The sequence below is a fragment of the Pocillopora damicornis genome, chromosome 11 (genome assembly GCF_964200805.1).
Source record: "Pocillopora damicornis chromosome 11, jaPocDami1.2, whole genome shotgun sequence".
NCBI classification, from domain to species: domain Eukaryota; kingdom Metazoa; phylum Cnidaria; class Anthozoa; order Scleractinia; family Pocilloporidae; genus Pocillopora; species Pocillopora damicornis.
The window spans coordinates 23,084,759-23,144,479 of record NC_142680.1 but is presented as its reverse complement, the minus strand read 5'-3'; the positions used below and the strand labels follow the sequence as shown (position 1 = coordinate 23,144,479).

Genomic DNA, 59,721 nt, shown 5'->3' with positions numbered 1-59,721 from the left:
CATGGGATAATTATGCTGACATCCGGCGTGCAAGAATTAAGGAGCTATAAAGAGCTATAAGGGATATTTCATAATATTGAAATCACAAAGACCAGGTTTTTTCTTTCCCGCCCTTTGTGTAGAATCGAATTTCTAATTTCCTTTCCAAAATGGCCCTTTTCCCTTCTGAAACTGTCATTATGGCTGGAAGATAAATGTACCATGGAGGGTACATGGCTGCCTCCTATGGCGAGTCTAGAGAACTAATAAAAGGGAAATTTAAAGTAAACAATATTCTTATATCGAACTGATTTAAAAGAGGGATTTTAAAATTGTTTAGAATAAATTTGTATGATTTCATGCAAATGAATAAATGCACAGACAATACTCTTGATAAACCGCAGTGACGATGTTGGGAAAACACTCAGCATCAGTTTTGTTAAATAGAGACAGAAACTACCTCTTACAAAGAACCGTGAACACTAGTTTGCTGGCCAGATAAACCCAAAAAAGATGGTTTTCATCGGCGGGGGTTAAGCCTCTGCCTCGACGATAAATTATAGAAACAAAACACAGAGACTCATTCAATGAAAAGTAATTTTAGAAAAAACATAGTTATTTTGTCTGTGGCAAACTGTGACTTATGCGAAAACAAGGAGGTAATGATACACTGCGCGACAGAAAGGCGACTTAAGCAAACATTTCAAATGATAATCTTGTTGCAAAAAATTTCGTTGATTTTCCTTCACTCGAAACTTAAGCATTCTTGTCGATGTGTTTTCGTGTTTGCTTAATAAGTTCTATAACATGATAAAATTTGGTAAAATGGCACTTGATATGTTCATAACAAAAATGTATTTCTTCATTTTAGATCAGATATTTCTTTCAATCAATCCATTTTTCCAAACAAGTTTGTCCAGCAAAAGATGTTCTTACCGCAGCCCATCGTTAGCTTCAAAGATAACAAAAACATTTGCAATGATAGCAATAACGATAACAGTAATGATATTGGTTGTGTTCATAAGTCTCATACCAATCTCAACTCTAATACCTATTCTATGATAAAGGCAATGATAATGATAACATAAATTATGGATTTTAAGCAATTTTTCTGAGACTTAGGACTCAAGATGAGGATTCGATGCTCACCAAGATGAAGATTCGATGCTCACAGCTAATGGGACGACATCGTTATGAGCTCTACATAATGTTCTTAAAAACAATGTGATGGTTTGATAAAGTTTTTTATGGGCTAAACGAATTTTATGCCAACTAGAAAAATATTTTGTGAGCTTCTGTCACTTGAATATTTTTAGGCTAAACCGCTCCCAGCGACTTTTTTTTTTTTTATATCTAGACCCACCGTACCTGGTTCGGTTTAAACTAGTCACTTTCCGGAGGTATCTCCACAGCTTAAAGTTTATCTATTGTTAACGAAGGGTTCGCTTGTCTTACCATGACATGCGTCAAATCTTCATCTTTTATTTACGTGTCGTCATTAATGAAGTTCTATTTATTTATAATTGCTTGGCGATGTATTTATATATCGATATAGATCACTTTTTTAACGTTCAGAGTTAAGCTCACGTAATCCATCAGAAATATGGTTTGTTTAATCAATGATCGTCCCGGGAAATACATGACAAGTGCTTCAAAATTAAGCTTAGCAGTATTGTCTTCAATTCACGAGAGGGTGGTTTGTTGTAGTCTACTTAACACACCCGAGCGCACCAATTCAAAGATATCGAAGATGCTGGTTCGCGATATGAAATGTAAGATATTTACAAATTTGTGCAGTAGAGTAAACGAAATATTTTTTTTTATGATTAGTTTCGTTTGCAAAATCTCTAGCATTCAGAGGTGTCTTTTAATTCGGACAGCGATATAGCAAAAGTATTTCGTGTTTGATCTAAGTGAAGACTCGTTAATGTAAACAAACTCTATGCACGGGATACTTTTGTCCCTTTTTCTTCACTGAAACATTATTTCCTCAGGAATTGCAAAACACCCTGATATCCTTGTATGTTCGAGATTGGTCCTTCATCCAATTCAAGACACTTTTTTCTAGACAATGATTTAGAAAACCGTCGGCAGAAAGGATGTTTGCTCATTCATGTAATATAAAGTGTAAGACAGACAATTGAAATAAATCGTTTGTTTTAGAGGTCCTTTCAACAATCGAGTACAGGGCCGATAACTTTAGATATATGACAACGACGAAGTGTCATATTTTGAGGTTCTTGACGTTATCGTAAGGATAAAGTCTAACCATGATTATTTTCTGGTGAAATTTCCCTTCTAACGTTTTGTTTGTTTAATTTTAGACCTAACGGTTGTCATTGACCTTTCTCTCTTGAGTTTGATCCATTAGAACTTTTTTCATCTCTCACTTTTTCAAAGTTCGTTAGCCTCGCAGCGAAAAAAAACTATTTATTCAAGTTTTAGAGGAATCTACCACATACATTTTATAAGCTTCAAAATGCTTCAACATCACCCATGCATATACAATTTACTAACCTGAGCGCCAAATCTTGTCAATTGTGTTTTAATCGTTTGAAAGGAAGCTTCTCTAAGACTTAATCAGAGAGTGCTGTGTGTTTTTAGTTTAGCCACTACAATCGTTCAACTTTGACGTGATGGCTGTCAATTGTGAAATCCGCGTCAAAACTTCGGTCACTTTTCAGCTGCAGATCCCAGGCATTATTTGACCACAACAATCAACTTCATCAAGTCAAAACTACCTTAATTAACTCCAAGACACTCGGCGGCAGCTTCTTTAGGAATCACTTATCTCATGATTCCAATGGCTTTAATTGTCAAATACAAAGAGGCGTAACAAAAAGTTCCCAAATTTCCAACATATTAAAATTTAAGACCTCAAAAAATTTACATCAAAAAAGAAAAAACACACGTTGATCTTCACGCAGAAACAATATATACAGGGAAATCAAGAGTTTGGGTCAATTTGCTGTAAGAATTCTAATAAAAAAGAGTGTTAAGCTTGTGTACACAAACAATAAAACTTATGAAATTCTTTATCCTTTTAACAAGTGGTTGAAAATTTCATGTCAAAGTTGAGCAAACTTTTACGAACACAATTCAAAAGGTCAAACTTTGGCTGTATATTTAACAAATAGATTCCAAGTTGCCATGCTTCTGTTCAGTAATAGATCACAGATGACGTCAAATGTGATAAGAACAAAAAAGTGGCACACGAGGCGCAGCCGAGTGTGTCACTGATGTTCTTACCACATTTTGACGTCCTCTGTGATCTATTACTGAACAGACGCATGGCAACTTGGAATCTATTTGTTTTATATAATAAAGAATTAAAAAAAGTTTTAATGATGACGTCATCTATACGTCTGTCCTCCAATAGATCATAAGTGAGAACCAATCAAAACGCGTGCATAACTGAGCTTATTATATAATGTGCACTGGAAAATTCTCTACCTTACAATGGGTCTAAGCGTATTTTCATATTATCATGTTGGTATTAACTTTTTGCCATGCTAAGAGCTCAGTGTCAATCAAAAGAGGCCAAAGGGACCTATACGAATGTTAAGTAAACAATGAATTAAGTAATGATTGAACAACTGTTTATATTGGTTTTTCCTTTTTAATTTAAAAGACTGACATATTGAAGGTCTCTTTCCATCTTAAGTGATAAAGTGTTTAGGTCGGGCCTACTTTTTTCTTTCTGAAAGAGACTCGGTATCTTGTCTGCCTTGCTGGTCCTTTCTAAGAAATACGGCTTCAAACAACAAAACCAATTTAAAAAAACCAATAAAAAAATAAAAAATAAACAAAAACCAAAAGGTAAAAAAAGTAGGAAACTGGCGTCGTTAAGGTGCTGGCGACCACACAGTTTGTCCACCTAAAACTCTTCATTGTAACGAATTTATGTTTGCCTACTGAAGCGGTTTTCGTGCTAAAAACGTTTGAGGAGTCTAACTTTTTTTCGTCAACAATTTTCTCTATATTTTCCGCGATTAATGAGGTAAAGTAGTAGTTACCATCAAGATATTCAAATATTGTTATTATTTACAAAAAAAATTACACCAAATAGATATTCTTGCTGTATATTACGTAAATGACATACGAGAACGAATTAATATCTATTAAATACTGTTAAATATTGCTTAGATTTTTTTATAGCTGACTGGAATGTACCTGATCTAATGTCAGTACCTAGATTAAATCATAAGTTTAGTGTTAAGTTTACCGTTAACTTAAAAAAGGTTCGCAAAATCTCACATATGTAAATCAAATAAGATAAATATAAAAAGTGATGAATAATTCAACTTCGTTCTAAGTATATATAAGTTCTATTGGGTGATTAGACTGAACTAAATCTGATCGAATTACGAACAACTATTATTCGAAATTTTCTTTTGTTTGCTTTTTTTTTATAAATATAAATAGGTATTTCGTGAGACCAACTTTTATACGTAACATTTTTGCTTCTCTACGAATAAGACGTCCTCAAAATAGCCTTTTAGACTCTCAAATTTTTCTATATTTCAGCTATGAATATTTTCGATATTGCATCTATCTAGTTCTAAATATTTCTTATCAATGATAACTCACTCATTCAGTAAAATTCTTAAGCAAAATGGTTGGGACACTAGAATAGTTTTTCAACAAATCAGTAGTTTTCTCATTTACATAGTAATCAAATATGGTTCTCAAAATTGCTTAAGTTAAATACCGCTTTACAAATTCTTACTGTATTTCATCTGCAAGAGGAAAGAAAGTCTTTGCCTGGGGGTACAAAGTTGGAAAGACTTCTAGTTCAGCAAACACTGTTACGACGATAAATCGTAAAACTCAAAATCCATTTACAGGCTCAAAACCACGATTACCATATCTTGTTTACCGGTATATTCCCACGAAGCCATATAAGGTAGTGCCGCCTTCCCTTCCCCTTAGGGTATTGAGATGCACATTTGGCCATAGGCCTCAAGAAGTTCTGTCCAAGCTGCCTGTCAGTAGCTTTTTTTTCTATCTGCTTCCTTTTTCTACGACACTTCCTCATTCAATTAAATTGAAGTTTCATTTTCAGTAATATTGCCATGTCTCCCTGGCATATCTATATATAACATGGTAGGCTGTTTATTGGGTTCTTTCCTTTTACCATCCAAAACAGTTCTGCTGTCACTTAACTCACTTACAAGAGTTTCTCGCTCATCAGCTTCATTTAGATTATCTGGTTCGCTGTCTTCGTCTGAAAATCTCCTTCTTTTCCAACAAGGTACAACATCAAGTTGAATGGGTGAGATTCCTTCGAAAGGAAGTTCTCTGCTCCAGGATGATAAGCTTTCTGTACTCACTTGTACACCTTCGTCAACACCTGGAATGAATATCGTATACGTTGAGGTATTTCGCGATCCTCGAGGTATCTCATCTTTTTCTGCGCAACAGCAAACTTCTCCAGATGAGCGTTTTCTGTTGTCTTCTCCACAGATGCTTTGGGTGTCTTTCGGTAGAGAGCATCGTTTACAAACGTGAGAGTTTTGAGACTGTGTTTTGCGTGGAGGCGCCTCAGGAAAAGACATGTTTGAGTTCGACGGAACGCTGAAGGATCGTACACGTTGATTTTTTCCGTTTTCTGCTATCCAAAGTGGCAGGCGATCTTTGGGTATGACATGAGAAACACCTGGCACACCTAAACTGTTCCTGACATTGTTGTTCATAATGGAATCTTGCTTTGAAACCTGATGGTTATCATCTTGACCGTCATTTTCCTCTGTTTCATCCTTTTCGGGGAGATCTCCAAGTTTTGGAACCACTCTCTCATTCCGGCTGATTCGACGTTCTCTGGTCGGCCTTGTTGACGTTGGAGAGGTTTTTCCCTCGTTATCCGATTTGCTGGACGGAATACTCCAGGTTGTCGAGTTTCGCTTTACCTCACCGGGACTTTGCTTTGCAAAGCTATTTTGCCGAGATGAATGACTGGCCAACATGTCAGACATTAGGCAATCATCCTCTTCAGGTTCACGGCTGACGTTACTACGAATACGTAATCCTCTGCGCCTGACACCAGACAAATTTCCGCGATTCGAAAAGTCCGAAGTTATGGAATTTAACAAAACTTTATTTTTTCGTCTCGGAAGTTTAAGCCTTGCTTGAGCGTGCGCATAATAAAGATTAAAATTGCTTCCAATTATGGATATTGGAAGAGCGACCACAAGAAGGCCACAAACTGCGCATGCTCCTCCGATAATTTTTCCCAGCCACGTATTTGGTGTTATGTCGCCATAGCCGACAGTGGTCATTGTTATAAGTGACCACCAAAAGGATTCTGGGATTGAACGAAATTTCGTGGGGATGTCATTCATGGTACGCTCTACGTAATAGATGATTGATGAGAATAAAATCACTGGTATGAACAAAATAAGTAAGAGAAGTCCCAGCTCGTACGAGCTTGCTTTTAACGTGTGCAACAGTATTTGAAGACCGTAGAGCAATCGAAAAAAGCGGAAAAGTCGGAGAAGTCGAATCATAAGGAGTGCATCGGCAATCTGCGATACACCATCAGGAGCGAGAATACGAATATAGAACGGCATCACCGACAAGATATCGATCCAGTTTGTCATCATTCGGAAAAAGACGCGTCGTCTTGGGCAGAAGATAATCCGTAACACTAGTTCTAAAGTGAACCAAATACCGCAGAAGAATTCAATTATAGTGAAGATGGTTACTGTGGTGGAATCCCTTGCAGGAGCTGCGGGACCTTGGACTGATCTTGAATGCTTAGAGAACTGGGGTAGAGTTAGAGCACAAGATGTGCCCACGGACAATAGGATCAGCGTTATGGAGATGATTGAAAGTATCTGAAAAAAGGATTAAAATATACATCATATGTTGATTGCGAGCACGCGTTTAGAGCTGGTATGGTGCCTTGCATGCACAATTTAATTCTTCAGTATCTCAGTTCTTCTTGACATTCGGTCAAGCAAATTGAAAATTGGGAGAGATTTAATGCGCAGATAAGCTCAGGGAGTAAAATAGATTGCACTCAGCTGACGATTTGGAAACTAGAAATTTCAAATCAAGCCCAGGATTATCACCCTTATCGGCAAAGAGAGAGCTTATTTCATCCGCTCTGACCAAAAAAAACAATTTTTAATAACCATGATCTGCTTAAAACCAAAGGCAAACCCCCCTCGATGATCTAATGTCTGCTAGTTTCTAATTATTGTAATACAAAAGATAAAAAGTAAATTCACTTCAGGATCACGAAAATTACAAGTCAGTTTAATTAAGATTTAGTTATTGCTATTTTTGTGCAGCAATTACTTTCTAGGAACATTCTGAATTTCTGACAAAGATCCATATACATTAAAAATGTTTGAAACACGGTAGGTTAGCAATGTTCTGCTTTGTAAAATATATCAGCAATGGTATCAGAATTAAATCCAAAATTCGTTTACGAGTTAGTAAGTGCAATGGCGAGGTGATAGTGTAAAGGAAGCAAACGAATGTTTGCCGTCGTAACGACGGTTGTTATCGTTTATATTCAACAGTGAAGACGAATTTGTAATAAAGAATGGATTCATTCGATCTCATTCACATGCATGTTTTGTTCTTTCGTAGCCACCATGGATTCACCTTTCAATTACCTCACCGAATTAATTATTATGGTTTCGTGTTAAGAAAAATGAAAGAAACTTTGCCCTTGGGCCTAAAACTAAACTTAATTGTTTTCAGAATTTTTTTTTTTAATCTCACTGGTTGCTTCGTAAATAACACCGCTAAGCTTGATGCTTTTTTGTTTTTTCCACACCGACAGTCGAAACCGTCAAAATGCTGAATAAATATAAATAATTTATCTTAACTTTCATTTAAGAAGCCGTGCAAACAGACTTTAAAGATTAAAAATGCTCTCTACACGTCAAAAATTTTATTTTGCGGCTTCTAATGCGAAATGAAGCCCACATCCTGTCATAGATGTGTCTGTTTTAATACTTGACATCTGTTTATTGCCATATTAATTTTCCCATGGAGCAACTTTCTTTGCTTGCAAAAAGAATCAAGCAATACTTATGACAACCGTGATATTAAGAAGTCTCCTGCCCGATATAAAACCTTTTTATGATACGCAGTTTGCTCACGAGAGAAATTTCAACGCTTCGATTGAAAAATGTGCTAGACTTTCATTAACCCTTTGCGTACCAAGTGGCCATATATGGCCACTTAAATACAGACCCCATTCGGGCGGCCTGAAAAGAGCACTTTGAGGGGCTGGAAACTAATACTACATTTCAATGTACATTACATAAAGTCGTTAATTAGTTTTTTCGAGGATTTCTTCCATCGAGCTTGTTTTTGGGCGAATTTTGAGGCTTTTTGTGATTTGGACGTTTTGAACGGGGAGATTTAAAAATGGTGGCTCTTGAAGGTGATGCTGAACTACATTTCGACGATCAAAACAATGTTGAAATTCAATTTATCGACGAAGAAGACTTGCCTTTAGCGAATTTCATCGAGCATCGAGCCTCTGATGAGGAATTTTACTCTGGTGCATCGGAATCAAGCTCTGACGATTCTAGCGAAGAGTTGGAAGAGGAAGATCACACTGACAACGAAGTGGAATTGGATGAGGAAGATTGGTCTAGAGAAATTGGACGCAGAGTAGATATTGAGTTTAGTGAAGAACCTGAAATAAATGTCACTACAAGAAATCTGAAATCGTGTTTGGATTTTTTGAATATTTCTTATTTCATTTATATTTTACTCAATTTTTACTTTATGAAAGGCAATTATTAATCTGTCTTAAATTCTCTAAAAGGAGGGTTATTGCCCTAATTAATATTTCTTACCTTTTGAAATTGTGTTAAAAGGTGATTAGAATTTCAAGTAAGAAACCAAAAGTTGGAATTGTTTGTTTAGAGCTGGTGATTTCAAAGTTCCTTTAGAAACTTGCATAATTATGCAAATTATGCTTATTGTGACGTCACAATTTTGACATGTGTCAATTTCTATAATTGTTGTGAAAGTGAATTTTTAATGCACTTCCCAAATATATATAGTTTTATAGGGTTTTGTTGTAAAGAGCAGGCTTGACAAGCATTCTTGTATAATGTACTCATTTTTGTGACAAATAAATACCACCCCCCTTGGTATACAAAGGGTTAAGCAGTTTGAGTGTTAATTTGCATCTCAAAATGTGGTTATAATCTAGAGTTATCAGAGTATATCCTTTGTCATTTTCAACAACCGAATGTTTGGTGCCAATTTTTTGTGCCAATTTTTGTCTCAATTTTAGTGCCAATTTTGACCCATTTTTTGGAATGGAGAATCGCAAAGCTGAAGCTAAACAAATTGCTTAAAGTTGATTCCGAGGACAGTGGAAAAGGCTCCGAATCTAATTTTATGAACAGCTGTCGTGACAAGATATATATAACCTAATACTCATGATCAGCGTCTTAGCGATCCATGCAACATCACGAAAGATGCGGACACATCGCAGAATTCCACTTGCGTTAAAGACGTAAAATGTCCTTAAAGTCGTTTTCTAAAATACTTCCCTAGGAATTTATCTGTAACGGATGGGAAGTCGAAACAATTATTAGTGTTATAATAGAGTGCCCCTAAATAAACAGTGTCTAACCAACGTTGTTGTAGACAATGTGTGGTAAAAGCTATATTTATCGTAAAATGCAAGGAGGTGCAACTAACCTTAGCAGCTTTAGAAGAATGGGGCTCTTCCAAAATTGGCCAAATCTTAGGTTGATATTTCGTCCACCAAGTGAAAGGGCGGCCACAGTCCCTTGCAGGAGTTGAATCCTCCATTCTGTCGCTTTCCAAATCTGTATCCTGATCTTGCTCATCATCAGGGACATTAAAACTTTTTAAGTTATGCTCTGCTTCTCTGTGCTGAGTGTACGAAGTCCAGCAACAGTGTTCCATTTCTTTTTCGTCGATGCCCCAATATGCGAGTTCTTCCTCGAACAGGGGACCACAAACATCGTGCGGACAATGCAGTTTACCCGTACGATAGTAGTTCAAAACTTGCTCAAATATGCCTGGATGTCGATCAAAGAACAGCTCGATTCTTTCCGAGTCATAATCGATAGCTTTCGTAACATTTTCCACGACCCAGTACAGTCGGGTATCTGGATAATTTTTGACCGTACTCAGATAAGTCTCATGTTTTCGTCCACCAACGTTTAAAATGATCCTTCGCTGAGATGTGTCGACCACGCGAGGTATTATTTCAAATCTCTGTCTAGTTTTCATGTAGTCCCAAAAGACTTCTCACCTGAAACACGAGGTGGATTTAGTACACAACTCAACGCGTCTGTGGTTTATTTAACATCAACTTGCAGTTATTGTTGCCGGGAAGAAACTACAAGATAGAGTCATTTCCACTTGAAAAGGAAACTTAAAATGTAAAATTGCAATAATTGTGTTTGATATTTATGCAGAGAAAACTTTACCAGATGGTTTTATTTACTAGAGAGAAATTCTTACTTTTTATTGGTTAACAGGCATTCTTCTATTGACATTATGACTGTGCAAACGATTTTATATGCATGAATTTAACCTTGCTTTTAAAATTATAAATTTTCTTTCAAAGTGGGTGAAACCATATCAACCCAATGGGTTGTTACATTTTGTGTGCTAACAGAAATAAAGGTTTTTTTCTTGTAAATTTTATATTCACCGAGTATGATAAAATACGTGAAAGCTATTGTGTTATTTAAACTGTAGGTTGTTAACAAGCTGGTGAGCAGCGCAGAGTACTACAAAGTTGATCTGTGTATAAATAAAAACCTTTTTAGTCTAACGCCTCAGTTTTCCGGCGTAATTATTGACAAAAGAATAGAATGACAATAATGTATTTTGGATCCAATTTGCTCAAGGACATAAGGTTACATTTATCGTTTAGGGAGACTCCTTTTATTTTGAGAAAATATGATATCTCGTGATGAAGCCACTACTGAAAATTTGTGAAAACAACCGAAAAAATCCTACATTAAAGCATTTTTTTATGTATTCACAATAAGAATTATAACTTTTTTTTCAACACAAAACAAAATATGACTAGGATATGACCAAGTCAGGATGAAAATTTGGAAATATCAGTGTCATCTACAATAAAAAATAAAAATTTCCAATCATGAAAGTTCTGTTCCTAAAATGAAAAATTACTTTACAACCTGCTGACTTGCCTATCCTTCGATTCCTTGTGATGGCTTTACATATTCGGGCGCTGAAGTAACTCGTTAGGTTTGCCCATTCAAGCTCAAACAGTCTACAATACAAAGTGACCAGCGAGACTTTGCATGCGATATTATAAATCATTTCCCGCCGACATCTTCGCGGAAAATTGACCAATAACTGCAATATTCAATAATTTAACAACGGTTGTCAATTTTTAGGAAATAGCGAGTCGTATAAGCAACCTTGAACCTTTTAAAACACGAATATCGAAGTAAAATTGGCTTAATAGTTGTGTATATCTCGTAAATATTCTGGAGTGAAATAGAGTGATCTTTTTCGATTGAATTAGTATTGTAATAGAGTAATGCGGTACATATCCTGTTGGCTGTTTTCTTTGAATTTCCTTTTTCAGTAATTTAATAGGGGATTTAATTTTGTCGACAAAGCTTCTATTAAGCCAAAGGCTATTTTAGGTGTGGTTACTAAGCAACGTTGTGTCTTCCGCTGCAATGCAATTTGAAAGCACTGGAGGAGTTCTCACTGCGAATGAAATCTAATCCATTTTGAGCAGGGGCAGAAGTTTTTTAATTTTTTCATTGGAAAGTTAATCCAGCGGTAAAGCTTTTATTATCGGAAACATTATCGTGGCATAAGAATGCTTACAGTACAGGTAATGAAAAAGCTGTTACGACTTGCTTAATAAAGGAGTTTTGTCTGTAAATTTAAATAATAATTTAAGTTATGACATATCTACAGAAAACATCTGTGAATATATATTTGCAGTAATTATAATGGTGCATGAAGTTTTGCTTCCTAAAAAACTGTCAATCCTTGAATCCGCAAAGATACAAAAACTTACGCCCCGAATTCCTTAGGGGCGTGAGGCTTTTAGTCTCGTTTTGCTTGACGCTAATTGTCTGGTAAATAATTTATCATAATTCTTTTTGTCTTGGCAGATACGGTTACGATGTAGATAATATTTTCACATGCGGTGGCGGTGGTGTTGTCTAGGATTGTTGTTATTAATTGGCAACTTTTCGCAGGTGGGAATCTCCCGGCTAAATCGTCAAGACCTATACAATATAAATATTGCCAAAAATCGATAACATTAGGCCCACAAAAACAAGCCTTCTCATAAAATTTCAAAGTCTCAAACTGGTTCTACAAAGATGTCAATGAGATTTTTTCTTTGGATTTTTGACCATATGGGGTTGAATTACTTTTATTCATTATCTGATATCTGTAATGCAAATTTTATTCGCAAAACCACTAGCATACAAAACGTGGTATAATTTTCTTTCCCGGGAAGGTAATACCCACAACGTTTCATCAGAGAAGTAAGAATAGTATTTGAAGAAAGACAGCGATATGGTTCTTCTTACAAATAAATTAAGATGCTTCACTTGGCCATGGATTTCTTTTTGTTCCTTGACTTTGATGCTGGTTATGTCATAACATTTTTTTGTCGTCAAATGGATCACCACATTTAATCTACAATCGCATTTTCCTCAGCCATATTTCACTCATTAAGAGTTCATCTCTGCGTCGTCAATTTTTGCAAATTTAATCTTTGATTGGCACATGTCTGACATGACAGACAAGAAGTCAACACCGAGCTGAAGACCTGCCATCTCAAAGTCATTCGCAATAAATCAGGAGCTGAACTTTTGTTGATGTAGATTGCCAAATCTCTCATTATCTGTCATCTTGACCATGAAGCTACCTCGTGAAAGATAGTCTGAACGGAAGGACGGAAGCTTTAGTGCAGTTTTGATTATCTCTTCCATAAGTCACCATTGACCTTATAAATTCCAAAATTACTTGATAAATTTTAAGAAGGCCCCAATTTTTATGCAAACCAGAAATTCATATGAAAGGTTCCTAAGCTCAACAATAATATTGACCGGAGGAAAGAAACGAGTCAGTTCTAATCGAAAACTCTGTTTATTTTTACAAGCGACTTAAAGAAATTTAACAGTGTTCTTCTTTATTTATTTTTCTCTTTTAAACATCATTTCTCACGCATGGTATGAAAAAAAAATAAAACCAACTGGTCAGATCTCAAAGAAACCACTGTAAAAAGTTGTCATTGCCCCTGCTAGCAAAGCTTTGAAGTAATCAAAACAAAAAGTAACAATTTAGAATTAATTAACGTCCTGCAAGAATATTTTAGACACTAATTAGTTGTATTCCAGTTCAAAATGTAAAATATAATAAGACTTGCCAGCAGATACACCGAGTATTTTCGTTTCACTGGTTATCAGATTTATTAAAAAAAGAAGTTTAGAAGAAAAATAAAGCCATTATTTTTTCTCATCCTACTTAAAAGTCTATTTTCCACGAAAGACTATAGCATGATAAATTCTTTGGGTATCCCACGTCCGTGCATACGATATGAGATTATTTCGAGCAAATTAGTTAGGTATACATCGCCCATCCCATATATACTTCAGAAACGTACCAAACTCGACTGAAGCACATACTTAGAAAGCTGACGTTTTGGATAGACGCTTCTCCTTCCTAACGTTTTGCAAATAATAATTCATACAACTGACTTACATTTACTGCCGAGATTTGTGCTTGAGCAAGAGGAGTTGTCGTTACCCTTATCAGGGACTTAAGTGTGAAGTTTTTTTTGTTATTTATTTCAATATTTCAATATTCTGACACGGTTTAACACTTTTAGCACAGATGCTACCTCTGATATTGAGTTCGCTGTATGCCGCAACACTTGAAAGGCGAGTTCTACTAATTGGCTATCTATTTAACCAACAGTGCTTTATTTGCGGTCGAACAGCGACGTGAAAACATGGAAACAATTGTTGTAAATAATTTTGGTATCCTCGAAATAATTTTGATAATTTACAAATTGAATTGATGTATGGATAACAAAAGAAATACGTTGAAAAAGTTATAACGGAAAAAAATCCCAAAGCTCTCTACAGTTTTATCTCATTAGTTTTGTATCTTTCAGGTCGGAACATTTCAGTCTAGAAAAAAAAAGATCTTCCTTTCTCGGACGGCCGATGTTCATGCCTGCCGTGTGTATGTTTACCTCAGAACTTATCGTCCAAAACAGTGTCTTCAAAAAAGAACAGGAAGGAACGTTATCAGTTGTTGTCGTAAACGAACTTTTATATAAGCAGGAAGTAAGAATGCATGAGAGATTTTGTCGTTCAGCGAGGAAATATCTGCTGGTCAGAAACTTTTCTTCAGAATCGTAAACACAATGGTGCGTGACTTAGTATTATACAGTTTCGCCGGAGGAGAGATACATTATATTTGTATTTAAATTGGTAAAATTTATTTTACCAATTTAGCATTCTCAATAAAAATTGGATATTTTTCAAAGTTGTAATCTACTTGTCTAAATATCAAAGATTCTGATTACCAGCGAAGTATTCCCATCGGATTCTCCTTCGCGAAGTTTTGACTAATTTTCACGATATACCTGTGAAGACAAATTCAGTGAATTTCATATTGCGAACAAATTTTTGTCTAGGGATTTGATTTCCTGGCTTCAGATATTATAAAAAAGCATGCATGGTGGTCATAAATGGAATTACATCTTCAGAAACATCTGCAAGATGTTTCACACACAGCGGAGCTACAACTTAAAGGGAAACTGATTTGTAAACAAAATTTTGTTATACACACGAGTATTCAGTTTTGACAACAAATCTTTATCTTACCTTGTACAAAAATGATTGTATTTCCTTGCGCTTATTCACCTCTAATACCAAAAGGCACCTGAATACATCTCTGTCTTTAAACACAAATATACACAAGCTTTGGATAAATTATGTAAATAATTTACACTGAGTTGAGTGGGTTTGCCAAGGTATGATGGGTGGTGTTTTTATTAACTTATTGTTAACGTATGAACCTCATTTAATTCGGAAACGCCGAAACGACTAGCAACTTCTGTTGGGCAGGATAATCCTTGTGTTCTATGGCATTGACTTTTAAATTGACATTTTTGATGCGTGTTTAGTTTCTCTCTGAAAAACCGAGAAAGATATTAGTTTCTATGGCAAAGCCAATGAGAATGAAACCAATCAATGAATTTACAGTACCATTAGTTCATTTGCAAGTCAAAATATTACACGCCACCTGATTATTTGAACGATTAACCAACAGCGATTGTTGTTGTGTTTTGTGGGTGCTAGTCAAAACGGATTTAATAATTTTCTTTCTTAAATAGCTCTGGTTTTTCAAACTTTAGAACAGATTTTCGTGGCAACAATTCTGCAGGTAATCGAGTAAACCCGAAAAAAATCACTAAAAGTAAAATAGTCAAGTTACAAATGGGGAATACGAGCTGTTTGCTAAATGTAAGTCAAACTCACACAAAACGCCCGTTTAACATAACTACCAAAAAAGTGATAAAGCAGTTTGTGGTTGTTTTGGTCACTTTAATTATTAAATACGTCAAACCACCTTTTCAATCAGCCAGATGCAAAATTAAGACCGATTACGATTGGCTATGAGCGTTCTCTTGGTCTCTCAGCACCATTTACCTTGATATTTCTTTGCTGGTCTTTGTTTTGTCGAGACACATGCTTTCGCCTCGATTTATTTATGCTCACTAAATCAAGTCCTCTCCATACTGAAAGAGTCCAAGATTATCAATGAATTTCTCCTTGTAAGACCGATCGTCCTTTCAAACTAATTTAAATAAGTTTGTTCCAAAATGTGATTATTAATTTTTTTTCTGCCACGCCACTGTTAACCTCACATCTTCATGGCCCAACAAATTCTGAAACAAAACAATCTGTTATGTATAACGCATGCTCAAGATGTGCACAGTAGCCTTGGCGGTCAGCAGATTATCATAAAATAAAAAGGTCACGTACGATAGTGATTTTGTTCACCCACATTATAAAACCTCGCCAGCTTTTCCAAATTTCTAACTTTACAAGACCCTCCCTTGATGCCGAAAATGACGCATATATATCGGTCAACATTCGTTGAAAAAGTTTAGAGGAAAGATACAAACCCCGGTTCATAAATGAAGTATTGACGAAAGATCCTTGAGAATATTCTTTACCTGATGGTGGCATCGATGATGTCACAAGCAAGGAAAGAATCACAATTTTTCTGAAATGCCTTTTCCAATTTGCAAAACAATTTAAACAATTTGCCACCAATTACTTATGTGCCTGAACATCTGCTAGATAAAGATTGATGCAAGCACGAAAGTAAACCAAAGAATTGGGAATTACTCTCAACAATTTTGATTTTGAAAATTCTCTAACAGCCGCCATTTTGAACGGCTAAGTATGACATCATATGGTTGTTGCTGTATAATTTCTATTTACCGTATGTCCATTGTCACAAGTTTCTCGAGGAGACGGTAAAAGATGTATTGCACTTCGTAACTATGTCACGACTTAAAATAGCCCCCTCAACCATGTCAAACGTCTTAAATCACCGTGTGAGAACACTTTATATGTATTTCGATGATTTTTCATACTACAGATTTCATATTTCCAATAGTTAAACGAAAATTTGCGCTTTCGGTAGATTTATTTAAGACGATGTGAAAAAATAAGTTTCTACAATTAAAAACTACCTCCAGTAATAGCTATATCCGTACAGTAGTAGTAGCAGTTTACGTGTCATAGATATCAATAATTTTCATAGGTATAATTTTATTTTGGTGCAATATCTCTTATTGAAAAGTCAAACAAAACGAGCAGAATAAATTTGAACGATAAAACAGATTTCCTAGTAACTTTTTAAAATTTATTGCTCTCCATAACAAGAATAAAACTTTGGTTTCAAAAAAGCTTCGATATTTTCGTGAGAGTAGGTGTCTTTATGATATCTTACCGCACAGACTCATTCTTTTGAGCCAGGGCAATGAATTAAAATTTGAAAACCAAGAATTGAAACTGTATATACTTGAGTGATACAATTCAAAACCTACCGTCAGGTTAAACGTGTAAATCTTCTTTCTCGTTATCACTGACAGTTGAATACTGATCTTACTCGATCACCAAACTTGAAAAACAATTTGAAATCCTCTCATCTTGTGCCGAAAGAAGCCGACAATCTAATTACCTGTGGCTGCCTAACCATCTCAGCTGATCAAACAATTAAGATCTATTTTTTTCTTCCGCCTAAAAGGATTTTTACTCAAAACCATTGATGAACTAATTAAATTTCTTTTTGAATCAACGCTTGTTTCACCACTCAGTGATAATGGTCTTCTAAGAAACAATCTGAACAAGTTAGATTGACTGCCGATATTGTGGAGACTTTCACCTACTGATATGAACATCGAACACAAACTTTCACACTTCGCTATTGTCTCTGGATTGTCCCTTATCTCTAGTCTGTAATTTTCAAGACTTTTTGCTATCATGCCTCCAATAAAAACTTTCATTATCTGTTTCTTCCTCAGTAGCGCAGAAACCTTCTTAGCCCAAGACCTAATGGAAAATTTTGATATTGAACAATACTCTTTTATTTTAAACAGAAATTGCTCAAAACGCTCAAAAACCTTTTGCATAAAATGGCTTTAATCAACTCATAGATAAACTTAATTCGACTCTGTTCTAAAGAACGTTCAAAAATACTATTAGCATTCAATTTTTTACACATACACTGTGGAATTTACTATTTGACTTAATGAAATTTAAGTTAATTAGATGTCTAGCTACCCACTTTAGTTTTGTCGAAAAGAAGAAATTTGTTTTAATTAACCCCAAGGCGTACACGCAACGTGACAACCTGGCCTTGTGCAAATGGAAGGATGATGGCTGGACCCCCATCGATTTCCGTTTGATTTCAATATCTAAAATTATTTTAGCGCCAATTTATAGCCCGCATAATAATAAAGATACGGTAGATTTAGCACTTAGCTGGGGGCGTCTTTAACTCATTTAAAATGGGAATTTATTTTCAAGACAGAATACTTTGTCACCACTGAAATGTGGTTTATTCCTTGTTTGTCTCATTCTCTGCTGAATGAGTAAGGTTACAACCTTGAATGAAAAAGTCGATTCAGTGTCTTTAATGTAACTTACTTTCTTTACTGCATATCAGTGAACCATTCTAATAAAAAGTCTAGCTTTATGTCAATGCCTTTGAGTAATGCTGGATCAATAAATTCGGAACCTATCGACCCGTTTCATCGGAGACAACCGTACTATAAATCGTCAGCTGCTATTATGAGTGTCTAGAATTCTCTCGGCGAAAGCCGTAAGAAAGACTTTAGTTTGTTGCAATCCCTTCGTTGTAATTCCAAGGTTGAAAACCCATAACGTGCTGCGTAAACAAATTACAGTGTTATTTTTTCTCAAGCCTTTGACAAAGGGACACTCAAGTTTATTGTAAAGTATAAATTGTACACATTTGTGGTTACAAATTAATCTAATTTAATGGATAGAGTTCAACAGGTTTGCAAGTCAACCTGAGATAGTTCTCAATCTGCACGGAGCCTTTTTGTAAATTTTGTCTTTTACTCCTGTGGATAAATATTAGAAAATGCTCGTTATTTATCAGTTTGGTTTTATTTTTAGAGTGAAGTGGTGAAAACTTGCTCTGTCATTTTGCTATTTCCAAAGTTTGTTACATCATTTTCATTTATCACAGCAGCATTTCTTAAGGAGGTTACCTTATTGACGCCAAGTATTCCTCTTCTTTTTGAAGATGTGCGATTTAACCAGGAGAAGGCAACTCGTTGGAATTTCTTTTCTCTAAACACATAAATCAAAGGATTAACCAGCGAGTTTATTGTGAATGAAGACAAGATTATCAGCTGTCTAGTTTCTCTCATGGAGTCCTGACGTCCGATTGAAGCCACCACCATGGCGGGAACGAACCATAACACAAGAGTGCTCAACATGAGGACAAATATTACTTTAGACACTCGTAAATAAGCTTGTGTTCTCATCCGCTGATTCTGGTTTTTTACCACTCTGTATATCCGCAGGTACATGCCACAGCACGTAATGAACAATATAGAGCTACTTGCAATTAGTGCTCTCTCTACGTAAGAGTCAATAGATTTCCCCGATGTGTCGACTCGTGAGCATAAAGCTCCAGAGAAGCTTTGTTTTCCAATCAGCGTGGATAAACTTGCAAAAACAACAACAACTGCAGAAAACCATAGCAATTTAGTTGCTATGGAGAAAGATCTGTGGCGCAGAGGAGGCTTTGAAAGGTTTACTATGCGTCTGTAGCGATCTAACGTCAAGAAGAACAAAACAACTGGCTCCACGAGTTGCCCGATGGAACGAATTGAAATTATCAGCGGGCAGATAAATCTCCACCAAATATCATAGTGTTGCTCTGTTTCCTCAACTACAATGGAGAGGACGGCAGTATGAATGACAGCAACCAATAAATAAAGTGCAATCAAGAGATCACAGACTGCGACATGTCCAGCTAAGTACATAGTACTGAGAGACCTAAGCTGGTATTTAGAAAAAATCACGGTCATAGTTAAAGTGTTAACCAGGACAGCTGAGATACTGAGAATGAAGATGAAACTTTGTAGAATAATGCTTTCCTCGAAGAGAGATGGAGATGACGACGAAGCAATACTAATTTTTGGAGAAGAAACGTTTTTACTTGTCAATACATTATCAGTTTCAGGCTGCTCATCATTGACATCTGACAAAGGATTCGATGGAACTGTCGCCAAGGTTACATTTGTGCAATACACCATGGAGTTGTTGCAGGAGCAATTTCCATTGCAACTGAATACCTTTCTCTGGAAAAAGAGAAGTCCAACAGCTAAACCCAACATTTGTGACATCATCGTGCAGGTGTGCATCAGATTCTGAATGGATAGTACAAAAGAAACTCAAAAACACACTCAAGTGAATAATTTTATCCGCAACAGCTTTGGAGGATCTCATAATCATATGCATCCAAACTTATTTTCACACATATGCTGCAATTTTAGAGACAATGATCCCAATATCAAGGCTAGATGACATCACAAATCTAACTGAGACTCGAGATCAATCTACTTTGGTCCGCCATTTTATATTTTTTCTTTCATTTTTTCAGAGCCGTTAGCGAAGTCTCTAAATTTACTTGCATGGCCGGATATGTTAAGAAAGCAGAAAAATAAACAAGCTTGAAAGGTTTTGGGAGCTATGTTTGTTCTACAAAAAGTGTTTAGAAAATCATTTATCATTAAGGACGATAAAGAGGTGAACCAAGACCAATCTAAACGTTTCAAATGAACCGAATCTCACCACAGTGAGTGAATTAGGCAACAAAACTTTTTAAAATTGTTTCGTTTACATCTTGGTAACCCAAGGCAATCCTTCAGGACAATACTACAATTATGTTTCCTAGTGTGATAAATTTAATTAAATGTTAACTTTTAGTTCAACAGTTTGATTCACTTGTCAAAAGTGAATATAAAATTCATTTGAACTGTCACAATCATAAAAAATCTCCAATTTAACCTCCTCGTTCGTCAATAACAGCCGTGTGTTGACTTCAACAGTAATTGCTATTTATAATTTTTTCGCCAATACGTCCGATTGTGAAAGAAAAAAACACCTTGAAATTCTGCTTTTAAACTCAAAATTTCTTTTTTCTTTGACCATTCGTTTCCAGCAAAGTGATTCATAATGTCAGAAATTTCAACTTCCAGAAACGCCTTTGTGTAAATATGTTCAGTCACACCTACAAAAACTAAGTTCTATTTTTTGTCAGCCCTCTTTTAGAAACTGTTGTTTTCATATCATCGAGTTTTCATTGAAAAATATGAAAAATATGTTAACAGCCGATAGGCTGTAAGATTGCTCACTGTAAAAAAAAATTTTCAATCTTTTAAATGATCAAAAGTCTGTGCGAGATAGAATGACGTTCTTCAAGAGCTTTCCATTTTGATGAGTGCTGATTTAGTAACGAAAAGAAAAATGGGAATTTCTTCGCTATTTTCAGCATTATTTTCAGAATCATTAGCGACAAAAATTCCAATATGCTTCTAGAAATTTTCCTTAAAATGAGGATTGTGTAGGGTAGTGTTGCTGTGTACTCACCAGTAATGAGAGGAAGGAAAACTCCAACAGAAAATATCACCAGCGTACACCGAGGCTATTATTTATAATAACAGTGCCAAAGACAGCTAATAGCCTGCTCAGTCAACACAAAGCCTCCAAGTAATATTCTGTGTTCTGCGTTGTTTGTTTTTCGCTTTTAGTAACATCTGTGTTGCTGTTTGTCTATTCTCAGGGTTATCGCCTCCCTTGAGCTCAAGAAATTAGGATGAAAAAACTAATAAAAGCTCTCAAGCTGACCGAAACATACCACTAGAATGGTTTTATTTGCTTTTGGCAAGTGAATAGGTGCATCTAATCTATATTTCACGGTTTTAAAGAGTTAATGTTGGAAATGTTCCTTGAGTGCACTATTTCACGAGCTGAATTGCAATTACATAGAAATTTAATTTTCAGCTCTAAGAAAATGCTTTTTGTGACGGAAGTTCTAAATGAAGCGGGAAAATTTTTTATCGCAAGATTACGGAATCCATTGTTCTCTTAATGGTAGTTTTTGTTCCATAACAGGTCTCAAAAGTTATCTAAATTAACATAAAACAAAGGACTTTAAAGAGCTCCGTGGGGGTAACAGTTCATTTCCAAAATCATCGCAACCCTTCTTCGTGACATTTTCCCAATGGTGAAAAAAAGGCTTTTTCTGTCTAGAGAAAACATGGATTTTTTCGACTAGTATTCGACACTGTGAAACTAAAACAGGTGAACCTGAACATCAATTTGGTAAAATGTTGGTAGGCTTTTACTCCTTTCAGGAAATTTCTGCCAGCCATTCTACTTTCTGCTCGAAAAACCAAAAACAACAACTTCAATCTATTAATATTAATCAGACCGAAAAAATGCTTCTTTCAAGGTCTTACTTACATGAAGGAAGGAATTAAATACTCTGGCATAGAGCAAAAAAGACAAACAAGATAAAAAAAATAAACAAACGAACAGATAGAGCAACAGCAAGACACAAATAAACAAAGTATTGATAAAAACTAACAAAAACAATCTTTTTAATGCAACGCGTCTTTTCCTAATTTTTGCGGCCAACTCGCACAAATTGTTTCAAGCCTAAGGGAGGACAGGTTTATTTACGTAAATCCATCCTCAAAAGCTCTTGAGACATTAGCCGACCCGACTGTTGACACAAATTAAAATATTTTAAATTTTTCCTAGGTGTAGCCTCAGTTATCACATAACTTTCCTTATTGTTAAAGTCTGATTAAGGCAGACGGCGCAAGGATAAAGAATATTAAAGATATTTTTCTTAACGTGGATATCAACAAAAAATTAAGTTGCATCCCCTTTTAACTATTACTTATTGCGCGTACCTTTAAAGATTAAACTCGAGTCCGATCGTTTTCTACACATTTTCGGGGTGATAATATGTCGTACACACAACAAATTTGACAAGCAGTAAGGATCTATACTTACAAGGATCGACTTCCGCGACTGAGTGTCAGAGAGAAAAATTCCAAGCAGGAGAAACACTATCTAAATCGCATCCAAAACCAAGAGCAATATGACCTGTCTTCTTTATCATTAATTCACGACAATGCAGACAGGTCAACTTCCAAACGGACTGCTCAAGATCGTTGGCGATGGACTTAATGTTTTAACATATTTTCGTCCATTTGTAAAGATATTAAAACCCAATTTGAGCTCAAGAATAGATCTATAAACACTATTTTAGTGTCGCCGTTGAAGTGGGTACGGTTCATGTGAAGCGAGTGAGGGTGCAAATCTTTTCGCTCGACTAAATGACTCTGATTTGCATAATAATGGACGGCTTTACGTATGAGTAAAATCCCTTTCTCATAAAAGGAAACTCGGAAATGGTCTATTAAAATTCATTTCCAAAAAACTATTTCGTTATTTTCAATATTTATAACATGGTTTTTTGAAAAATGAAAAAAACTTATTTGATTTTTGTTGAAATAACTTCGATGTTTATTCAAAACAGCACCTGGCCTGTTTTTGTCTTTTTCCTATCTTAGACATTCTTATCGCAAATGATAGTGATAGCGGCCTCTTTGCTGAATGTCTATCATAAAAGCTCTCATGACCATAGTAGTCAAGCATGAATTTTTACCATTGTGAAGAAATAAAGGGTGCAAATTGATGAAAATATTGCAAATTTGCAAATTATTAACTTCAACAAACAGACACGTCTTCTTTGGAAAAGTGCTATGTATGCAAATGTTATTCTGTAAATTCATCAACAGAGAAGCTTAAAGTGGAAATGCAGTGATCCTTGCATAATCCTGAAAGCGTTATCTGTCACTTCTTGTCAAAGGAGATCAAAGGTTGAATGATTAAGTTGCCCCTTAGAGGTCGAAGGCGGCAGTCTGACTCAATTTCTTAGGTCTGACGCGACATCAAATCTGGCATTGCTTGATATTTTGGCTACGAACGAACACGAAACTTGTCGGGCCGTCCACGTGGGTAATAAAAGCAGCATGTGATTGAAAAGGAGAATTACCTCAGATTTAATATCGGTATCAAAGATTCATACAATTTGCTAGTTATGCAAAACCTTTTCTTAGACTACTTTAGAACCGCCCACAAATCCCTTGTATTTCCCTTGGTATTCATACAAGCATTAAGATAAGCGTTTATACCAAGAAAAATAGATAAAAAGGGAGATATTTCATGGTATACGGCGAGAAGTGTGGCAAGAATTTTTTATGCCCTTTCAAAGAAAAATTCAGGCCATCACGATCGATCAACATACTCGCAGACTTCTGTGGAATGACTTTGAATTAGCTTTTCATTGTCAACGATCTAAACAACGTTATTCAAATTGTTGAAGCAAAATAATCAAAATAAAGAATACTAAGAATGCACAAAAAATTGAGATGTTATTGTCAACCACTCGAAGTAAGCTGTGATGGCGCTGCTTGCTAAATTTCTTTGGGAGTATGATCGTTGTGCACGATGGGAAGGTCGGGTGTTCTACCGTCGGACAGATAAACGCTTTTACTGTATTTTGATTGGCTGTGTTCTCTATTACATGTTATAATACCTACTATCTTGTCCCTCCTCAGCTCTGTCACGTGACTACTACGGTCAAAAGAGAGGGAGTATTTGAGCCTAGACACCTGCAGTGTGCTTGTTGTCAGAGTCAGTGTGATCACTGTTTTCGGAGCAATTGCGTTCTTGCATCTTGGATGATATATTTATTTCAAACTGCGTCTGTTAAGTGCAGAAATTTTATTTTCATCATTGATAAAACATTTTAAAGCGGTTGTTTTCGGTTTCATTGTTAGTAACGTCTCCTCCACAGAGGGTTTTTCCCCAATTCTGCCAATAAAGAAGAAAAGAGAAAAAATAAAATGCATGATATCTGAATCTTGTTAACTAGGTGTAATCTTATGAAAGAGCCATTAGTCACTATTCAGCCTCGGCCGTTGTTAGTATTTTCTGCTTGAGGTGGAGGATATTAGTATGGTTATCAATTTACAAACGGAACCTTGACGTTTTATTAACGAAAAGTGTTACTGAAAATAGAGACATCCCATTACTGTGGATACACAGAAAATTTGGAAAAACTCGCAGAGATAAGCATATGATTTTTCTTTGCATATTTCATCGCTAATGCTGTAGTCGGCCCAGAAAGCATTGCCGTCTCAAAATTTTATCTCCAATTCAAAAAATTAAAACCACAAGGAAAGATGTTATTAGTTTTTCACCTTGAAAAAGCAAATATTATTATCGAACAGATAACAGCTATTAGACTTGATGATGTACTTACGATGTGGGACAGCTTGGTCTAGATCTTTAGCGGGCCATTGATTCTCGACGAGTCGAAAGCGTTCTGTTATTTCATCTCTTCCATGGCGAATGAAAGAGGTCGTTTGTTGCACAGAAAGCAGGGTGATCAGAATGACATAAGTTAGGGCTAAAGAGATCTTCATTCTTTTGATGATTCTTTCTGAATAAATTATTTTAAAGTAAAACGTTAGAAAGACAAAAATAGCAAAAGTTTCTCTGTAACCACAACTCCCTACAATGCAAGTACCATTTTTTTATTCGTGATAGCAGTTCATCTTCACTTCCGAAAAATTCGATCAGATTATTTACCCTGCTGGATTATGAGAATATCTTTCTTTCAAAGATATCTTTGCTATCTTTAGGTGAGATGTTTATGGCTTAGCTGAATCTTCGAGAACGTTTTCAAGTTCTCTGTAGCTCACTGAAAATTTATCAAAAAATAATTTTTTTCTTTAGAAATTTCGCATAAAAATTAGGCTGTAAAACCATTCCGACCTTTTTCGCAACTATGTGAGAAATCTTGTATAGAAAAAATGACGATCGTCTCGAAGAACGCAACTGAACCAGAAAGAAGCAAATATATTAAGTACGATAAATTGATCCTTAATTTGGAGATACATCATTTGAAATCATGAAAAAGCAAAGCTTTGTCACTGCTATAAAATCAAGGCCATGAAAAGGATTCAGATGGACGTAGTCCCATACGAACTATGCTAACCTCAAAAGGATTTCCTCTACGCCTCTCCTGTCTTGTCCTCTACTCCCTAACCTTTGATAACTTCATACACCTGAGCTTTATTTATTTACACGCCGTGGGGATAATTTTGTTGCATAACCTCTAATTCAAAAGAGTTGACCTAAATTGATTGCTTTCAAGAAGTGTATACTATTATGCCTCAGCTAATAACGAGACTGAAGAACAGGTTCTTTTTCTGCTCTTTAACTTTTATATTTCCATACCTCTGATCTTTATTTATTTGAAGCCTTAGAATTAGTTTCTGCTCATAAAAAATTAAATAATTTAAAAGGTTAGGCTTAGAGTGATTGCCCTCAAAAAATTCATGATATTCCCCAACCAATTATAAGACTTTATCTATAAGCGCAAAATTGACGGATTAACCAAATTTTAAGGTTTACTTCAACGCTTAACTTATCTTAATGTGTGGTAAGTCTAAGTTCATATTGCACTAAAATAGTGACTTTGGTAATAAAGTACATGCTAAGTGTTTGCTTTTCTCATTCAAATACTTTCAATTTAATGCCAAGAGATTTGTTGCAACCTAAACCAAATATAGAATAGGCACTTATGGTGGAGTATAAAAAAAGGATTTAACGAAAGGCATTAAGAATTAAATAAAATGATGTGTCCTTTCGCTTAAAGGGATATCGCAAACAAGATCAGCCAAAGCTAGTCAACTTAAATTAGAGTTACAAATTCAGAGGGTCTTAGTATTGAGCGGGTAATAGATGTCGGCCACATAAAAGCACATTGTTCGATGTAACCTGTTAAAGGCGGATCAAATAAAGATACTATTCCTCCTTCCTCAATGGTATTAGTACAAGCTGACTCCTTGGGTTTTTTCTAGTTCGTCCTCGATTATAAATTTTTTGATGCGCTTCAAAAACCAAACTCTTAGTCGCTGATTGTGTTAACCCATTGACCTAAGAGTGACTAGCATCTAATCTAACCACTGAACCAAAACATCAAAGTAACGAGAATAAAGGAGATGATCACCAACTAAAGTGGCTCTTGACTGATAGACAAATTCTCCTTTTCAGCACCCCAGTAAATTTCTGTAAAACAGTATGGAGAACTGATGTCAGGATGTAAATGGTTGACGTCCTGACAGCGTGACGCTTTCATGTCACTGAAATACTTAAGATATACCTAAGAAATTGTAATATTATTACCTCGCTGACAGACAAGATATCAGGAGTCTAATAATGATTTGAGTGAGTTAATCCTTCTTGAACAGTGGTGATTCAATCGGTAGATAGAATTTACTTTAAAAGCAAAAAATTATCCGACTGGATAATAGATTAGCTTGGTCACATTTTTAAATGGAAACATGACGTCATGACTTTCGCGCCAACTCTCTCAAAGCAACCCGTTAAAAACATATCTGGTTTTGAAAGACGATTCGAATAACAATCGTTTGATTATCATAACTTGATTTTTCTTTCTCTTTTGCTGATTTTTTGGAAATGACAATCAATTATTTAGTAGATGAAGTTCAGGCAAAGAGAACGCTTAAAACTACTTTGCCCGACAATTAGAAAAGCGAGCACCGCTGACTAACAATCGCTCATGTAGGAAGCAAGAGGGAAGAGACAATCATGCCATGTGTAATGCATTTCTTCCGAAAATTTTCAGTTTTTAATGTAATTTTGATTAAAACTTTGAGAGGATTGAATAAGGTTTCCTTGGTGAAGGAACCAAGGCATATTTATATTCTGTTTTACTAGTTAACACGATTTTCTGTTTTTATTTGGGGTTAAGGTGGCTTGACCTTTAGTTCTGTTTGATTTCCATTTAAATTACCTATTAAATTGTTATTAATAAATGGATAAATAAATAATTGAAAAAATGTTAGCTTCAAACAGTCTTCTGTACTTCAGCTCTTTTTATTATAATGTCTGCTTTTTCTGTTGTTGTCTCTCTCAGTTCTTTTTTACCCAACCGTCTGGAGGTTGCGCGGCGTGCAACCAGGTGACAATTCTGTCACTGACAGCTCGAAATAGATAGTTTCTTATTTCAAGCATGAATTGATAAACTTTACACCCGTTTGAAAAAATTTCAAATCTTATGAATTTTGCCGGATATTTGAAATTGTAAGCTACTAGATAAGTAGCAGAAGTTATTTAACTTGTTCCTCCTCGGCTATAAACCCGTCTGCGTCTGCGCCATTCAAGTCACTCTCATTTCCTTCGGAACCCTTTCGCATCATCTTCGGAGCTCGGTTTTTCCGAGTGGTGCAATCAAAATTTGATCGATGGCGATCACGAGACGAAGGGCTTGAAAATCCTCGGCCACATTTTTCACAGGTGTATGGTTTCTCACCTGTGTGCATGTTCATGTGAAATTTAAGTTCATACGACTGCGCAAACGCTTTGCCGCAGAATTCACAAATGCAAGGCTTCTCTTTGGTATGCGTGCGTCTCACGTGACTATCATGAGCTGCATGGGAGGCGAACGCTTTGCCACAATGTCGGCATTTAAATGGCTTTTCTCCGCTGTGTTGTCGGATGTGGGTCCGTAGAATGGATGACGCAGTGAACGCCTTGATACAATAGGGACACTTATACGGCCTTTCCCCACTGTGTACCCTTAAATGCTTGTTTAAGCTCGAGGACTGTGAAAACCGCTTGCCACACTGATTGCATTGATGAGGTCTGTGTTTTTCATGGACATGCAAGATATGTATGCGAAGACGGTCACGCTTTTCGAAGGAGCGGTTGCATAGGTGGCATGGGTACTTCCGGTCACCTTGGTCGACACATCGTGTGTACTTGAGGTGCTTGTCACGGTAATATTTGTAGGCGAAAACTTTACCACAACGGTCACAAGCAAAGCTGTCTCCACCTGATGGAAAATGAGATTGAAATAAGCTCACAGTCAACTAGATTAAGTCTAATCAAGCGAGGACTAGATTCACACAGAAACATCATCGCTATGAAGTCCTCCGTCAGTAAATTATAGCTCACTTCCGTTTGCAGAGATTGTGTAATGGTCTCTGGAATTTTCAACCTATGTCACGAATTTTGCCTGCGGGAACATCTCATGCGGGGTACAGGAAACTATAATAACTGAGGAGCAGGTACCCTGATTCTAAAAATAACCTGTTGATTATCACCTTTAGTATAAGGGACATATATCAAGATCAGTCTCTCACGTTGTTTACTCCCGCCCCATAGTTTCTTACTGAAATAATGTGGCTAGTGCTGACAGCGCGCAGAGTGAATTCAAACAGACATATTATCAGGAATAGATTTAAGCCTTTCTTGAAATCAGTTTTCGGGAAGGAAAGAAAGAAATTGAAAATTGTAGCTGTTTCCTCTTTTTTTTCTTATTACGAGGTCAGGGATTCGCTGAAGAGTCCATAAGGTCAAACTCAACCATTTTCCCAACAAACTTGTGACCGGCTGAAAAACTTCCTTTAAACTTCCTTTAAATGTTACTTGAATGATAAAATACAAGCCTAATTCCGTACCGATTCCTCCTTCATTGTCCATCTTGGTCATTTTGGTTTTCATGGTGATGGGAATACCCATATATTTAAGGTAGCTATCCCCATACCAAACCAAAAGTTCGCTTCCTTCAGCAATGTCCTTGGAGACTTCATAAAACAGCTCTCCATCTTCTTGAATGAGTACCAAGTTCTGCTCGGCCTCGTGCCTTGCACAATTGACGTATTTCATCCAGTTTGTTTGGTCGCCTGCTCCGTCTACATAATGTGTCAATTCTCCGTCTTGAAATATCTGAAATATTAACAAATACGAAAGACTGTAAGCTTTCACTTTTACTGACAAAATGCTCCATCAATGCAGAATAGTTAGATTTGGATGGACTCATTGGATAAAATTCAGTTTTATAAAAGAATTCGAGTTCTCTTATTTAGCTTTGTTACAGTCTAAAGTGATAAAAATATCATCAAATCTGAAAAAAACCAAGTAAACACGCATATCGGCGTCTACAAATCTATTCATTCTGAAGTAAACTTAGTGCTGACAGTGCTGTGTTCTTTGGACATCAATATGACCGCTGTTCTTTCGTTTTGGTAACCAATTTGGTCACCATGGCGTCATGTGAAAATGACCTTTATGCAAATTACCTCCCAGACGCAGTTCTTTTCCAGTGATCTCAAATCCAGCGGTAAAACAATACTCCCCGTGTACGGACCAAACCGTGTTCCTTTGGAAATCCTCCGCTGGCCACAAAACACTGCTCTGTGTCTTCCAGTCGGTAAAACTGTCTCCACAATTTTTACAGTCTCAGGTAAGTTTTGAACGTACAGCTCTTCATGAAACAACTCCATATATGGCATGGGGTGGCACGTGGTTGTTTCTTGATGTACTTGAGAAATGTTGGCAAGCCATGGGTTCCACTGGATTTCTTCAATTGAAAAGATTTTGTCAGATGTCACATCTTTAGCCTCAGAAGTTTAGCGGTTTCTCATGCAAATGCTTAATTCGTGGAAATATAGCAGAATCAATCAATTGTCTCCAGCAAAACTATATATGTTTTAGAATGCGATGAGATGCCAGTTTTCCAGACCAATGTCACAGCAAACGAAGGCAAAATTAACAACATTAACATTTCATTAAAAAATTGCGGCAAGGTAAACTCGGTCAACTTATTAAAACCACTGTTTTCTTATGTTAATCATTAACCGCTACTTATTCAAATGTTCAACCAGCCCTCCCCATTAACCAATCATGAAGAGTCACCTGCGCATGCTTACCACTGTTTGGTGCGTTGATGTAGATTCCAGACAATGCAAATCCATTGTTTGTTTTTTCTGGAGTGCGAATGTATCCGTAAAGAACATTGTCGATGTCTTGTTGAGTAAATGTAAATGGAAAATACACAGAGGAATCAGCGTATTCCATCATTTACAAATACAAGCTGAAAGATGAAAACGCAACGCGGTTTGAACAAAATTGAACAACGAAAACCTTCCTACTGTTTAACAATAACCTGTTATCTGCATAACATACGCTTGGATGAGATGTTTAAAGGGTCACGTGTTCTATCAGAATCTTGAGAACACGGCAGAACCTGGGTTCAAAGAGAAAATTTGGAAAACCTTTTTCCTCATGAATAAAGCAGCATAGATGAAAGATTTATGAACAAGCTCAATTTTCCTGGCGTTGTCGTCGGTTGACATTTCAGGCCCACAGTCGGCAACCGTATTATCCGCTCATTTGATATAAGTGTTATTTAAATTTCAGTCATATCTGATATATGGAAAGCGCTTCAAATAATATTGGATAAATATCGTTACAGAAAGACTCTGAAAATTAATAGTTTTTAAGCAGAAATACGCTCGAAAAAGATATGCAAGAGAAAAAATAGCTTTGAAAAATACTTAAGAAAATAAAATATAATGTGAAAATCAGTACTGCTTCGTGAATAAGGTTCAATTTATATTCTTTTAATTAACTATATTAAATCTACATATGTCGTGGATGCTACAAAGAGCAACAAACATCAAAGCGGCCTGGTTAATGTAGTTCTGGATCTAAAACAGCAAAATATATCGTACTCAATATGAATTGCTTCCGTTATTAAAAAAGAAATTTCAATAGACTTGGATTTCCTATAGTTAGAATAGTAGTTCTGATTGGTTTAATATCCACCAGCGAAAAAAAAGATAGCAAATTATTGCTGTGTCATTTTTTAATTGCCGGAAACTTTACAATCTGTTCCTAACAAGGATTTTCCCCAAATTTTAAGCCATTGGAAAACTGCTTTACCTTGATTTCACGTAAACTTTAATGCTATTTCTAGTTATTTAATTTAAAGTTTTATTTGATCAAGTGAGTTTTTTTTCTTCTTTTTGGCTTTGGTGAATGCCAGAAAATAAAAACGCAACCCGAGCATGTCCAGCTGACTTAAAGATAATGGGAAACAATTTTTTTAATCAATTGTTCGAATATAGAAAGCAGCGTTAAAATTATACAAAAGCGCCAAATTATTGGTATAATAATATGGAATAAATAGCTCTTCTACTCATCAGATTTTGCGATCTTTGATTTTGCTCTGGCCTTCCCGGAGCCGAGTTTTCTCTCTAACCACTGAACTGGCTCAAAACAAAAGCTAAGAAATAACTAAGAAGGTACAAACATTTGCACTTTGTTTGTTTTCAAACTCACTTATTGAAAAAATCAACAGAAATATTTGCCAAATTTATCTTGACTCCGGAAAACAATGTTCAGTTGACTTCTGATCCTGCAGTGCAGCTTTTCTCTGAGACGTAAAGCCTTATTTTCAAAAATTGGTAGTTAGGATTGCTTCAGTAACTGCATGCATACGAATTGAAAATTTAGACGTCAAAGATATGTTACCGAGTTTCAACGGTTTCTTTCTTCTTCTAAGATAGGGTGGTGAAAGCTCAAGTGTAACTACAACCTGAAAGATCTAGACTTTATAAAAACTGGGATTACATCTTAATAAGTATTTAGCATCATATAAAAAGCGTCTAAATTACCTTACGAGTCGAAAAGACAAGTTTGAAGTTAAATCAGCGTTTTGATGAGATTTTTTAGCAGGTCACTGTGATCTTCGTAACTTTAACTTTAACGCACTGTAAAGAGGCCAACGCTGTAATGCCAAATGAAGACCTTTCTCGTTCATTTATAAACCTCATTTGAATAATACGTGATCGCTCCAGATGTTAGCAAAGACAACAAGTTAATAGCAGGGAGTGAATTTTTGCTATCGCCCGCGATAAGATTGGTTTTGTTGTTGTTAAACAATCTAATATAAATTACCAAACTATTTTTAGTGAGTATCCCTACTGGGAACTAAGCGATGAAAAATGCCTGTTAAAGGTATTTTAATGTCTGAATTAACTTTTGAACTAAACTGAATACATTTTATTGGATTTTTTCCGCGATTCGTACCTGGTTTTCAAATCGACCAGTTTAAAAAATTTATGATTTCTGATTCTTATCCGAAATTTTAATCATTAAACGCGGATTCCCGGCGAAGACAAGCCAAAAAGCTAGATTCTGTGACGCTTTTCTAAGCCACAAGCTTTCCTTGCGGTAATGTTTACGTGTGCATTGTAAGGATGCTATTAAAGGTCACAATTTTCATTGCAATTATTTTATTTACTTTTTATTCTTTCTATCTGCACTGGAAAACAAGAAGAACTTTTCCTTTTCCTACAGGAAATTCCTCCGCGAATTCTTCACCAATGTTACTTATCGAAGCTACAATCTTTTCATTTCGCCGTCCAAAGACGAAAGCTGTTACTTGATAGCAATCCTCAGAGGTTCTCACAATGCAGGGGTTATTACAAAGTAACACAATTATTATTATTTATTGAAGTTCTCGCTAAGGCGTAGATTCACACTTTTAAATGCACATGCTTTGCTTTCAACGTGATAAACAAAACGCAGCCACGGAATCAAGATGGTTTGCACGTTACCGCTCAGCGCATATGCCCAAAAATCGTAGACGCGTATTAATTCACGGCCTCTGTTTAAAGCGTGTTTACTCTTTTACTCTTTAAAGACCCCAGGACGCCCTAACTTTTCTTATTCCGGTCTTTTTATGTTGAAGTGTCTAAGCTCACCTCACAGAGCGAAACTTATGTCGTATATATCAATAGAACGCGACCCTTTTTGTTGTCTTAGGAGACAAAATCGATCGCAAACAAGGAAAGATTACTCTGCAACTGTTTGGTTTTCAAAATAAGGTAAATATTTGGACTTTTGACTATGGGGGAGCACAGTGCGCGGCTGTTCGGTAGGGTATTTTGGAGTATTCATCGGAGGAAAGAGATAAATCTATGAAAAAGGTTTTCATTGTGAAATCTCGGTGGATTAGAAGGCCAATTTTATGAAAATCTCTAACGTGAATGCATTTCCGCAAATGCATTATCATTCTGATCTGTTCTTTTAATGTCAACCATCAAACCGAAAGGAAAGCAGAATAGCGAACAAAAGGTAACAAGGTTCAAATTAGAAGAAGGAAAAAATGAGGCTATGAGGCAGCTCATGAGTTCGTTTCAGCCGAGAAGGAAACAGAATCCTAGACGCAAATTTTATCTCTTGTACTGAGCAGACTCATTTAATATCATTGTCTTAAAAAAAGTAAATTTCTAAATATAATGAACGCATTAGTTGAGATAAAGTTGTCCCAATATCTAAATGAGGGACAGATGTGAAGAAAAAAGGCGAAACAATTAAACACTCTGCAAAGTCCCACAAGGAATAGAAACTTGGTGAACATTTATATTTGTTAAAACCGCCGTACTTTAGAGATCAGCAACTGCACCTAAATAAAATTTCATGCGATGCTTTCTTCCATTTTCATTTTAATTCAATGTTGGATCCAAAAGAAGCTGTCAGTATCAAGAATTACCGAAATAATTTGATATCGATTCTCGTTTCTAAACAACGCTCTCATGAACAATTCAGTGTTTTAAAAGACCTTGTCAGAGGGCTGATAATTTTCAATGGTGATACCATCTCGCAAAAAAGCACGTGCAAGTTGTTTAAGCAATGAGTTAACTGCGGTATAAACCCAGATTCTCTTTGAAGTGCTGGTTATTAAATATTTCGCGGAAAAAAAAACAACGTTATTAATCAAAGTTTTTGCCAGCTTACATACTAGGCAGAAGTTATTTTGATTGTAATTTTTTTTTTCATTAGCACAATAATTTTCTTCATCGACAGTTACGCTCTAAAAATTAACCTATTTGGACATTAAAACAACCACTATTTTAATAGTTGCAAATACGACCCTACCGTTAGCGACAAGCCAAGTCTGAATATTGCGGTATTTCGCGTTGTTTTCGCATGGGTTTTTGGCCTTATCTAACGCCGGCTTTCTCGACGCGGGCTGTAGTGAAGATATTGAATCAGGAGCCGAGAGATGTAATATTAACACTTCTAAGTTAAAACACGCAAAATTTAAAATATAACTTTGGTTTTCTGGTTGCACTGCAGAAAAAAAAAACAAGCTAATTGATTCCAAAAATGAAAACCTCTTGAAAATAAGAATTCGAGCAGATAAGTTAACGAAAAATGAAAAAAAGCGAAAATAATGCTTTTCGCTATCGCGAGCTGGCATCGGTACTCAGTCAGCAGCGTCTTGTCATTATTTGAAAAAAATTAATTATCCATAGCGTCGCGGGATAGAACCAAATAAAAACTCAGATATGACCTTCTAGCACGGACTAAACTTAAATTAGCAAGATACGTTGTGGGTGCGATAAAATCTGTATAATTATGAAAGGACTTCGGCATTATGAACTCGAACAATATTACGCATGTCACATGTTAGTAAATTTTACAACATTTTTCGGTTTATTTTTGCTAATTACTTATTTGAACAAGTTTTGTTTTTTACTTGTGACATATGTGACAAACTTTAGCTGAAAAGGAAAGCTAAAGGTATCATTAAAATAAGATTTAAATTTATTTCAGCTTTGGTTAACTTTCTCTCATTAAATATTTATGAATATTCTTTCGTCTGGTCATTTGTAAAATTGAATGAAATATGCACAAACTTTTTTACTTCAAGTTACCTTTGAAAACTCCAAAAAATTCTGCTTGAAGTAGTAAATAGTTTAAATAAAAAAATCTTAATGCTTTAACCTTTCTGAACAGAGATACAAAACTTATAGTGAGTGTAATATCTACGATGGTGGTTTCATTTAGGACCTACTCTCTGGTAGTTAAACCAAATAGCATTTCAAAGGTTTTAAGTCGATTTTTAGTTTTTGTGCTCAATTAAACCATTGCTTGCCTGAGATTTCTTTTTCAGTTCAATTTATATCATCCTGAAAACGAAATAATTGAATGAAAAAGACCAACTATGAACAATAATTCTGTTATTCTCTTTGCATTCCATTTTATCTTGCATATGAATTATTCACCTTCAGAATCTCGATCCTATGAGTCCAAAGCAAGCTAATTAATCAGAAGAAATGATTTCAATATAAAAGATTGAACAAAATCCATCTTTTGACAACGCCTGTGGTGTCTTCATCCGATTGTTCGGGAGTTTCCAGTTTACTGACTTTAATTTTCGCTGAGGTTTCGTCTATCAAATATTTGTGCTTCGATGTGTTATTCAGTACATAATTTGCGTTTTCTAGCGTTCTTTAAATTACCTCTCAACCCGACTCGGAAATCACCATTATAGAGTAATTATTTCTTGACAGAACAGGATGAAAACAGCAGAACACAAAGCTCTTTATCACGTAATTAATGCCTCTTATATCACCGCATTTTAACATCTGCATTTGGAATTCGTTATTTCCTTGCATTATCTTTCATGCAGCCCTCAGCCACATAGAGCCACATAGGAATGATTAAATGTAACGTGGTTTTCTAAAGTGGAACTTCAATCTTTTATCAAGTTATGTGTAAGTGACCTGTCTCAATGCAGGCTTACCGACCTTGGAGCGAAGCTAAAACTGAGAAAAGACACTTTTAACCCACTCTTATTATGACGATTTAATTCCCTAATAAAGTATCATTCATTTCACTACTACGTTAGAAAATGCTGTTTTGCTTTGACCAAAATATCGCAGAGAAGAAACAGATTTTTGCCAATGAAGCCGCGTAAGTTTGAGGTTCAACAGTTGTTAAGGCTCGTTGAAATCTAAGTAGACTGCTGCGAAGAGTTGATTAAGATATTTTTTCTTTAAGAAAATAACGATCTCCCTCGTAAGTGGAAACAAATGTATGGGTAAGCTTCCCAGTAGGAACTACTGGCTACAGTAATCTGGATATTGAAAGTACATTAGCGTATTTTATAGAGTTTTCACGTTCGCTATTTTGTTATCTTTTGCATCCTAAAGGATCCCTCTGTGGTGACTGGTGAGCTTTGACATCTTTGGGAAGGCCAGAAGGTATTTGTACTTTATTTCGACCAGAGTAAACTAATATCAGACGCTTATGTTTGTTAGTCTAAACTATTCTTCATATTTTTCATTTCCTCCTGTTATTCGTAACAATTTTATTTGAGCTATCTCCTCGGGGCTATTACTTGCAGCTTGGACAAAACATCATTGTCAAACTGCTTTATTAAACAAGGAAATGTCCTTTGGCCCCAGGAGATCTGCTAAATTTAGAATGGACTATGTTTATGTCAACAGTTTAATCAATAAAATCTTGTTATTTAACAATTAAGTCTCGACAAGCATTGTGTGACCATAGATGCCACATGTAAAATTTGTTCTAGAGCGATTATTAATAAATCCAAAAATGGGTCAAATTAAAACAATTTGTAGTGAAAACAGTAATTGGCATCTGTGGGATATTGTTTCAAGCCATTGTGTTCTTGAAACAAACGAACAAGTTCGAAAAAAGTCTATTGAAAACAAAGAAGGCGGAAAACACAGCCCTCGTAATAAATATAGCTTGGAAAAAAACGAGTAGCGATGGAGTAAGTAACCGCATAACTTGGGCGGCTCTGTGCAATTCGATTCAAAAAAGAGAAATTCCAAAAATTAGCTTCACTAAAACCAAAGACTTTCGCAAGTATTATATGATTATCTGTTTACGCTCTTGATAACTAACGTAGATCTTTTTGCAAAGGCGAGTCTTTGAATGTTTAAAGTTATCTAAAACTACTATCCAATCGCGACCTCGAAGAAGAAAAGATAAACTCACAGAAATCTGATTTGTTATACTAAAACAGGCCGGGAGTAAAGCCTAGGTTATGAATTGCAGAATCTCAATTCAACAGACTCCTTTCAAACCTAAAGTAGTTCGAGAGGTCACTAAAACTGTGTATGATTTGTGTTTTATAGATTTGTTTTGCTCTAAATAGTGCTGATATTTCTGAAAGATGAACTGTAGCTATGAATACGCAATATTGATTGTTGTGTTAATCTCGTTCGTTTCGGTCAGAAAATTAGCATTCAATTTCTTAAAACACTTTGAGGACTAGAATACAGATTACAGATTCCTGCGCACACTCGATTGAAGTTGTCAAATGAAAAACTATAAGTTCTTAAAGTGGTACACATCTTTATGCGTTGGCAACTACATACATGTAAGAAATCTTCATTTCAAAGCTGGTGTCAAAAATTTTGAAAATACTTCATTAAACTCATACATTGTCACAAATCTGACAAGCCCAGTTTATAGCCAAAACAACGGCGTTTCAGCTGTAATAATTCAGAACAAAATTTATTTATATCCATTTCGCTGGATTCGAACGCCTTCATGGACTATGCAACAAATTCGTTAGAGTGAAATTGAAATTTCTCGTTTAATCTCGAGAGCTATGTATAATGCTAAGTGAAATTATGAACCAAAAAAAATCTTCAGTCACGCCAATGACAAGTGCCAGGTTATAATTTCAATAAAAGAAGCTTTCGAACGTGAAATACGTTTGAATCAGGCCGGTTTCTGCAGTGTCCGGCTGTTAATGTAAACAGAGCGTAGTTTACTTCGTCAAATACCGAAGTAAATTAAATGTTAGACAATTCGTCAAGGAAGCGACTAACCTAAAGGAGCCAGACCTGACGCGCGCGATTATTAACCAGTTAGCAAAGCTGTACAGATTTTATGTTTACATAAGTCAACCCAGGGATTAAGTAGCTCACAGGCCGATGAATAAAGGAAAAAGATTCTTTTCGAAAATAATAGACAGTAAATGGAGTCTAGAAATGGTTTGTTTACACAGACGCCTTTCTTAAACAAAAAGAAAGAAAACATTGGCAAGTGGACCAGATGTTTAAGTACTATCGAAGAACAAAGCTCTTTTGAATTGAAATAATTCGTTTACATACAGAAATGTCCTTGTGATAAGTCATGGTCAGTCAAATTACTCCGATATCGCACCAAATTATCATGAAGCTTGAGGCAGATGTTAGGCCGAAATGGAAATAAAAATAAAAAAAATAAAAACAGTTGAGAAACTAGAATCGCCAGATCGATGATCATTTTAGTGCATTCTCTTTTGACCTAGAACTAGCTACGTGTAACGTTCTCCATTCTTCCAACGTATTTTTTTGACCAAAGATCCATCGATGCCAATAAATGTATGCAAAATTTATAGACTTTTCTATGCCTTCGGATATCACAAGAAACTCCAGTTATTGAACTCGCAGGTATGCTGTAGGATATGCCTTACATATCGGTGCTTAATGTTAGATATTTTTCAAAAATGCACCCAAACTTTGATGCGGCAAATGAAAGGTCAACCGATAATTGTCATCTTTCGATTTGGGTTGATATTCCCAAAGTAAAATTTATAACTGAAGAAGGAAAGCTCTACGTAACCTAGCCCCATTCTCTCGACTTCTCTGAGAGAAAGAAACATTGTATTCTTCTGCAAGTAAAGAACTTGAATCAATAATGAGGGAAGAATTTCACTCACTGGTATTGCCTTTTTCTGTGCGGTCAACACTTGAAGTAAGTAAACCACACGAGGGTAGTGTTATCTTGCATTAGTTCTACAGACATTGATTTCACTAAGTAATGGAATCGAAAAGGGAACACAGGTATGAGTTTTGTCAGTTTCACAGCGTTTTAACGCGCATTGTGTCTGATCATTGACGAATAACTTGTGTAGTAGTTTAGTTAATTCTGTGAACGTTGAAGTGAAAGGTGCTCTGTTTTACGTTCGTGGCAAGACAGCTAAGTTTAGTTTAGTTAAACAAAAAAGTGAGATAAAAACCAGAAACGAGCTAAGAGAGGCCTCAATTATGTTTGTTTTTCGCCAGCCACTAAAACGAAACTGTAGGATAAACCTAAAATAAAGCAACAAGTAAATGAGAGAGGAAATGGAGTCGAGAAAGAAGAGAAAATGTGTGGCAATGTCACGCAAACGAGAGATGTCACGAAAGTGGAAAAGGGTTGTTATGCAACCAGAAGTCAGAATGGTCACGCTGAAACTGAGGAATCATTAATATGAGCATCACAAGAGAAGAATGGAGCTAAATACAATTTTATTTTGGAAATAATTCATGGAATGTTGGCACGAATTTATTTTAACGGCTATTACTGAGGAAATGTAAGAAAACGAGAAATTGCCACAGGAAACTGTAGCTATAGGCGATAAAGACAACTATGGAGATTTGATGCTGATTCATTCACGCCTCAATTTGTATTCCCGTTTCTTTTGTATCATGGCAAACCCTGTGAAGAAATAAGAACAATTTTGTAACGGTATTTTTAAAAATTAAAACAGGATTTTAACCAAACTGGCCAGTGATGTACACAAATAAAACTGAAAATATAAAAGAAGTCTCGTTTGCAATTACGTTTGCCTCAACAGCGCTTTCTTATCTTTCTTAGAAGAACTAACAGAAATGCCACCCCTGAGTACTGAAAGAGAAAGAGAAATAGAACTCCCTTCCCCCATCAAGAATTCGCTGATCAGCCCTAGCTTTCCAATAGTAAAGAGACTCACTAACCTCTCTTCAAAGCTGGAGCACGGGGGGCAGCCACAACTGGTTTGTTATAGTAATCTTCTGCAAATGCTATAGGCTGTCCTTGCTTGTTGTTTATCATATCTCTTCCCGCCCTGATGTATGATTCACCTCTATGCACAATTGCACCCATTAAAACCAAGATGGTAAAAACTGCAACGACTGCTTGCTTCATGCTGAGGAGTTTTTTTAACTAAAGAAAATGAATCAAGAGAAATAAAGGTTTGAAAACGTTGGAGATTTCTCTGGCGATACTCGAGTACTTGCATGTTCTTACGTACATGAATGAAGCTATTTTCAGTTTGGTGCGAGGAAGTAATCGGGAATTGCTCTGCTTTTGGCTTCCTTAAAAAAATTGTGAGTTTATGCACGGTTAATTTCATTATGTTGTCAAATGGCATGTCTTTTTCCTATTTTTTTTCAATTTACTCTACGATCGTTACCCAGGAAACTGATTGTTATTACTGATATTTTGTCACTGCTGCTTCTGATTGGTCTTCAAATTCAAAGAAATAAACCCAGTTGCATCTTGGATAGCCTAATTTAGACCATTTGCCTTTTTCCACTTTGAGGTTTCATTGCCTCCTTAACATACATATTACACTTGTTGTGATTGGCCGTTTTGACCACCTCTGTTTTGGAAAGGTGTTTTAGATACATGAGACAACATTTAAGACCCAATTTTTCTGATGAAAGTCTCTGTTATGCCCGCCACATAAGAATCTCAGAAAAGGTTACCTATTTTTTTAGAAGCAATAGAGTTTTCCTGAGTTCAGTTGAAAGACTTCATTTTTGCTTTTCAATTTCAGCTGCTAGACGTTGATAATTTTATCACTGACGTTTTCTCCTTTCGGAAAGAACTTCAATGATCTTTTGTTACAGTTTTGAAAGTGTCAAAGTATCAGAATTAACGGTGGCCATCTAAAGATCCGCCATTAAAGTATTACTTTTTACTCAGACACAAATTGTGCATCTCAAACGAAAATTTAGTTTTTACTTTTTTTTTAGAAATGTGTTTTGGGTTTCTGCAATAGTTATCCATGTTTAATTTCCAATAATCTTTCTAAAGCCCGTTTGAGGGGCATTTGTTTGATCTTTTGTCGTCCTTTACAGTTAATTAGCATATCATAAGCCATGATATTTTCTCCAAAACTGGTTTTGTAGGTAATGTGAATTCTTTTACCCTAATTTTTTTTGGTTTATGTGTACTAAGCTAGAGAAAAGGGACAGCAAAAAAGAAGTCTTTTCTCCCATCAGCCATCTCAAAGGCTCATCATTTATATAGAACAGACTACGAAAAATTGTAAAAAATCGTGTAGGTTTGAAGATCTCAAAACGGATTTAAGTATCCTTATGTAAAATGTAAAAAATGTTGTTAAAATAAAACAATTGCTAATATATGAGAACTAAAAAGATTATCACGTTTGGTCTAATTTTCATCTGAATAAATTTTACTGTACCAAGGATTATTTGGAATTTTTCGATAGGAGTTGCTTCTTTGTCCCAAGAAAAACAAATAAACTTTGTTCAATCACGAAAATAATTTGCTTCCTCACGAAAAGTAGAGTGTATTTTCCTCACTTAATAATGGATAACAATTATCAAAGTGAACTTATTTAATTTCACGGAAATTTAAATGAAGATAAAATACACTTGAAGTAACTTAAGGAAAATAGAATGAACTGGTATGCCGGCAATAAAAATTATTGATAGCAAAATTTCTTATTTGGCCAAAACAAAATTCAAGAGGACTAGGTATATAATTTAGATGTTAATTACAAGAAGTGAGTATGTAATGGTTATTATTTCAATCGTGTATTAATAATGACTGCAACTTTCAAAGTATTGGCAAGAAAAACATTTTTTAACCAAAAAAACCCAACAAGAGCCGAATTCACAAAATCCTTACTCACAACCTTAACTTAGAAGAGCATTTGTACCATTCTTAGCTGTCTATGATGAACTTAAACGGAACTTACTTTTACTATCTGATGTTCGTTCTGTCAGCTCTGTCAATGTCCTTTCTTTCCTTCACAATGAAAAGATGAAACATAAAATTGTTAATTTATAGCTGGATGCTATTCACAAAATTCAATCAATAAAACGGATACAGAGTCGTAGGACTTGAATCCGATCGATAAGAGAACAAAAGATTTTAGATTTCTGTTGAATCTTAGGAAGCGAAATTGACACGTTTCTACTAAGTTTTTGTTCTCATGACGAGAAAAAGATCAGGAAAAAGATCGCATGAATATAAAGGAAACACGTGTTTTTGCTAACCTGACAAAGTGTCCCGAGGTAATAGGCAAACTTTGTCTATAAGGAAATACTTATTTATAGCTCAGATCACTTAAGATAAAAATTTACATAAATCAAAATAGGAGATTTGAAAGGATTAAACTACCTTTTTCTTTGATTTTTTTGCTCCCAAGAAAATCACTTCGGATGAAAAGGAATTAAGTGTGGGGAAGCCTTCAGATTTAAGAAAAGAGGAAAGCAATTGTCGGCTTTTTTGAGGAAGAATTAAAGAAAAAGTTCTCTCCGTCGTAGCTAAGAAAAGGTCTCTAAATTACAGGGTATATTTCATTCTGCATAAAAGTCCTTTTTCAATGAATTTTTCATCATATCATTCTTCTCTCAACAAGATGATAATCCAGAGTTTTTATTTTAGCTCACTGCAAACCTGAAATGTTCTAATCTAAGTGATTAGATAAAACCGAAGGAAGTGAACTTTGAGGCGAAGGATTAGGCTAGATGAAAAGGCTGTTAACGAGTCCCTTGAAACTAAACAATAAACTGTAGTTTTCAATGAGGTACTCTAAATGAATTAAGATTCTTATCAAGTTTTTATTGAAACTGTTGCGAGTCTGTCATTTTCAATATCAGTTTTATTTCATTGGCTTGCTTTCACCGTAAGTTGGCAACACAGAATCAAAAAGTTGTTATCGGAGCAATGGTGACGTACTTTAAAGATAGGTTCTGAGAGGTTTGTTGAGAAAATAAATCATTGATTTCTGAGCGAAAAATTCACTTTGGTATTGAAATTTACAATGACTGAAATAACAAATGTGATCCCCGAGGGTTTGCTACATCCACCTTTGATCTTCCTCTTTGTAGTGATGTTTGGAATGACTGATGCAAAACTGTATACTGGCCATACTTGCATTACAAAAAACTAATTTATTGATTTATTTTGCAAAATATAGATAAAAGGGTTTTTATTTTCATTCTATGGCAAACATTGTAAGATTTACGATTCTAAATGAACATAACGCTCGTTTTAAAACAAAATTACTGCTGATTTCACAAAAAGTTAAACAGAGAAAAAAAACTGTTGTTTTACTTCTGTCAGAAAAGGTTTCAAGCCAAAAGCCCAGCTGGTAATAAACAAATCCATAGAGGCAAACAAGCCCATAATTTATTGTGTGTACCCTCTTTGCCATTCACCTAACCATAACCACATGATCAATATATAAATTATTCAGCTATTATTCTGCATTATTTTAGAGTTTTATCTTTCTATTGGTTTTATAAACACATAGATTAACACAACCCAGATTCTCCGTTCTTTATGATACTTACCTGAAACTTCACTGAAATCATGTTTCTGATCTACCACTGGTTATTGAGAGATAACTTTGTAAATAAGGATGTAGATTACACTCTACGTACAGTTTTAAATTTGTACTTTATTGACAAACATTTCACTAGAACAATTATATATATATAACAAATATCGAATTACTAAATATGACTTCGACAGGCCAAAAGACTCAAACAACAAACAAAATGTACAAATGCGATAGAAACAAGCGAAAATATACAAGAAGAAAAAAAAATAGAATACTTACAGGATCTGTACGGCAACTCTGGAAAAACTCTAAAAAACTAACTTACAAGGAAAGAATGCCAACTTTTATACAAATTTGAACCAGAAAATGAACTTATGTAACTGACAATAGACGATTACGTAACGCGACGCCGAGAAAAAAAACCTACGAATATTTTGAATAACAGCACTGAACCCAAACAAAACGTGATGAAATAACTAGAATAATTAGACCCAAAAAAAGAGAAGAATTTTGAAAAAATTCGCGGAAGAATTTACTTCTCATGGCTACAAAGGGTTGAATTATAATACCAAAATCCCCGAGCGAAACAAGTCACCAACTGGGCTTTGATAAAATCTTCGACTCGATTCACTATGGGAAGAAATAATTGTTTTGTCATTCCACAAGAGAAATTTAGCAAACAGCACTCCGATTCAGACCTGGTAAATTTTTCATTTCAGTGTTTTTAGGAGGGGCGGGAGCAAGCGTCGAAAGGAATTGATGTAAACATAGATTGGTTTCATAAACAAAAAATTGTCTAGCTACTGCAATAAACGGCTGTGAAAATTGTTTTCCTTATATTAAAATAATCGCTTCTACAAAAAGCTTATCTGAGAGAAAAGAGGGGAATCGAAACTTGATTGAATATAATCTTGGTCATTTGTGATCTAGTCTTGTTTAAGTATCCTCTTGAATTTAAACATTGTTAAATGATCAGACTTTATAACAAACGTAACATCATCAATATGCAGTATGCGTTTGTTGTTGTGGAAAGAGGAAGGACGGGGGAGGGGAGGTAGGGGTGATGAGAGTTGGCGTACTCCTCGCTTTACGATAAGGCACCAATGAGGATCGTGCAAAAACCTCAACGCCGGAGACGATTATGAAAATTTCGTGAGACTGTCATAATGTAGCGACCAAAACTCGTAGCTGTCGCACTCATCCGAAAACTGTCGACTAGATCTTGATAAATATATTTATATTTATTTTACAGGAAAAGAAAACAAATATTACAACAACGAAAACAGAAATTCCATTTGTGATTGCTGTCACCTTCAGTGTAACCGCCATCATACTTCTTGTTTGGCTGTTGTTGTTGTTGTCGTTGTTTAACATTTTTCCGCTGTTGATGCAGTTGTTTTTTTCCAATTGATTTTGTTTTGTTGCCGTTTTTTTTTCAGTATTCTCTTTGAATAACTCAATCAAAAGCTTAGAGATCATTGGATTTCGACTTGACTAGAAATGTTTGCAATTACTGATTGTGGAATGTAACTGAATGTCGCATTTATTATGCAGGCGAATTGTGCGTATGTTTGCAGTTACATCTATCAAAACATCGCCTAAAGTACACAAGAGAAGCCCTCAGACCTCTCCAAGGGTATCTAAAACCCTTTTGTACTTTGGCTTACGAAGTTCCAATCAGAAATGACGTCTCCAAATTTTGCTTGTTCGAGTGGTCGAGGAAATGAAAAGGGGATTTTACGAGTTTGCAAATTCAACAGGAATTCAATCTCTTTTCATGTATCAATTTATTCTTACTGTTGAATGTTTACAGTGGAAAATCGTGAATGCTGCCTTATTCACCTCTTGTACGCTCAGGATTCATATTTGTTCTCGTCCCGCCATTTTTCTAAGACACAGAAAAATAAGTATTAGAACAAAATTTGATTGGTTCAGAAAACTCTCGCCATCCTCTCAACCAATCAGACGCAAAACTCAGGACAATAGCGACTTGTTCATTCGTGTTTCCAACGCATTAAGCATTTTTCTTGTTTCCGCGTTGAGTTCCCATTGGCTAATTTTCATGAAAAACCTTGCTCTGATTGGTCTCTGGAATAACTTTGATTTTTGGATTTTCTACACTCAATTTATGCATCTGATTGGTCGAGAGGGAGCAACAAGATTTCTAAACCAATCATAGGATCAATTGAAGAAACCAACGCCTTCAAACACTGTTTGAACTTTGAATTAACTTACTATTATTTCGCTTGTGATAACGAGGTACTTTCCTGGCTCTTTCCAAGAAGTCATACAATGCATCTGCTTCTCGTTCAGTTTTCTCATGCGGAATCACATCTCGGCCCCCGCGAAGGATCGACTCTCCCGAGGGCAGGAGTAAGGCAGCCAATGTGAAAAACAGGAGGACGGTTAGAAGACTCTTCATGCCGCTGGTTTGGTTGATCCTGGTTTATCTTTATGGATATAAAACAAGTGTTGTGAAATGAGCCAATGAAGATCACTTCACTCATTGACTTATTCACCGCATTTGCCTATTCTTTCATCAGTCCCGACAATCATCCATTCATCCATATATCCATTTTTTGCATTTTTCATTCATTCATTAATTCACTCATTAATCTGTTTATTCATAATTCGTTCCAGACATGCATTCACCTTTCCTTTGATAATTTTTTTCATTCATTCATTTATCTATTTATTCATTCATGTATTCAGTTATACAATCATCGATCCAGACATTGATCTTTATTAAAACCAATTAGATTCTCTCAATCTCACTATCGATTCTAAATATAACAATTAGATTATAATTCTGTCTACAGAAAATTAGTAGATTTATTTTTCAAATACTGATTTTAAACTTGTAAATGCTCTAAAGACTTAATCGTGATTTTGTAGTTTAAGGCTTTTCGAAAGTGCAAGATGTTGTACTTTTTGATCAAAGCTACCGTGGTTAAATAAAGTTTTGTTTTATCTGTCGATGAACTGATCCATCAACCCATCCATTTTATATTTTCATCTATTCATTCGTTTAACTTGATTCTTTATTCAAAGAACTAGACTGCGACTCAAATATCTTTGTGAAGATTCTTTTGCCAAAGCCAGGTAAACTGGATAAACTCTTGTCAGAAAAAGGTACTTTGCAGAATTTGATTAAAAATGGTTATCCAAGAGCGTACTTCTGCTCATAGTTAAGGCGTAACGGCTTCACAAAGTTCATTACAATGTTAAAGCGACTTGTAAATGTGTGACGAAGTAACGGGTAAATTTGGGATGGAACTTTCTCCAGAACTAAGGTCATTCGTATTACGATAAAACGGGGATAATTTTTTTGCCGAAACATTGTGTTCTGCTATCAAAATAAATGGGATTTTCATCGAGAATTTCAGTAATAAAGAAATATATGTGTCAGTTTTAATACGTAAATTGTTTCAAATGTAGTCTCAATGTAACTTAAAGTAAGTCAAAAAGAAATCTTAGGAATAAACGAAAGGAAAAATGAAATTTTGTCGTGCACAAAGATGCCTCACCGTCTTACCTTCTTTCAAACTGTTCCCGAAGGTGAATTTTAGTGGCCTGTCCACAAATAACTGTTCGATTTGTGATTTTGTTCTTCTTTTTAACAGATAATATCCGTTGTGTATCTATTGCTCATCTATCCACTTACGTTAAAGGATGTGAAGTAATTATGAATATTTAGTTTCCGAGGAGATATCAGCGCCTTACAATAGAAGCTTCCCAATTGACTCTTTCAACAAAGCCGACTCGTCTTGTAAATTATTATTTATTCATTTCCTTTCAAACCTACAGTCAGAGATATGTTTTCAGCAATACACAGGATTAGTTTGTTTTGGGACTGTTTCCAATTGACGAAAAAAGCGGAAAAAAAAAGGTTTAAATACCTCGATGAATTCTGGCATTACAACTGGCAAACTTTATAAATAGTACCACAAGAAAGCTATTTTCTAGAGCCGTAGAATGTAAGACAATACAGTAGATAAACGTATGTGTTATTTCCCTCAATGAAACAAAGTCAATTACGCAGTTACTTTATTCAAGATATAGAGTGGGTATATTATCGAGCTATTTCCGAAAAGAGCGTGCCTACTCAATCTTTTCAGGGAAAAAGATGAAAAGATGATTGAGTACTTTCTTTTTCTTCCTGTTGTTGGGAATACGCTTTGGTAAATATTTTACTTCAAGGTAATAGTTTTTAGTTGGGTTTTTCCCTACTGATCATCATATCGCTTGATTCTCTGTAAGATAAAAACAATTATTTTTTGCCTCTTTTATTTCCGAAATTTATTTAGATATTTCTATTTGCGATTAATTTTAACAAAATCTTAATTGAATATCTACTGTTTTTAATTGAAATTGAAATGTAATCGCTATCAGTAATTATATATCAATCAGACGAGTAACTCTGTTTGAAGTTATGTATTATATGCAGTCTATCGAGGGCAGAGCTAGGAATTTTTGTATGGGAGGGGGAGGGGGGGTTTCAAAATCTGATTCAGAAGAAGAGGAATTTGTTTCTTTTATGTTTCCCTTTCTATAGTTACCTAAATAAGCTGGTGAATTTCCCAAGATTTGTACTTTAAGTTGGTAGTTATATGCAATCCTGTCTGAAGAGTTTTCGTTTCATACTCAGGGGTAAGGGGGCGCGTACCTATCGGATTCTTCCCCTGGATCCTTCACTGTGCCTACATCGGTTTATCGACCTAGAAGGCTGCTTATAAAAGATTAATAACTTAAACAACTGATTGACCGCGTAAATGCTTTATCTCTGAAAAAAGGCGTAATTTCTAAATTTATTTTACTTACCGCTAACTTAAAGTGATAAGAGACGTAGAGCAAAATATAAGGTAAAAAAGACTTACATTCATTTGCTTTATTCTGACGTTCAGCTTTCGTAAGCAACGTAGACTTGTTACAGAAGACAAAGAGATAATTGAACCAAAAAAAGTGGATATAGTTCTGTTTGATACTTGGAAAGGCATTCGGACTGCGTTAGTTTTTTAAAAGTTGTGTGAATGTTTATATGTTTGTTTGATCAACCGCTGATGATTGCGGCAACATGAACCTGCAAGGATTGTTGAATACTCCCCTTCCCTTCCTCTTCTTGCAGAATATTTCAGGTTTACCCGACCAAAAGGGATTTCTTCAAGTTGTGCGATGAAGTAAACTTAGACTTAGAAGGGGAAAAGTCTAAAGAGAAGGGAATGGGACAGAAGGAGAAAAGGGATAAAAGGTAAAGAAAGGTAGGATGGGGGAGGAGTGGGTGGAGAGAGGAAGGAGAGGGAAAGAGGAGGCCAAAAGAAGTGGCAAATGGAGAAGGAGTGAAAGGGGAGGGAGGGAAGAGGGGAGGAATGGGAGGGAAAGAGGAACGGGAGGGAGGAGGGAAGGAGCAGACCGGGAGGAAAATGAGGCATGGAGAATAGAGAGATGGGTGAGAAGGGAGTGGACGGACGCAGGGTGGTAGAAAGGATGGAACTTGGTAATCTTAAAAGGGAATGTGGGAAGAGAGAAGGACGAGAGCAATAAAAACTGATGAATAATCAAGTCGGTATTTGATTCTCAAGAGATCTGCACTTTTATTACGCTTCACTACATTCATACACCTCTACATGTTAGTCTGTGTCGACACAATTTTTCTGCTGGACTATGTATCTAAGAACCGCGTGTATACACCGGTTATCAACGCCATCGTTGTCATCGTGTCTCACCATTGGTTGGTCTTTCACTTCTTTTTCTCTGAATCGTCTTAAATGGAAAACACAAAACAAAACAAAAATCAATTCGCCTGAATGTGATAGCTTTGCAAAATGAGGTGGATAAAAGTAGTTACATTGTTACTGCTGCGTTGAAAACATGGAGGCCAAGTGCTTCAATAGAGTCAGCCGTAGGGAAATAAAAAGAGCATTTGCAATGTATCGCAATAAGGTACCTCCCCCCTTCTTTTTTTCACCACGGGATGAGATTAAGCCCATCAAGACCTTTTACCAACGCCTACAGTAAAGAATGGTCTATCTCAAAACTATTTAAAATGAAAATACTTCAAAACAATTTCAATGTATAACAGCGTAATTTAGAGTTCTTAAAATTAGTCATCTTTACTAATCTGTTTTCTACTTCTCCTTTCCGAATGGCTACATTTTCTCTATATTCAAGTTATCCAATGAATTCAGTGCTACACCGAGTCAACCTCTTAGTTGATAATCTTCTCGTCTGTTTACTTTAAAAAGTATTAAGAGAGAGAGAGGAGAAATTACATATTTAACAGTAATTTAACATGCTTACATGATGGCATGGCGCATTGACAAGTGATCATGGTGGAGTCTTGGGCCTCTGTTTTAAGCTCATAACCACGCTGAGCTTTCTCCATCCCCAGACCTCTACCGGCTCGGAGAACGGCTTCTCCCTGTTCAACGAAAACTCCGGCAACGAGCATAATCACTAGAACTGTAAGGACTGCTTTGTTCATGATGAGGATGGCTGATTTCTTATTGGGTGGAAGGAAAATGTGATAACAGAAGTGAGTTTCAAAGTCTTGTATTTATATATTCTAGGACTCTTGATGATGTAAAAACACTGTATTGATTCCATTATAATGAAATAACATCCCTAAAACCTTAAAAATACTCGAATCTTATATCATCACTCGGCAATTTTTTTACGTTTGTGCTCTGAGTTCGTTCAATAGGGGGTCCGAGTGAATTAAAGAAATGACTATCATTACGTGTGTGAATTATATACATTTGCAATCAGTTTTCCTAAGTTCCTCAAACCTTAGCCCGTTCACGGTTTTTGTGAATTTAATTTTTGCCTAATGCATGGTATGGGTAATAAGATAAACAAGTTAATTGTGAAAAGATGGCGATCAGTTCTTTTTAACACTTTCTATTACGGTTTTTATGGACTTTAATTTCGAATGATTGGGAAAAGTGAGATCTATAAGTTGAAGTCGAAATTAAAAAATTAACTGGTAGGCATTGTAGAATTTGAATTAGACAATTTTTACACAAAATTAAAAATGAAAAGAAAAAAACTATTTTTGTGTCCATAAAGTCAGTTCCTCTGATGGAAAGGGAGAACTAACTTGTAGCCCTTAACTCTTAACGCTCTGCTAAAAGTGATGTATGCGTTTTCATTGCAAAATGTATGTTACGACTCAGAACCTAAGACTTTCTTGAGTGAGTCACAAACATAAATGGAAATATCTTACCTTCTTGGACTGAAAACGTCTTCAAGTAGTGATATGAAGTGAAATGTGCGAAACAGTAGCCACAAGACTCTATTTATAATCACACAATGAATCACACTTTGCAAAGAAGCGGATACATGTACGGAGTAATTGATACAAGTTCCAGATAAGAAAACGAAAAGGTTCATTTTTTAAAAACAAAGCTCGTGACTTGTTTCCTTTCCTTATCATCAGCACGCAATGGTATGTCTCCTATCAACATGATGGGTAAAATTCGTAACTCATTTTTACATATTATTTCAGACGTCCTGCCGACAAGAAGTCGTAAGAGGTTTCCTTAGTTTCTCATTTGAATTTTTTTCATTTCCTTGCAAAATTTCTTTTAATCATTGCCAGACTGGAAACGTTCCTCAATCGGATGATTTTCACCATTTCCTATTTTTTCCTCTCAACATAATCTTCCATTTCGTATTCGCTTGAGAAAAGTGAGCTTCATTAAGCCATTGGCATGATTCTCATTAGTTTCTTGTCGATCTGATTTACTTCTTTAACAGATAACCATTTTTTGGTTTTTCGATAACGTCGGTGTCCATTGATGAGAGTATTACAATATTCAGATCTTTTCCGTTCGGCTCAACATGACCAAGAATTACGAAGCGGAACTAACGCAGCAATAAAGAGTTTTATCTCACACCACATCACTGTTTTGTAAATCGCATCACAGAAATATATGTTAAGCGTTCTGTTTTCGCGGTCGTAAATAGCTGAGTGTTTTAATCACTGTTTCTTTTCAATGAATACTATCGCTTATAAATTATTCAAATCTTTCCTTTTCAATGAAAACAAAACTGATAACGGTGATAGACATGAATAATTACTAGCTACCTTGGAAATATCCAGAGGAGAAGTGGAACCCCTCAATAAAAAAAAAAGCGGCAAACTTTTCGCCTAATTTTGGTTAAACTGAAGAAGACTCGTTCATTCTAATTATAAATGAACACGACCTTTTTTCAGACAATAAAAAAATCTATTAAGGTTTTTTAAGTCGTTTCAAGGGAGAAATGACTAGGTTTTAAAAACTAAGACTTGAATCAAACTTTTTTGTTCTTCAGAAATGTTAACATTTTCTGTCTTCTAAGGTATTGCTCCTGCCTTTGTCATGTTCCAGACAGCCTCGTAAAACTGGAAAAATGTTGGTCCTCATTTCATGCATAAAATTTGATAAATACTTCGGAGGCCTCACAGTTTCATGGTTTACAATGTTTTGGGAATCTTCATTAAATCAAAGTCATTCATTCTCAGGAAGTGTCGCGGATTGTATAATTCAAATAGAAATTTATACAATTGTGATTCACAAAGCAAGTAACATCTGTTTATTTCATTTCAAATTCTAACAAATGAACTAATTTTCGATGCCGAAAGGTGACAAAACATCCATGGAAAAAATGTAAAAGTTTAAGGGAATATCATATAAATTATATAAATTTATTTATTGAATAAATAGCCGACACATAGTATTTAAACAATTGCTCTGATACCTACTCTTTAAATGATTTTTTTTCTTTTCATTTAAATCTTACACGATTTAAGTAAAAAAGATTTTGATGCTTCACTGACTCATCTGTTGTGGCATTCAGATCACCTAGAAATACGTTCATGGCCATGACTTCAGTAGTCCTTTGACTTGGCACATGAATCATGCATGGAAACTGGACAATATGTTGACTATTTCATTTGTGTTCATCAGAGATATTTTTCTGAATCGAGCTAAATATTCTCGTTAATACAGATTGCTCAAAATAACATTTGAAAAAACCTTGTGATTTTCCAAATTCTCTCTTTAAGCAAGTCAGTCACATGCAAATTTTGAATTGAGACTTTAATTAAAACAGTGGAGAAAAAAAACTTAAATTTCTTGAATTATTTCATTGTACAGGAAATATTCTTGCATTCTATATAGAAACAATCCCCCTCTGCCTAACGTTTAATTGATAGAAAGAGTAGTCATCCTATGACAAAGAAAATATGAAAAAAAAATTTCCTGGTCGCGTCCTAAGAGGGTCTTTAATTTGCAAAGAGAATATTATCCCAGTTAACTTTCTCTCAAGCATGTGATTAAATTTGGAGGAGGCTTAGTGGAGCATTATCCTTCGATCTTAAAGATATCCAAACTGAAAATATCATTATTTTTTCGCTGCAGCTTCGAAGAGAAATGTTAATCTTTGAGCTCCCCAGAGAGAAATTTGTCATCGCTGTTGACAAAATTCAATTTGTTATTCGATGTAGTTTATCAATTACACTGAAGCTAGAGACACTGAAGTTTACCGATAATCTGGTCGTTGTGTCAATTGGCCACCGTAAAGAGTTTTAAAAGCTTCTGATGAAGGGCTTTGACGTGAAACGCCAGCTTTTTACTCTTTACCGTGGCCAATTTACATTATCAACTCCACCTCAGTTGATACAACAAAATTACATTGGAGTAACGGTTGTTGACGTTTCCGAACAATAAGTCCTTCGGTAGGCCCAGTCAATAATTCAGCCTGACGGAAAGAAGGACAGAACTGAGAATGAAGTACAATCCGGCAGTTTATCATTCCGTCAGGCTTTATGTGAGTGAGTGAGTCATTTACTGAGTCAGTCAGTGAGACAGACAGTCAATTCGTCCTTCGGTATACGAATAGCAAGATAAATGACAAATTCCTTTAAATCTGCAGAAATTATGTTGTTCAGTATCGTTCTACAATTATAAAGTAACTCTTATGATGAAGATCCTTTTATTCTTTACAATGCTCATATTTTAGGTACTAATCCCATATTTAGGTTATAAAAGATCGGCTTAAGAAATGTCTGTGAGTTTGAAGGTCACTCCTCAGCATTTTGGATTCTGCCTGGAAACAGAAACAGATATCAGTTTTCATTAGCACAAAAACCATATTTCTTCTAAGAAAAAAATTAATGTAGGTTATTCAATGAAGCTTATATATGCCACCCTTATGTCATTGCGTCTCGTTACCACCTCCCTCTCTCCCAGACACACCCACACTCTATTGGGAAATTTAAGATACTCACTTCTTCTTGAGTAAAAAGGAAGTCGATATTCGCGCATATCAGCAGCCTCTCTTTTGTGCATATGATCGTCACGTGACTCCTTCTCGATTCGATCTCTGCCAGCGCGGAGCAAGCCGTCAATTTCATCAATATATTCACCAGCAACTAACATAATCAACAGAACAGTAACAAATGCTGCAGCCATAGTTTGCTTTCACGGCGTCAATTCTAAAGTGAAAAAGGGATTTTTGTGACAGCTTTTCTTTGCGAAAATCAACAGTTTTTATTGATCATACTGTTTTCAGTGTATCAGATAAATCAAGTGTAATTCACAGACGTACATATGCATATAGTGCAAGCACAATAAATTTTAAAATAAATGATGCAAGTCTAACATTCACTTTTCTGTTGCATTCGATATTACTTTGTCATTCCTGAATTTAATGTCATTTCAACTGTTGGGTTCATCTACAAATCTCCAAGTGTAACGCCATAATGTAGATAAAAGACTTCTAAAGACTTCTCTTCTTCTTTAAAAGAAAAGACTCTTTGAGGGGAATTCAGTTCTTTGTGTAAGCAAGTTCCAAACGATAATTCTTTTCTAGCTATTACGAAAAGAAATTTATTCCAAGAAGGTAACTCAAAAAAAATTTCATAATTCGTTAATTACTAAAAGTGATTACACAGTGAAAATGTTGGTGTTTATAACGCCTGGATTAGCGGACTCTGATTGGTCGATGATTAAGTCGTATAATTTTCTTTCTAATTTTCTCTAATTTTCTCTAATTTTCTATAATCATTAAGCGCGGGTTGATTTTAAGACTTAGCATTAAATTATTCTTTGAAATTCTGTGATCATGATTCTCAGGAAGAAACATAGAAAAATTACGTTAACACATGAAAAAAAGTATCTTCTTAGGCTCTTGACGATTAAAAAAAAAACTGAAAAAAATCAACCGTGTGGTCGCTCTGAATTTGATGATTCGTTCTTGTTTGAAACTGGTGTGATTGAAACCGAACTAGTATCTTTATTTGTTTCCATTTAAACATAGTAACTGGAGAAAGCCAAGAGATCAGACATTTTAAAAGAAAAAGTAGAAACAAGATACAATTTAAGTCAACTATGAGATGGAGAATTTCGGAACGTAAGGCAAGCCATGTTTAGTTCCTATTATAAACCTTACCTTTTGGGAGTTTCCAACCGTCCTTTGAACCGCCGGTTTGTTGTAAAATCGGCTTGTGGAGTACTGCTCGCAAAATCTCTTTCATTTAAGCCCACCAAGCACTCAATGATAAGCAAACGGATGTAGGCTCATTTAGATACCACGAACAAGCTGTGAATGACTTTTCACGAAAACAATATCAATGTTTTTCATTTCAACACATGAAAAGCTTTGTTGCACTCATTTGGAAAGGAAATAATTCGTTTTTTCTCATTCTGGAAATGAAATCACGCATTCAAGTTATTGAATCTAAGAAGATTAATTGGTAAAAAATGGTATTCTGAATACCTAGAGCGCCCTATTTGAGGGGGCTTTTTGATCTAATTTTGTCGTGATTTGCGGAACCAAAAAAAATGCTTTGATCGTGCGATACATAGCAAATACGGCTCGATTTTGGTCTCACAAATAACCGGAACTCATCAGCGAGTGAAAATGACGGAGATATTAAAAGGCGTAGATGATTTGAAAATAATTAATAAAGTTTGCATTCCACTCTTACTATAATTTTTTCAGCAGATTCCTGATCTGATGTAACTTACAGTTTTGCTAACGGGCTTTCAAAGGAATCAAATGACATTTCAGTGATTAGTTATCATGGCTGAGGTGTCGTTTTAAACATTAAACAAGTATACCATGTGTCGAAACATTAAATGTCCGCCTCTTGCAGCGATTATCAGAAAAGTGTCCTTTGAGATAACATCTTTCATGAATAATTGATTGCATTTGTTTCTAGGAACAAATTTGTGGGCTGTTTCAGTCGGAAATAAATTATCTATAAGCAGCAAATAAGTAACAGTGAAAAGAGTTGTTTATCACGTCTTACCATAACAAACTCACTATTCTTAAACGTATCCAGAATCTTTCTGACCCATAATCACAGTAGATACTAAAATTAGCTGCAGAATCCTTTACATCAATACGTAACCTGTTGTTATTATGAATGAAAAAGGCTTAGGAGTGAATACTCATCGCCGGCGCTAAAAAATAGCTATGGCCTTCAAATGTTTGATACGTTTGAATACTACCTCAGTGTGCCTCCTGGAGCGAACATGCCTTGGGGGATTAAAAAAAATACACAGATCTATACAACATCAGATTTATCATTATTAAGATCAGGACCCGACATGCAAAAAGTATTTAAAATATGTCTTTGTTTAAAATTACTCTCTTTTTCGAAACACAAGTCAAAAACAGAATTTTTACTTCTGCGGCCCCAGTGGATGTATTTTTCAAAAAAAAAAAATGCTTGCTTTTAACGGAAGATCCAACAACGAAATTACAACACGTTAACAGACATAACTTGAGCTATGGCAGAGAAACGCCAAATTATCAAAATGAATTCTTTACAAGAAATCACGTTATAATTAGAAAATTTCAGAGTTTTTGAACTTAGACTTGAGATTAAAAAGGTTTTGGTCACAATTTTAATCAAAACTAATCATTTGCAACTAAAATTTACAATCTTCAGTACCTTATATCATATTTTAAAAATCACCGCTCGGTTTAATTTACTTCGACAAAGGTATATTAGGTATTGTTTTTTTCTCCAATATATATTTTTTATGGAGGGATTTCTGTGATGTAGTTGACTATGTGGAATTTAACTTGAATAAATTTACCCTCCGCTAAGAATTATTTCGTGTCATAATTGAAGAAGTAGCTGAAGTCCACTCAAAATTCCACTTATGTGAGAACTATTTTCAAACTATTAATTGCTGCGAGGCCTTAATTTGTCATCTATGTCTCCGCGGAAGGAAATTAACTGAATGATTAATTTCTGGTGTTTATCAACAAGGCATAAACCATACTACAGTAAGAACACGCAAATAGCCAAAATATGAATAATCTTTAACAATTAAAGAGGATTAGACAAAAAACAACTTGAAAGGGAACAACAAATATTTCTTCAAAACCCATACATGCCATATTGATTTCTCGAACACAGACTTCAGTTCTTAAAAATTTGAATCTTCAAAATGAAACATTTTGCGTTACATGATTTGCTTGATGAACTCTTCTTAAACCTGTTATTAATACATTATGTAAGGTACTTATATACGATGTAGTAGAGAGACCCGGTGTTTATATCAAAACCATAAGATGCAAAAGAATACTCTGAAAAAGAATAAACACGCATCTTTAGGCTCTTAATCGCGGAGTTAACCACCTGGATGTTTCGCTCTGACGAAGGGCTAAAGCTCGCAACATCAGCTTTGAAACTCTTTACGGTAGCCAATTTAGGTTTTCAACTCAGTTGTTAACACTAAATTACCAATATATATTTTAAAATCAACTCAGAAAAAAAATCATCTGGATGTTAAATACTTCGCCTGAGGGATTGTATCAATCTTTAAGATCATGGAATATTTCATATCCTTATCGCATATTTGAATTAATCAAATGTTCACACCTCTGTATGTGTTTTTCTACCATGAATAAATCAAGAATGTGTTCTGGGATGATAAATTAAGTTTTGCTAGTGTTGTTGTTTCATTTCGTATATAAAAAAAGCTTTGAGAGAAGATCAACCACAGTTATCATAGTGAAGGTGAGATAATCTATTCATTTAACCACCGTCTGAAGTTAATTTCTGGTAAGCATCATCAGCAGTGATTTATTTTGCATGGATAAATAACAGATCATTTTTAAATTATCCCACAACTCGATCGGTTTTCCAATAACTTTTCTCGCTTTATACCTTGAGAGAAACAACAATTTAGTTGAGACTTTAAACAAGAATTCTTAGGAAAAAATCTCTTCCGTTCTAAATGTGACTTTTACAATTCTGAAAGTATAGATTCCGTAAGATTACTGTAGGCAAAACATTTGCCCATGTTACTCTTGTTTTAATTTCCTTAATTTCTTCACTGTTAATTTTTTCCGCAGTTTATTTCTGAATAATATTCTCTATTTCTCGATCGAGAAAAATCGTGTTATTTGCATTAGTTCTGGGACTTGATTCTTTAACACAAAATCGGTTGCTGCAATGGACATCAAGCTCATTTCAAATAATTCATTTTGTGTCTCTTCATCTTTTACGAGGAATTATTGACGAAATTTTCGATCCATCTTCAGATTTGTCGCCATGAACAAAGTACTTCTCACAGTTCTGGTGTTCGTGCTAGTTGCTGGTGTGTTTGTTGATCAAGGTGAAGCCCTGCTTAGAGCCGGTAGAGATCGGATCGAGAAAATGCAACGAGATGAGTCAGCGGCAATGGAGACAGCTCAGGAAGAATTACGAGGCGATGCTTATTGCTACACTGCAGGTAACGTAACAGATGGTGAACAGATATTTTTACTCGCTCTCTTAGCCAGGAAAATGCCAGTAATGAGAATGTGGCTTGAGGCGTTTGATTTTGACAATTAACTGCTTTTCGAGGAATTTTCCATCTGATTTTTACCCTAAAAAAGGTCAAAGAATCATTAATTGCTTTGAAAATGACTTCTCATTTTAATTATGAAGTAATAGTTTGTTACCATAGAAACTGGTTCACGAACAGTTGAAGATGAAACAAAAACTATTGATCAAGGTATTCGCTAATAAAATATTTATTGGCTAAGTCTGACCGAGAAAAAAAAGCAAATTGAAAGGGACTGAAATCCACTATACTCCCTCCTCGACCCTCTCGCTTACCTCGGCTTCGAGAATTAAACGATCGATAAAGTATAATTATTTTTCGGACTGGACAAATTTTCTCATACTGACTGAGACTTTTTTAATTTTGTAACAGATGGAGTACAAAGGAAGAAAAAATGGCAACGAAATTAATTGATCATCTGTAACTCATCAATAGCAAATAATGCCCATGACAACAAAGAAAGCTCTAAACTTGTATTAACAACGCACTTCAGCTCTGAATAAAAATTGCAATTTATGGTAGATCAGGGCAATTTTTATCGATATTTTCTAGTGTCCTAACAGTATTTGTGAAAATTTCATGGAAAGGGTGTGTCACAGTTTATATTTTCGCATGTCATATAATTGTGTCTTACTGTGAGGCCGTCCAAACGATGATCGTCGAACAAAGTTCTCGTGGCATAGAAGATGACAGCGCGTCGTCTGTGTTTTAGTTTTCGTTCAGTTTAGGTTCGTATCCTAGATTCACCATGCAGAGGGAAAATGGTCGTACGGTAAAACAAATTCGGCAGACAGGAGAGGTGAAACATGTACCGTAAAATCTTGTATATTCCTCAACCGTGCACTGAAAAAATAAGAGAGAGAGAGGGGGGGGGGGAAAGAGAGAGGGGGGGAGAGAGAGAGAGAGAGGGGGAAAGAGGGGGGAGACAGGGGGAGACAGGGGGGAGACAGGGGGGAAGAGGGGGGAGACAGGAGGGGAGACAGGGGGGAGACAGGGGGGAAGAGGGGGGAGACAGGAGTGGAGACAGGGGGGAGACAGGGGGGAGACAGGGGGGAGACAGGGGGAGAGACAGGGGGAGAGAGGGGGGGAGAGGAAAAGAAAACTAATTTTTTTTTTCGTACAAATGAATGGCAAACCTCGACAAAAACGCCTGCTCCCCTTATTTTTCTTTAAAGAATGATCTGAAATCATCATACACATTGAACACAACGATAACAAGATAGTGATTCAAGTTTATTAGAATATATGA

The 59,721-nt window shown here is 35.5% G+C and overlaps 4 protein-coding genes and 5 long non-coding RNA genes across 13 annotated transcripts in view; 2 read left to right on the top strand and 7 right to left on the bottom strand.

Annotated features, from left to right (window-relative positions):
• Positions 1–3,563: 3,563 nt before the first annotated feature.
• On the bottom strand, positions 3,564–18,323 carry LOC113678421 (potassium voltage-gated channel protein Shaw). 4 transcript variants are annotated; one of them, XM_089187955.1, is made up of 4 exons: positions 14,844–14,934; positions 14,543–14,602; positions 9,664–10,246; positions 3,564–6,815 (listed from the first exon to the last, which is right to left on the bottom strand). In XM_089187955.1, the coding sequence occupies exons 3-4, from the start codon at positions 10,222–10,224 to the stop codon at positions 5,022–5,024; spliced, it is 2,355 nt and encodes a 784-aa protein (XP_089044081.1). In that variant the 5' UTR covers positions 10,225–10,246; positions 14,543–14,602; positions 14,844–14,934; the 3' UTR covers positions 3,564–5,021. The 4 variants fall into 4 exon arrangements, with proteins under 4 accessions (XP_089044081.1, XP_089044082.1, XP_089044079.1 ...); XM_089187956.1 differs by lacking the exons at positions 14,543–14,602; positions 14,844–14,934 and adding an exon at positions 17,084–18,323; XM_089187953.1 differs by lacking the exon at positions 14,543–14,602 and having other exon boundaries at positions 14,844–14,941.
• Positions 18,324–18,464: 141 nt separating this feature from the next.
• Positions 18,465–19,939, bottom strand: LOC113678290 (putative glycoprotein hormone G protein-coupled receptor). The gene has a single exon (XM_027195169.2). It carries the CDS (start codon positions 19,937–19,939, stop codon positions 18,677–18,679), a length of 1,263 nt encoding a protein of 420 aa, XP_027050970.2. The 3' UTR covers positions 18,465–18,676.
• A 7,356-nt stretch (positions 19,940–27,295) lies between these two features.
• Positions 27,296–32,313, bottom strand: LOC113678278 (PR domain zinc finger protein 14). The gene is made up of 5 exons (XM_027195156.2): positions 32,153–32,313; positions 30,404–30,567; positions 29,774–30,054; positions 29,153–29,420; positions 27,296–28,524 (listed from the first exon to the last, which is right to left on the bottom strand). The coding sequence occupies exons 2-5, from the start codon at positions 30,552–30,554 to the stop codon at positions 27,800–27,802; spliced, it is 1,425 nt and encodes a 474-aa protein (XP_027050957.2). The 5' UTR covers positions 30,555–30,567; positions 32,153–32,313; the 3' UTR covers positions 27,296–27,799.
• A 5,612-nt stretch (positions 32,314–37,925) lies between these two features.
• LOC149038327 (uncharacterized) lies at positions 37,926–39,884 on the top strand. The gene is made up of 2 exons (XR_016181075.1): positions 37,926–38,746; positions 39,362–39,884. It is a non-coding gene; the product is annotated as an uncharacterized LOC149038327 (long non-coding RNA).
• Positions 39,571–47,230, bottom strand: LOC113678325 (uncharacterized). The gene is made up of 6 exons (XR_003446863.2): positions 47,177–47,230; positions 45,877–46,091; positions 42,350–45,529; positions 42,049–42,098; positions 40,055–40,262; positions 39,571–39,776 (listed from the first exon to the last, which is right to left on the bottom strand). It is a non-coding gene; the product is annotated as an uncharacterized LOC113678325 (long non-coding RNA).
• A 1,977-nt stretch (positions 47,231–49,207) lies between these two features.
• On the bottom strand, positions 49,208–50,910 carry LOC113678323 (uncharacterized). The gene is made up of 3 exons (XR_003446862.2): positions 50,864–50,910; positions 49,939–50,140; positions 49,208–49,401 (listed from the first exon to the last, which is right to left on the bottom strand). It is a non-coding gene; the product is annotated as an uncharacterized LOC113678323 (long non-coding RNA).
• Positions 50,911–52,200: 1,290 nt separating this feature from the next.
• On the bottom strand, positions 52,201–55,349 carry LOC113678328 (uncharacterized). Its single transcript, XR_003446866.2, has 3 exons — positions 55,075–55,349; positions 53,912–54,118; positions 52,201–53,730 (listed from the first exon to the last, which is right to left on the bottom strand). It is a non-coding gene; the product is annotated as an uncharacterized LOC113678328 (long non-coding RNA).
• A 2,849-nt stretch (positions 55,350–58,198) lies between these two features.
• On the top strand, positions 58,199–58,993 carry LOC113678326 (uncharacterized). The gene is made up of 2 exons (XR_003446864.2): positions 58,199–58,379; positions 58,845–58,993. It is a non-coding gene; the product is annotated as an uncharacterized LOC113678326 (long non-coding RNA).
• Positions 58,994–59,692: 699 nt separating this feature from the next.
• The window catches only part of LOC113678329 (uncharacterized), a 2,737-nt gene continuing 2,708 nt past the window's right edge, over positions 59,693–59,721 (bottom strand). For both annotated transcript variants that reach the window (XM_089186869.1, XM_089186870.1), the window contains exon 3: positions 59,693–59,721. This exon is cut by the window's right edge and continues 197 nt beyond it. The gene's annotated coding sequence lies outside the window, so the exon portion shown is untranslated.

What these genes read in the sequence shown, in the direction of transcription:
- LOC113678421 (XM_089187956.1), bottom strand. Translation starts at nt 10,224, where the DNA reads ATGAAAACTAGACAGAGATTTGAAATAATACCTCGCGTGGTCGACACA. An exon ending in ATTCTTCTAAAGCTGCTAAG is followed by an intron (nt 6,816 to 9,663) that starts GTTAGTTGCACC and finishes TCCTTTTTTCAG; the next exon opens with ATACTTTCAATCATCTCCAT.
- LOC113678278 (XM_027195156.2), bottom strand. Translation starts at nt 30,554, where the DNA reads ATGATGGAATACGCTGATTCCTCTGTGTATTTTCCATTTACATTTACT. An exon ending in AAAAGAACTGCGTCTGGGAG is followed by an intron (nt 29,421 to 29,773) that starts GTAATTTGCATA and finishes TTAATATTTCAG; the next exon opens with ATATTTCAAGACGGAGAATT. An exon ending in GGACAATGAAGGAGGAATCG is followed by an intron (nt 28,525 to 29,152) that starts GTACGGAATTAG and finishes ATTTTCCATCAG; the next exon opens with GTGGAGACAGCTTTGCTTGT.
- LOC113678290 (XM_027195169.2), bottom strand. Translation starts at nt 19,939, where the DNA reads ATGCACACCTGCACGATGATGTCACAAATGTTGGGTTTAGCTGTTGGA.